Source organism: Carlito syrichta, unplaced genomic scaffold (genome assembly GCF_000164805.1).
Source record: "Carlito syrichta isolate Samal-C Ts95f unplaced genomic scaffold, Tarsius_syrichta-2.0.1 Scaffold173424, whole genome shotgun sequence".
NCBI lineage: Eukaryota > Metazoa > Chordata > Mammalia > Primates > Tarsiidae > Carlito > Carlito syrichta.
The window spans coordinates 222,797-290,459 of record NW_007117520.1 but is presented as its reverse complement, the minus strand read 5'-3'; the positions used below and the strand labels follow the sequence as shown (position 1 = coordinate 290,459).

The window sequence follows — 67,663 nt, the reverse complement described above, 5'->3', positions numbered from 1 at the left end:
GGCAGGTCTCGAACCTGCGGGCTCAGGCCATCCACTCACCTCAGCCTCCCAAAGGCACGGAATTACAGGCTGAGCCACAGACCCCGGCTAGTACTTCATACTCTTAATTATCATTATAAGGATTATAGTAAATTGGAGATCTGGAGGCACATGCCCCCTCTCTCTCTTCATATTATGCTTCTGTGAGATGCCCGATTTTTCTTCAACTTTATCCTTCTTAGAATTAGCTTGTGAAGTCCCACAAAAACAAGATGCATTTTCAATGAAATTGCATTGAATCTCCACATCAATAAGGGGAAAATTGAAGTCTTTATAATAATGAGCCCATCCATAAACAGAAAAATCCCACTTAAGCCTATTGATGTTTTTCACTAAAGTTTTATAATTTTCCACATATGTGTCAGATTTCATTCTAGGTACCTCATAGTTGTGTAACCATCTTTTAAAAAAAAGAAACAAAGGGGTGTCCCCCCACACTAGAATTTATTTATTAAAAAATGTGCATTTAGCCGGGCTTGGTGGCTCAGCCTGTAATCCCACACCTTTGGGAAGCTGAGGTGAGTGGATTGCCTGAGCCTGCGGGTTCAAGACCAGCCCGGGCAACTTGGCGAGACCTCATTTCCACAATAAATAAAAAATTAGCCAGGTGTGGTAGCACACACCTGTAGTTCCAGCTACTTGGAAGGCTGAGGCGGAAGGATCGCCGGAGCCCAGCAGGTCGAGGCTGCGGTGCCCGGGAGAGGCCACTGCACTCCAGTCTGGGGGACAGAGTGAGACTCCAACTCAAAAAAAAAAAAGTGCATTTATTCTTACATGTTTAAACTTCAGTAACCATCAAAGTATTCTCTTTTTGATGCAATATACATATCAAGATGCTTTTTTCACTGCTCAAAAGTTTTGAACTCATCAATTTTGATGGTTTTTAGTGCTTTTGCTGTTTTTTGTTTCACCTCTTCCACACGGGCAAAACCTTTCCTTTTGAGGACTTTTTTTTTAAATCCAGGGAAACAAAAAGTCATTCAGGGGGAGATTGGGTTAAAAGGGAGGTAGGGCATGGGGGTCATGCTGTTTTTTGGTTAAAAACTGCTAAACACTCACTAAGATGTGGGCAGGTGCGTTGTCACGGTGAAAGAAACAGTCACCTGTTTGCCACAAAAAAATTCACTGAAGGTGAATGCAGTCTTTCACCGTAATGCTAATTGATGCTGATGGGCCCCTAGAACACTTACCTAGCAGGGGAAGCCTGTACTACAAAAAAGATAATTCTACCTCCAAAAGATAATTCTGGTTTTTTTGGGGGGGGTCCCCCTTGTATGTTTTCTAAACTGTTTATTGCTGATATGTAGAAATGCATTTGATTTTTTATATTAATTCTATAACAAGCCATATCTTTTCTTACAGATAAAATTTTGAACATTTATATAGACAACTATATCTGTGAATAATGATGATAATCTATTCCTTTCCAAATCTTGTGCTTTTATTTTCTTTCTTGTCATTGTACTTACTAGAAATGCATTAAAGCTTCCCCATTAAGCATAATATTTGCTATAGAATTTTTGTAGATGCCTTTCATCTGGTTAAGGAATTTTCATTTCTATTTCTAGTTTGCTTAGAGGTTTTTTTATGAATAGGTGATGAAACTGTCAAATGCTTCTTTCTTCATCTACTAATGACAACATGTTTTTCTTCCTAGAATCTATAAATGACATTCATAGATTTTCTAATGCTAAATCACTCTTACTTTCCTGTGTTAGGTTCACCCAACTTGGAAAGAACTATTTTTAAAAATGTATTTATTGAAACAATATATTCCTTGAAATATTTGAATTCATCTGTTAAACCATGTGGCCCTGACATTTCATTCTTTAGAATACTTTAAACAATTGCTTCAATTTCTCATTTCCTGTTATAGGAAATGTAGGCTTTCCATTTCTTCCTGAGGCATTTCTAGTGATGTATTGCTCTGAGAATTTGTTTCTGATTCATTTACGCTTCCAAATATATTGGTATAAAATATTCATAATATTATTTTATCTCCTTAACTCCTGCTGCTCTGGGCTTATGCCTCCGTTTACGTTCCTCATGTTGTTTGTAGCTTCTTCTCTTTTTCACCTGGTTCATCTCACTGGAGTTTTGTGTATTAGTCTTCTATAAAGAGTCAACTTGGGCTTTTTGAACCTATTATATCTTTTTTTTCTGTTTAGCTGATGTTTGCCCTTTATTATTGTCTTTCTTCATTTTTAATGTTTATTCTTTTTCTAACTTTTTAAGTTGGTATTTAGTTGCTAAATTTTTGGAACTTCTTTACTCACAATAGAATTTTTTCTCCGTATTCCTTATATAATATGTATTGTTTGCATTTTTGTTTAGTTGCAAAGCAGAATTTGACTATCATTTAGTAACAAGAAGTTTTTGAATTTAATTATGACTTTTAGATGTATGAGTTTTAAACTTAAAAAAAGTTCTGTATTGATAAATGGATAATTTATTATTGATAAATAATAGTAGAGAAAGAACATAACTATATGCCAATCCATTGAAATTTATTGAGGCTTGTTTTATAGTTTGGTCCATTATCATTTTTTGAAAAAGTTCCATGTGAGTTTAAAATAAATGAAATTAAGAAATTATCCATCAGATCAAGTTTGTTAATTAAAATTTTCAAATATTCTGTAGACTTAAGGGTTTTTAGTATGCTGACTTATCAATAGTAGACTTGTATTTAAATCTTTCAGTAGTATAATGATGGATTTGTCTCTTTTTACTGAAATTCTATTATTTTTCATTTTGCATTTTTAGAAATTATTATATTAGGTTTATAAATGGAAAAATAATTGAATTAACCAGGAATATAAAAATGTCAACTATTTTATATTAGCCAGGAAAGATTAAAATGTCAACTGTTTTTTATTTTCTGTTAATTGAATGATTTTTATCCTAAATATATTTTTGTTTGATATAAATATAATTATGACAGATTTGAGAGGACTGATATTCCTGTGGTATACATATAAATAAAATCTTTTTATTTTTCATCTATCCACACAATTTGCTTCTGGAGAAAATTTTATAAACAGCATATAACTATATTTTAAAAAATTCAAACTAGCAAACTTTTAACTGACGAGTTTAATTCATTTACGCTTATTGTAAATTTGATGTATTGCACTTAATTGTACCATTTTTCTTTATACTTCTTATTTTCCCTGCTCACCCACCCCATGCTTTTCTTTCTTTTTTCTTTTTCTTCTCCCTTGCCTCCAGGGGAATGAGTCAATTTTATTGTTGTTGATCACATTTTTCTTTATTCCAATTGTTTTCTTTTTACTGATTTGTAATTATTCACTCTATTTCTATTCTGTTAATGGTTACCCTGGAAATATTACCATAACTATTACTATCGAGTGCTAAATAACATGTTAACCTATTAAACAACTTTGGGACTGAGTGGTGGCTCATGTCTATAATCCCAGCACTCTGGGAGGCTGAGGCAACAGGATCACTTGAGGTCAGGAGTTTGAGACTAGCCTGGACAACATAGTAAAACCCCATCATAATACAAAACACTTTTAAAAATTAGCCAGGTGTGGTGACACATGCCTGTAAGTCCTAGCTACTCGAGAGGTGAGGTGGAGGATTGCTTGAGTCCAGGAGTTTGAGGCTAAGGTGAGCTATAATCTTAGCACTAAACTCCAGCCTGGGAAACAGAATGAGACCCTGTCATTAAAAAAAAAAAGAAAAAAAAAATTCAAATAACTTAGAACTCTTTAATTTCATTTAACTTCCTTTCTGATTTACATATCATTATATATTCAGTATTTAAGTCTCATCCTTTTATAACCTGACAAATTAAATTATATATTATATATCATTTTAAATAATTTTAATTTTTAAAATCGTAAATTATAATTTTATAATTATAATTTTTATGCAAACAATGGGGTGACATATACTTGTCATTTTGTTTCTTTGCCACATTATTATTCATCTCAGACAGTTCTGGGATAATTTTCTTTCAGAAGTCCTTTATTCCATTTGTTTCAGTGGCAAACTCTTTAAAAAAATCTGTAAATGTATTTATTTTATCTTCTTTCTTCAAATATAGTTTTACTGGGTACCTAATTCTAGTTTGATAATTATATTCTCTCAATATGTTTTACATTTTATTTTATTTTGAGTTGTGGGGTATAAGTGAGGATTACTACATAAGTAGGTTGTATGCAGGTGAAGTTGAGGCTTCTAGCTGGCCCTCTCTCCCCCAGTAGTAAACCAGGTACACAGTTCATTGCCTTGTTCCCCCCTTTCTCTTCCATATCTCCCTCCCTCCTCTAGCGGTGTCCCACAACTGCCAATTCCACCCTTGTGTTTGTGTGACCAGTGATCAGGGCCCACGTATAAGTGAGAACATGCAGTATTCAGTTTTTTGTTTCTGTGATAGTTCACTTAGTATGATGGTCTCCAGCTGCATCCAAGTTGCTGCGAAGGCTATAATTTTGTTCTTCTTTATGGCTGCATAATATTCCATCATGTATATATACCACATTTTCTTTATCCGGTCCGCTTTTCATGGGCATCTAGGTTGGTTCTATGTTTTTGCTATTGTGAATAGTGTGGCAATAAACACAGGTGTGCAGGAGTATTTTTTGTGGAGCAGTTTATATTCCTCTGGGTATATTCCCAGGAGAGGGATTGCTGGATTGTATGGAAGCTCAACTTTTAGTTCTTTGAGAAATTGCCATACTGCTTTCCATAGAGGTTGAAATAGCTTACATTCCCACCAACAGTGTAGAAGCATCCCTGTTCCAGCACTTGTTTTTTTGACTTATTAGTGATAGTCATCCTTACTGGTGTTAGGTGGCATCTCATTGTACTTTTGACTTGCATTTCTCTGATGATTACTCAAGCTGAGCATTTTTTTCATGTGCTTGTTGGCTGCTGGTATGTCATCCTCTGAGAAGGGTCTGTTCATGTCCTTTGCCCACTTTTTAATAGGGTTGTTACTTTTTTTCCTTTCAATTCATTTGAGTTCCTGGTAGATTCTGGATGTTAGGTCTTTGTCAGATGCATAGCTTGCAAATGTTTTTTCCCATTCTCTTTACTCTCTTGATGGTTTCTTTTGCTGTGCAAAAAGTTTTCAGTCTGGCAAGGTCCCACCTGTCAATCTTAGCTTTTGTTCCATTTGCTTTTGAGGAGTTGGTCATGAATTCATTGCATACCCTGATGTCCAGGAAAATGTTCCCTTCATTCTCTTCTAAGATTCATAGAGTTTGAGGTTTAACATTTAAGCCCTTAATCCATTTTGAGTTAATTTTTGAATGTGGTGATAGGTAGGGGTCCAGTTTTATTCATCTACATGTTGCTAGTCTTCCCAGAATCATTTGCTAAATATGGTTTCCTTTCTCCAATGTTTGTTATGATGATTTTGTCAAAAATGAGTTGGTTGAGGGACTGTGTTTTTATTTCTGGATTCTTGGTCCTGTTCCATTGGTCTATGTGCCTATTTCTGTACCATGCTATCTTAGTTATTGTAGCCTTGTAATAAAGTTTAAAGTCTGGAAGTGTGATACCTCCAGCTTTGTTCCTTTTGCTGAGGATTCCTTTAGCTATTTGTGCTCTTTTTCACTTCCATATGAATTTCTATATTGTCTTTTCTAGGTCTGTGAAAAGTAATGTTCGAAATTTGACAGAGATTGTGTTGAATCTGTAGGTTGTCTTGGGTAGAACGGACATCTTGACAATATTGATTCTTCCAATCCATGAGCATGGGATGTTTTTCCATCTGTCTGCATCATCCTTGATTTCTTTGAATAGTGTTTTGTAGTTATCATTGTAGAAGTTTTCACTTCTTTGTTTAGGTGGATGTCAAGGTATTTCTTTTTTTTAAATGTGTGACTATTGTGATTTTTATTTGATTCTCAGCTTGCTTGTTGTTGGTGTTTAGAAATGCAACTTGATTTTGCATCCCAAGACTTTACCAAAGTCATTTATCAGTGTGAGGAAGTCTTTGACCAACTCTCTAGGGTTCTCTAGGAATAGAATCATATTGTCTGCAAAGAGGGATAACAACTTCCACTTTCCTTTATGGACACCCCTGATTTCTTTCTCCTGCCTGATTGCTCTGGCAAGGACTCCCAGTACTAAGTTGAATGGGAGGAGTGAGAGTGGGCATCCTTGTCTTGGTGGGGGAATCCTTCCAGCCTCTGCCCATTAAGCATGATGTTACGCAATTTTGTCATAAATAGTTCTTATTGCATTGAAAAATGTTCCTTTGCTGCCTAGGTGTTTGAGGATTTTTATCAAGAAGGGATGCTGGATTTTATCTAATGCTTTTTCTGCATCTAGTATATTTTTTGTCAATATTTTGGAGATATTATTTCACATTTCCTGGCTGCCACTGCTGCTGCTAGTTTTCTATCATTGTCCATTTATAGGTGATATTTTTTCTCTGGATGATTTCAGTGTTAGTAAGTTTTCCCTTCAGTATCTTTGGGATAGTTTTTGTTGTTGTTGTTATCTATCTTGAGGATTCGTGTTTTTCATAATTTCTTAAAACTTTCGGCCATGATCTTTTTAAATGTGGCCTTTCATTCATCTCTGTATTCTTTCCTCTGGGGAGATTCCAATTAAACAAATGTTAGACCCTCTCATTTTTTCCCTTCATATTTCTTAACATCTGTTTCTTATTTTGCATTCCATTTTCTCTCTTTTCTATATTTTAGGTAATTTCTTCAGAACTATCTTTCATGCAGTAATTTTCTTTTCACTTGTGATTAATTTCCCACTGAGGGATTTTTTTTCCACTTCCAACAATTATACTTTGTATTTCTGTAAGTTCCCTTTGTTTTTTATTCTTCAAATATGCCAGTTTATCTAAAAAGACATTGCTTGCTCTGCTTTTGTGAATGAGTCTTTTATTTATATAAACATTTCATGTATGGCGATTCTATTTTCTACACATGACAATTTCAGTATCTGCAGTCATTGAGTGAGTAATTCTGTCATTTTCTGATACTTCCCTCAGAATATTTCACCTTGTTTTAGGCTTCATTTGCTTAATGAGCTTACTGATTTTAACCTGTAGGAACCTTGGGGAACTGAAATGGGCAAACATCCCTTAAGAGAGGAATTTTGTCTGTTTCTGACAGTGTCTAGGACCATCCTGATATTATTTTAGCTGCCTGAAAGGTGGAAGTCTCAGGCTCAGGGATCTACCTTGCTCCTGACCATAGACTCAGACAGATGATAGTAGTACTGCTATTTATACTAAGTCTACTCCCCACCCTCTACCCTCAGGTCATCCATACCTAAATTCTCAGCTTCCTTAGAATTCCCTCAGTCCATCATCAGGGATCAAAATGAGGCAGACATGCTTAGAGTGACCATCCCTCCCTCAGCAAAGGTCTAGGTTACTGGTTTTAGGGAGTACACCTCCAAGATCCTTTTTTAACTCCATCATCATGTGTAAAAAGTCACAGAAACCCATTCCTGATCTTCCAACATTCATAACCTTAGCATCACTGTCTGCTTTGGTTCCACCAGAACCAACTTTCTTAAGTCCTTTATCCTTTCTTATGCCAGTTACCACAAGAACCACAAGACTCCTAGGCCACCCTCAATTCCCACACTCACATCTTCTTAAGGTTCTGTACAACCCTGTTTCAGCCCCTTCTACCACTCCTCTCCAATTCCTGAACCCTTCAACCATGTCCCCTAGGATTTATGGTTCATTAGCAGCTTTAATTTCAACAAATTTTCTGATTGCTCCTTTTACCTTCTTGCTATAAAATCTGACTCTCCCGAGGGCACTATTCCCTTGTAGCCTTCTCATATGCTGGCTATTTATCTCTCTCATATTCTTGAGGTGTGATAATGTCTTATTTCTCACCGCCACTTCCTCACTTCCTTCTCCCTAAAACCCCCAGCTTTGATTTTCATGCTATCAGATTATATCACATACCACCTCTCATTTTGATATTACCTACCAGCCCCTAGGTTAACTTCCCATCCCTCCCACATCTCAACAATTTTGGCTTCATGTCTTAATCACTTGTAATTTCAGTGTACATAGAGATGATTCTTCTGGCATCCTAACCTCAGTTCTTTAAACTCCTCTTCTCTGAAGATCTTCTCCCTCAGGAGCTCATTCCCATGACAACACCTAGAATCTGCTATTATCAGTAACTGTGACCCTTCTAGAATCTCAATTTCAAGCATTCTACTCTGATCACAACCTCCTGTCTTTCCAGCTCATTCTCTCTGGTACAAAAACCCTTCTGTCCTTCAGTCCTACCTCCAATCCATTGATCTAATCATCTTGAGCTTTTATTCATCATTCTACCAACTTCCATTTTCTAAGGTAAATATAGATATATAATTTCCCATCATTGCCACTGTTAAGTGTACAGTTCAGTGGTAATAAATACATTTATATTCGTATTTTTTTCCCTCATTTCCCACTCCCTCTTCCCTTTCCTGGTGTCTGGTAATCACCAATCTACATCTTACCTTCATGAGATCTGCTTTTATAGCTACCACATGAGTGAAAACATGTGATATTTGTCTGTGCCTGGCTTATTTAACTTAGCATAAAGGCTTCCACAATTTCATCTATGTTGCTGGAAATGACAGGATTTCATTCCTTTTTGTGACTATATTCCATTGTGCAGATATACCATTTTTTTTTGCTTACCCATTTATCAGTTGATAGACTTATGGATTGTTTCCATTTTGAGGCTATTACTAATCATGTTGCTATGGACATTAGTGTGCAAGTTTCTGTAGAAACATGTTTTTGATTCTCCTGGGTATAAACCTAGGAGAATTGCTGGTGACTCTGCCTTCAACTTTTTTTCTTTTAAAAATGGGTACCATTCAGGGTTAGGTACACAAATGGTTATTATGCAGGTACCCTTGTTGATGAGGTGTGCCTCCCCCCCCTAGTTTCCCACTACTGCCTTTCTTATGTATTATGATAATTGCTCAAGGTTTGCTTATGAGTGAGAACATGTGGTACTCAGTTCTTTGTTTCTGTGACAGATCACTCTAAGTCCATCCAAGTTGCTGCAAATTTCATAATTTTGTTTTTCTTTATGACTGCATAATATCCCATCCTGCATATGTACCACATTTTTAAAATCCAGTCCTCTTTCGATGGGCAGCCCAGTTGGTTCTATATTTTTGCTATTGTGAATAATGCTACAATAAACATGTGTGTGCAGGTATCTTTTTCATAGACTGATTTGAGTTCCTCTGGGTATAGTCCCAGAAGGGGAATTGTGGGGGTTGTATGGAAGGTCAATTTTTAGATCTTTTAGGAAGCACCAAACTGTTTTCCACAGAGGTTGTACTAGATTACACTCCCATCAACAGTGTAGAAGTGCTTCCTTTTGGTGGCAGTCAAGGTGGTGACAGAGCAGGTCAGTGTGTGAGAGTCTCCACAGGGGTGAATATTCACAAAGACTGTGTGAGTGGGTGTGTGCCGGTGGGTGAGTGAAGGGCTGTCTGAAGGGAGACCTGGGTTCACACAGCTGGAACTTTCCTCCAGAGGTGACTGTGACCCACCACCACCCTGAGATTGGAGCCCCCAACACACAGGTTTGTCTGTCATTCTTGGGCTCCTTGAGATAAGGCAGTGGAGAGCAGCTACTCTTTATCACCTGGCACCTGGTCCATGCCATCACCTAGGACACCAGACCGGCACAAGCAGGAAGAGTCGAGAGGGCAGGTCATGGAGATCTGGGATGGGCCCCAACACCAGTGATGCCCATTGTATATATACAAAAAATGTGGTATATATACACCATGGAATATTATGCAACCACAAAGAAGGAAAAATTATTAACTTCAAAGCAACTTGGATGAACTTAGAGTCTATAATACTGAGTGATCTATCACAGAAATAAAGAACTGAGTACCACATGTTCTCACTCATAAGTGGAACTTGAACAACTATCATAATACTGTAAGAAAGGGATTGGCAGCAGTGGGAAACTGTCAGGGGAGGTGAGCACACCTCATCAACAAGGGTACCTGTATAATGAACATTTGTATAACTAATCCTGAGTTGTACCCCACATACTAAAAAAGAAAAAGTGTTTCCTTTTCCCTGCATCCTCTCCAGCATCTGTTGTTTTTTGAGTTATTGATGATAGCCATCCTGTCTAGAGTTATCTCGGTATCTCAGTGTGGTTTTAATTTGCATTTCTTTGATGATTAGTGAGACTGAGCATTTTTTCATGTATCTGTTAGCTGCTCATAGGTGTTTTGAGAGGTGTCTAGTCATATCTTTTGCCCACTTTTTAATAGGGCTGTTTGTGTTTTTCTTTTCGGCACATTTGAGGTCCTTGTAGATCCTGGATATTAGTCCTTTGTCAGATATACAATTGGCAAATATTTTTTTCCCATTCTGTAGACTGTCTCCCCACTCTCTTGGTGGTTTCTTTGGCTGTACAGAAGCTTTTCCATTTGATGAGGTCCCACTTGTCTATCTTATCTCTTATGACATGGGCATTTGGGGTTTTGATCACGAATTTGTTGCCAGTTCCGATTTTCATAAGGGTGTCTCCTGCATTTTCTAAGGTTCTTATAGTTTGAGGTTTTATGTGTAAGTCTTTGATCCATTTGGAGTTGATTTTTGCGTATGGTGATAAGTAGGGGTCTTGTTTTTAATCTTCTGCATGTGGTCAGTCTGTTTTCCCAGTATCATTTACTGAATAGATTTTCCTCTCCCCAGTGGTTGTTGGTGTAGGCTTTCTAAAAAATGAGTTGGATGAGAAATTGAGGTTTTCCTTCTGGAATCTCTATCCTGTGATGTTGTTCTATATGCCTTTCTTGTATCAATACCAGGCTGTTTTCTTTATTATAGCCTTATAATAAAGTTTAAAGTCTGGAAATGTGGTACCTCCCATTTTGTTTCTTTTGCTGAGGATTGTTTTGGCTATTTGTGGTCATTTATGTTTTCATAGGAATTTATTGTCATTTCCAGGTGTGAGAAGAATGATGCTGTTAAATTAATGGGTATTGCATTAAATCTGTAGATTGCCTTGGGTAGGATGGAAATCTTAACAATGTTGACTCTTCCAATCCATGAGCAAGGAATACTTTTCCATTTGTTTGTGTCATCTTTGATTTCTTTGAGCAGTGTTTTGTAGTTTTCATTTTAAATGTCTTTGACTTCTCTGGTTAGGAAGATGTCAAGGTATTTCTTTTTTGTGTGTATGGTTATTGTGAGTGGGATTGTGCTTTTCATTTGGGTTTCTGTTAGTTTATTGTTGGTGTGTAGGAATGGGGCTGTCTTTTGCACATTTATTTTATACCCTTTCTGCCAAAGTCCTTTATCAGTGCAAGGAGGTTTTTGACAAATTTTCTTGGGTTTTCAAGGTATAGAATCATGTCATCTGCAAAAAGGGATAACTTAACTTCCTCTTTTCCTATTTGGATACCCCTGATTTCCTTCTCTTGTTTGATCACTCTAGTTAGAACTTTGAACACTATGTTGATCAAGAGGGCTGAGAGCAGGCAGCCTTGTCTTGTTTCAGTTTTCAGGGGAAATGTTTCCAATTTCTCTCTGTTTAGCAGTACAGTGGTTGTGGGTTTCTCATAGATGGCTCTTACTATTTTGATGTGTGTTCCATTTATGCCTAGGTGTTTGAGGGTTTTTTTTTTTTTTTAAATCAAGAAAGGGTGCTGTATTTTATCAATCATATGGTTCTTGTTTTTACATCTGTTGATGAATTTAACTAAATTTATGGCCTTGTGAATGTTGAACCAGCCCTACATCTTGGGGATGAAGCCTACTTGGTCATGGTGGATGAGTTTTGAGATGTGTTGTTGGATCCAGTTTGCTAGAATCTTGCTGAGAATTTTAGCATCTATGTTTATAAAGGATATTGGCCTGCAGTTCTCTTTCTTTGGTGGGTGTTTAATACTTTCTTGTTTCTTTTAGAGTTAGTCTGGAGGTGGCAAAAATCTTAGGGATTGAATGTGTCAGAAGAATTTTAAGTCTCTATCACTGATAAAAAGTAGCTTAGCTGGGTAAGAAATTCTAGATTGAAATTGTTTATCTCTGAGAAGTTTGAAGATTGAACTACAGTCTCGTCTAGCTTGTAGTGTTTCTGTAAATACTTCTGCTGCTATTGTAATCTGTCTTCCTTGGTAGGTAGTCTGACCTTTCTCTCTTGCTGCCTTTAGGATTTTTTCTTTTATACCTACTTTGTATAAGCAAATTACTATCTGTCCAGGAGTTGGTTTTCTCATTTGATGTCTTGCAGGGGTTCTCTCTCTTGTGTTTGAATGGTCATGTCTCTGATGAGATGAGGAAAGCTTTCTTGGATAATTTCATGGAATGTTTGTTCCAGGGTGGTCTCTGTTTATCTGCCTCAGGAATTCCAATTAATCTTAAGTTTGGTCTCTTGATATAATCACTCATCTCTTGGAGACTTTCCTGTCTTTTTAAGCTTCTTTTCTATGTTTTTAACAGTTTGTGGTTAGTTCCATATTTTGGTCCTCAAACTCTGAGATTCTTTCTTCTGCTTATTTAATTCTGCTTTCCATGCTTATCAATTTGTTATTTATTTCATTCATTGTGTTCTTTATTGGTGTTATCTCAGTTATCAACTTATTCATTCTTTCCTCTTGTCTCCTCATTTCTATTTATTCCCTCTATTAATATCTTGATATCTGGTCTTGTGGTGTAAGACCAGTCCATCTAAAGGCTCTAAATTGCTTGAGTCCCAAAGTCTGTATTCTCAGTTGCTGTCTTCTTAGGGGTCTGTATGAGACATGTATTCTTTCACTGGTTCTTCTTCATTTGTGAAGGTTTTCCTCCCTGTGGGAGATGGAATCATCCCTCCTCAATTTCATCATCAAAGCACGACATGGAGACTCAGAGATTGGGACAGTGAAACAACTCTTTTAATCAAATTTATGCAAGAACAGGTGCCTCTTGGTGAGCAGGCACACCAAGGCAGTCATAGTCAGTGTATTTATGGCTTTAAAGCACAAGTTCCTCCCCTCTTCCCCATTGGCTGAGTACTTCAAAGGCTATATCACTTTCCCAGATGTTGCCTAAGTAATAGTTTTGTATAAATAAGGTAAACCACAAGAAGTTTCTACACAAACAAGGTAAAATACATGTTTCTGAATTCTGATTGGGTCTCAATGCCCACCAAAGGAAGCCTGCCAAAAGAGAAAGCCCCTTAAGAAAGGAGGAAGAACCAGGAACTTAAGAACAAATCACCATTATGAAAATGAATCATCATTTTATCTTACAGTGACCTCCTCTTTTATTTTTAAGTAGCTTTTATTTTCTTTTCATTATAATTCAAGTTTGTTTCAAATTTTTCCAATAGTTTCTGACTTTATTCCTCAAAATTTAATTCAGTTTCCGTTATTATGAGATTATTTGGGGGAATAACCCATGGGCATTTGTTTATTAATAGCAGTTTCTATAAGTTTTTACACTAAGCCTCTAACACAGGGAATTATGCAGCAACCTACAGCTGTTAATATTCCCACTATAATCACAAGAGAGGTTAAAAGTGAGGCTATCATTCCCTTCTATTCTTTTTTAACCCAGTCTTGTAACCAATTTGTAAAAGGGTCATTAATTCAAGAATTTTGGGCCAATTCATTGGTCAGAGTAGTTAGCCCTTGTAGCAGCACCTTGGTGATAGATTCATTAGGGGACTCCTATAGCATTGATATAGGTCCCACATATATGTTGGGACCACATGATCCTTACAATGACCATTGCTTCTGTTTTGAGGATGAATTATTAGATTGGAGAGAAATGCCAGGAGGAATGGGGTGATTAATTGAATCAAAGAATAGGTTCCAGCCCATTTGGGCTTTAACAGATCTCTAGGTTTCCTTCCTCCACAGTACCATCAAACATCTGCTCAAGGGACAGTAAAGTGAGAGTAGTTGCGCTCATGTACCTCTGAGACATCCAGGACATGGGTACAAGTTTGCAGTTGCCCTATAGGAGTAGTGAACCCTTCCCCACATCTGAAGAGATACAAGGAGTGATTCAACTTACCCATAGAAAAGGAAGGGATTACCTTCGAATCTGGTTTCTGCAAGACAGGGTGAGGCAAAGATAGGCTCTTCATGTCTTGTTTCCCCAAGCATCCCTGTCTTGGTATGGAGCTAACATACAACTCATTCTGATGGGATCTGTATCCCAGCCCATAGGGAATAGAGCCATTTGAGCCTGCAACTATCCTGCAGTGCTTGCATAGCAATCACTCTTATTTAGAGTGGATACTGTAAATTTTATCTATTCCTTCCAGGCATTTATTTCCTTATAACCAGTTTTGGGTTCTATAGTCTGTTTAAAATCATTAATTTAACTATAGTTACCTTTTTGGGATCATTGCTAGGGAGGTCAGAATAATTATTGGGGCTCGGGATTGGTTTCAGTGTACCTACAGCTACAGTTTTGATTAAAAGAAGGGTTAATTGTCCTTAAGGGTCTCTTCTTGGAACATCAGCTCCCAATCCGTAAACTTGAGGCACCACCTGAGGTTTTTGATCTAAGGTAGCAGGATCATTAATTGTCAGATGAATAGGGTTACATTCTAAATCTCTACAGGCTGTTGGTGGAATTCCCTTAGATAAGTGTTTTTTGAGTTTCAAGGACTGTAGAGGTTTCATTGTTTTCCAGGGGTTGCCATCCAACCTCGAATTTTGGTAGTTCACCATACACTATCCCAACTGGGACGGGGCTTTTGTGGGTTTGGGGAGGTCCCTCAAAGTTTTCAAAATCTAAATCCTCCTCACCTATATTTGGCTCAGGACAAACATATTTGTCTGCCTGAGATAACTGTTTTTGCTTCTCTAGGTTTCCATAAGGCAAAATGTGTTATGCATCAAATTTTATCATTTGAGGTATGAGGTTTTAGTCACATTGATTATCAAGTTAGTGCTAAAGGGATAAGACTAATCTTTGGTTGCCTGTTTATTAATGGCCCATAAAGTTACAATAATAATAGAAGTCTGCAAGTAATTAGACATTTTGGTGGTTCCCAAGGGAGGAAACAGTCCCGTGGTGGTCAGAATTAAGAGGCCCTTAACAAAAACTTCTAATAAAATAGGACACTAAAAGCAGTCACTATAGGTAGAGTTATAAGGAGAACACCAAGAACATTCATGGAGACTAAATTTTAAATGAACTTTTTCTTGTTTTTATCTTTAGAGATTCTATTTGAGAGACTTTCTACCAATCTTGTCTCTCTTTTACCATACTCCCTGTTCTTGAGTTCTTGACTCGGGTATGATATGTCCACCCCTTTTCTGCCATTCAGACAGCCATTTCATTAGTCAGGAGTACTTAGTATGATCCTTCCCAGTTTGGTTGGATCTTAGTTTCCTTCCAAGTCTTTCTTGACCAACATTCAGTTACCAGGCTGAAAATGGAGAATTGTGAACTCAAGAGGAGGACTTTGAGCAAGGAGTCCTTTTAATTTAATGGAAGATAGGGTAGAGGAGATGACTGAAATACATCCTCTTAAAATTGGTCTTTGGTTTCTAGGGTCAGTAAATCTGTTGCTTTGCCTAGATAGGGCAACCCGTAAAATAATAGTCCATAGGGTGACAATCCCGAATCCCTTCGAGGGCTGTTCTGATTTGAAGGAGAGCTATAAGAAGACATTTGACCCAGGGAACTTTTATTTTTAACCTTAGTTTAGTTATATGGGTCTTTAGAGTTTGGTTCATTCACTCTATCCTCCTGAGGATGACAGATGCCAGGGTGTATGAAAGTCCCATTGCATTTGGAGTGCTGTTATAATGCCTTGTAATACCTTCAAGGTAAAAATCACTTCCATTATCCAAATCAGTGTTTTCTATTAGATCAAATCCGGGCATGATCTGTTCCAAAAGTATTTTTATTATAGATCCTATTGTAGCTGTTGTTGTTGGGTATGCCTCCATCCACCCAGTAAGATGATCAATAATTATTGATAGATACTTAAGTTTTCCAACCTTGGGCATTTCAGTGAAATAAATGTGTATACTTTATCTTAATCCAGGAGGTTTTTCCCCTTCTAATGACCCCGATTACCCTTTTATTTATTTTCTAACAAATTATACCTCCTTCACAGATTTGTTTAGCAATGGTATAAATACCTACACATCCATAGGTTTTTTGTTTGTTTGTTTGTTTGTTTTTGAGTTGGAGTCTCACTCGGTCGCCCAGACTGGAGTGCAGTGGCTGCTCCCAGCCACCGCAGCCTTGACCTGCTGGGCTCCGGCAATCCTTCTGCCTCAGCCTTCCGAGTAGCCGGAATTACAGAGATGCGCTACCACGCCCGGCTGATTTTTTGATTTTTATTGTAGAGATGTGGTCTCACTGCCCAGGCGGGCCTCGAACCCGCGGGCTCAGGCAATCCACTCACCTCAGCCTCCCAAAAGCGCGGGATTACAGGCTGAGCCACCGAGCCTGACTTTCCATAGGTTTTTAAGAGTTGTCACATATTGCTTGAGTTCCCCAATGGCTCTCCTTATGCAATATAGTCATTAATTCCCTAATAATTGGTTTGTTAGCCATCTCTCTTCCATTGGGGAGGATCCACCTTCCCTCCTTGTTTGGAGCAGCCCCTATCTTTCTCATCTCTTCTATTTCCTTCTCTCAGCCGTTCTTTAGGGCTAATTTTGTTGTTATTCTTCTTTCTCTGTGAGATATGCCATTCAGACCTTAAGTTGACCTTGTTCTATCCCTACATTAAAGTCCATCTGGACAATTAGGTCTCTGACTCTTAAGAGATTTATTTCTGCTTCTGGGACAAATAAAAATGACCCTGTCATTGTCTCAGTTTCAGTTTTTATAATCATGGGTTCAAATATAGGAATCTGAAATCCTTCTCCTTTTACTCCAGAAACTGGAAGGTTTTCTGGTAAAAATAGAACATTTGGGGGTTGGAAAATTAGGGAGGAGCAAGTTGCCCTGACAGCAAAGAGGAAGGTTGTCCTCCTCACTAGGCCCCACCTTCAGATTTATCTAGGGTTCCTGATGGGATCTGATAAAGGGGAACCCCTGACTTCCTTATTCTGCATCTAGTGCCAAAAGGGAGACTTTTTTTTTTTTTCAATTCAGGACAATTTCTCTTGAAATACCCTGGTTTCTTTCAATAACACCCAGCTCCCTTTGATTAAACCGTTTCATAGTTCCTTTTGCAATTAAACTTTCCTTTAGTCTGTGCCTTTTAATACTCAGGTCTTGCCTGGAGGTGGGGGTCTCTCATTTCTTTTCCCAACTACCCTTTCTACTGTGCTTACCATGATTTTAGCTTTTTGTTTTTGCTTTTCCTCATCTCTTTTAACAAATACCTTTTGTGCTTCTCTTAATAATTCCTCAGTAGGTCTTTCATTCCATCCCTCCAGCTTTTGTAACTTTCTTGCAATGTCTGGCCACCGTTTGGTAACACAATTATCTTTAAAAGACCCTGACCTACAAGGTTTTCTGGGTTTAACCCTGAATACGTTCTCATTTTATCTCTAAGTCATTGCAAAAAGGTCGTTGGAGTTTTCTGCTTCACTTGCTGGATTTCGAAGTCCTTTGAGACATTTTGGAATCTCGAGGCTGACTCTCTGATCCCTTTAATTATTAATTCTCTTAAATCTTGCATTTTAACTCTATCTCCTGGGTTGTTATTATCCCATCTGTGATCTGTTTTTGGATATTTCTGTTCAGCTAGTTGTACTCCTGGGCCCGGGGGATGTTCCCATTCCCAGATAAACACAGTAGTCCTTCGAATCATTCCCCTTTCTTCACCAGTGAATAGAATGTTCATAACAGACATCAGTTCTACCCAGGTATACATGTATTAGGTCTGAGAAACTGATCAACTTGATTGGCTAACCCTAATGGATCATTTAATAATGATTTTTAAAAAAAATTTTTTTTCAGTATCAGTAAGTGGGGCATTAACAAAGTCAATTTCTCTCTGCCCCAAGGGAACTTCCCTTAGTGTGAACAATTTTGAATCTTCATCTGGACCTCTAGGGGGAAAAGGGAATTTTAAAAAATATCCTTTTTGCATTGTTCCAATTCTCTTTTAAAATTAGGATACAGGGGCTTAGGGCTTGAGGATCTCAATTCTTAAGTTTCTGATAGATCCACATCTCCCATTGCTCCCCCAGATCCCCACTCTTCTTGGGGGTTATAAGCAGGGGATACAGGAGAGTGGCTCCAAATGTTTTTTTTTTTCTCCTAGAGGTTCAGATTTTTTCCCTTTCTCATTTCCCATTTGAAGGGGGAAACAGGACACATTCCTGGAAGTCAACAAAGGGCACAATCAGATGAAATAGAGGGCTTATTGTTTACATAGATTACTAAAGTCTGACAAAGCCAGTCCTCATGCGAACCAAATTTTGGCCAAAACACTGAGGGCTGATGAATTGGTTCCTCAGTTCATATAAAGCAACAAAATTCAATTATTGTTTTCTTTCCCTTTCCTTTAGTTTTGGAATCATTTTTCCAATTCTTTAATATTCGCTCCAAAGGATGATCTGGGGGAATTTCAAGGGGGTCCTCTTGACCTCCATTCCTAGGTCTAGACTGCTTCTTGGTTACCAGGTGAACTTTGTAGTCTCTGAGTTCCTCCTAAAGTGCTCAACTCTCCGTACTGGAAGTTTCTTGCAAGCATTAGGACTCACTTTGTAACCTGAGATATGTCTCAGCCACACAATCGCAACCTCCAAGAATTTTCCTGACCCCCAAGGTCCAGTTTTCCTGCCTCGACTTGTGCACAAAGTTACCAGGTTGCTATGGGTGGTGCATGCCTGTTCTGTCTTCTCCTTTGAGTCTCAGATAATTGTCTCAGGTTTATTTGCAGAGCAGTAGGAACCAGGATTGCCCACCGGAGTGATCCATCTAAAACTGGGTGGGACTTGTCTCTCTCTCTCTGGCACAGTCACAGGTCTCCCAGATGAGTCCCCATGGCTGTAGGAGACGAAATCATCCCTCCTCAATTTTGACATTAAAGCATGACATGGAGACTCAGAGATCAGGGGAGTGAAGCAGTTCTTTTCATCTAATTCTTGCAATAACAGGTATCTCTTGGGTTAGCAGGCACACCAAGGCAGTGATAGCTTATTTAAGTCTCCAAAGCACAAGTTCCTCCCCTAGCTCCCCATTGGCTGAGTACTTCAGAGGTTACATCACTTCCCTAGATGTCACCTGAGCAATACTTTTGTACAAATAAGGTAAATCACAAGCAGTTTCTACACAAATAAGGTAAAATACCTGTTTCTGAATTCTGATTGGGTCTCAATGGCCACCAAAGGAAGCCTGCCAAAAGAGAAAGCCCACTAAGAAAGGAGGAAGAACCAGGAAATGGAGTAACAAATTACCATTTTGAAAATGAATCACCATTTTCTTACACTCTCCCTTTTCCCTCCATTTTTAAAATTCTGTTGTTCAGTGATGGCGAGATAGCTTTTACTTCTGTTTGTTCAATCTCCTATTCTTCCTTATGTAGATCCTCTGGACTTATGAAGCCGGACTGGGGTTGGGAGGCTGTGCTTTCTACAGTTTTAAAATTTTATTAAGGGGGAAGATGTAGTTCAGAAGCTATCTGCTCAGTCCAGTATCTCCTGACAGGTGTGTGGACCCCCTGGAACACTTCCCACAGCCTTACAATCTATCCATGTAGTGGGGGTGTATGTTTGCCCCCTAAAAGCAAAATGAGATGAGAAAAAGGAAAAGAATGGAAAAAGGCAAGAGGGAGAGGAAAGGAAGGTGAAGAGAGATGAGGTAAAACAGATAGGCACACCAACTAACAAAGAAAGAAAAAACAAAAAACAAAAATACCCCCAAACATACAATCATACAAGCAAAAAAACCCGCTGGGGTACTCACCCTCAAAGATATTCATTCATAACAGAAAATCTAAAAAAACAATAACAAAGCAAGTATAAAAACATAAAGAAAAAAAAAAAGATCTTGCTCTGTGACCATTTCCAGAACTTCAGATGACTTTCCCAAGCACTGCCACCAGTTTTGGCTGCCACCACATTGGGGAGCAGCTCATCTCCAGGGTGTCCTCTCTACTCTCAGCTCAGACTGATAGGGTTGCTTTCAGCATGGGTCGGATGTCCCATGGACTGCCGTGGGAGGATGAGTCAGATCCAGACTCACCTGACTCATCCGCTGCTGTTGCAGTAAAGTCTCTCACTGAGATCAGACATGTCTGCGCCTGTTCCAGCTTGAGTGGGGACACCTGAGTCCGATGGTGGGTCCCAGAGTGGTGTGGAGATAGTTTCTGGGTCTCAGGTTGGAGGCTGGACAGAGCTGGACAGGGCAACACAGGTCTCTGTCAGTCTTGGTTGGTGGTTGGTGTCTCCTCACTGGCAGCAGGGCTCTGTTCCAGATTTCACCATGCCTTCCCCACAGTTCCTGTTGTTAGTGATCGTTCTGCTGATGTAGATGATGGCGTGAGCTAGGCGCCAGGTGCTGAGTTGTTGTTTCCTGCTGCCTCCTCTCAAGACCCCCGAGAATGGCAGATGATCCTGTGTACTGCGGGCTCTGATCTCGGGGCAGTGGTGAGTTGCAGTCACCTCCAGAGAGCTCCAGGTGCTTGAACCTGAGTCTCCCTTCAGACGAACTTTCACTCACCCACCAGGACACATCCACTCATGCAGTCTTTACAGACACTCACTTTTGCAGAACCTCTCATACTCTAACCAATTCTGTCACCCTCTTGCCCCATTCACTGCCTTTAATATTTTAAAGAACTGTCAAATTGTTTTTTATAGCAGCTGCACCATTTTACATTTCCAATAGCAGTGTATGACGTTCCAATTTCTGAATATCCCCAGAAACACTTACTTCCTTCTTTTTCATTGATAGCTATCCTAGTGTGAAGTAGTATCTTTTTGGTTTTGATTCGCATTTGCTAATGACTAAATGATGCTGAGCATCTTTTTATGTGCTTGCTTGCTGGCCATCTGTATTTCTTTAGCGAGAAGTCTATTCAAATCCTTCACCCATTTTTAAATTAGGTTGTCTTTTTATTGCTCAGTTTATATATGCTGGATACTGACCCTTATCAGATCAATGATTTGTAGTTATTTTCTCCCATCCTATGGGTTGTCTTTCCACTTTCTTGGTAGTGTCTTTTAATGCACAAGGACATTTTGGACTTAATTTTGATAAATTCCATTTATCTTTTTTTGTTTGTGCTTTTGGTGTCTTAAGTAAGGTTCATGGAGATTTACACATATATTTTCATCTAACAGTTGTATAGTTTTACCTCACATATTCAAGTCTTCAATCCATTTTGAATTAATTTTTTGTATATGGTAGGGTTCTGTCTTAATCTCTGTGGCTATGACAAAATACCCAAGACTGGGTAATTTACAAAGAACATATATCTATTTCTCATGGTTCTATAGATTGGGAAGTTCAAGGTGGTGGCAGAATTGGCATCTCATGAGGGCTGTTCTTTGCTTCTAAGATGGCACCTTGTTGCTGGATCCTCTGGAGGAAATGATGTCTCTTCACATGGTGGAGGGCAAAAGAGTATTTCTCCCATTCACAGAGGCTCTACTCAAAGGCCTCCCAAGGCTACATCTTTCAATACAGATGCATTGGAGATCAAGTTTCAACATGAGTTCATTCAAACCATAACAGCTCCAAATTCATTATTTTATATGTGGATAGCCAGGTGTCTTAGAGTCATTTGTTGAAAAGGCTATTCTTTCCTCCACTAGAATGGTCTTGGCACAGATAAGAGTTCATTTCTAGATTCTCAATTCTACTACAGATTTATATACTTCTCCTCTTATAGCTGGCCTCAAATGATCCTCTCGCTTTTGTCTGCCAAAGTGCTGGGATTACAGGTGTGAGCCACTGTGCTGGCCTCTCCTTATACTTAAGGGCACTTTTAATAATATGCTGTAATTGAGTTAAGTTGTGAGTTCCTTGAGGTTAGGAGCCACATCTTTATTCATCTTAGTATTTTTTAACCCAGAATTTAACAGACCCTTAAAACATTTTCACTGAACAAATAAAAACTAACCACTTCATTCTGAGGAAAAGAAGGGAAATAAAGTCTATCATGAAGTCATGTAGCATTTTACCTTATGACGTGGCTTTGAAATTCTAACATCACTTCTCCATTACTTGCAATGGCAATTATTCTTTCTAACATTTACCAAACACCTTCTCATACAGAAATATGGTCACCTCAAAGTTTGTAATTGAGAAGAGATATCATAACCCCAATAGCTGTAAATTAAAAGCAGCAAGTGTTAACATTACACAATAGAAATGTTACAGGAGTTGGAGTAAAAATCTGTCAACCAGGCTATCTGTGAGTATACTGACAAATCTAGTATTCTTTATTTTTTTCCTTGAGTGGGGTCTTACTTCGTCACTCAGGTTGGAGTGTAGTGGCACTATCCCAGAGCAGCCTTGATGACATAGGCTTGGGTGATCGTTCTGCTTCAGTTACCATAGTAGTTGGAACTACAGACATACATCACCATGCCTGGCTAATTTTTTTATATTTTTGTAGAGACGAGGTCTTGTTATGTTGCCCAGGCTGGTTCAACTCTTGGGCTCAAGCAATCCTCTTACTTTGGCATTCCAAAGTGCTGGGATTACAGGTGCGAGCCACCATACCTGGCCAATATTCAGTATTCTTGAAGGATAATTAGTGCTCCAAATTCAATGTCAAAATAATTTTTTTAAGAGGGTTTGAATTTTGTTAATAATATTATTTGGAGATTTTTAGTAACTCTGAAGGTAAAGACCAACTATTCTGAAACACAACTCAAAAGTACAACTGGCACTATTAGTAAAATTTCAAAAATGTAACTTGAATGATTAACACAGGATTGAATCTAGATGTCACAGAATAGGATTTAGGTATCTGAAATCAGGGATCTGAATGATAAGTTTAGGCCTTCCCTCCTCTTCCCCAGTCAACCCAATTATTATTAAGCTGATTTTTAAGAAAAAGAAAATGGTTTAAAAGCTTGGATATGGTTTGTTTTTTTAAAACCTGATGTTAGAAAATACAATATATAAAGGTATAGTCTATGAATTATTTCTTGTTCAAAGATCTGGTATCAGAAATAAATGAAAGGGAGATGGAGGACAATGTGGTATCTTTGGAGTTACATAAACCTAGCTGAGGACACCAGTTTCTTCAGTTAGTGACCTGAGTCTTTTTTAGTCTCTAAAATGGAGATATATCTCCTCCTCCTTCAATGATATTAAGGATATCACAAGCTGATAGATACACAAAATGTCCATAATTGTTAGTAAAGGAGAATACAGGTATTAATAAAAACCAGAGGCCCATGACAACAGCCTAGTTATCTGTAATCAAGAACCAAGGTTTGGGGTCAGACGGATTTAAATGCTATCTCTGACCCATTGCCTCATATAGTCTTGGCTTGTGGTTCCAACCCAGGCTGAGAACATGATCCAGTTTCAGTCACAGAGTGAATACCTGACTCAATATAAATATAACATCTGCTTGTTAAATGCAAAGAGTTTTGTGGTCCAGTGGACTTGAAATTTGGTCACTATCTAGCCATGTGATTTGGGGTAAATTATATAACCTTTCTCATTTTGCCTTCTCATCTTTTAAATGACTCTCTTTGCCAAAGTAAGCATATTTCAAAGACTTTTTTAAAGTGGCAAAACTTTGTTTTTGTTAAGGACTAATTTTCTTAGATATTTGCAACGAAAATAGCCTGCAAGTCTGTAGTGTAAGACTCCCATTTTGTAATAGGAAAACATAGATTAACACCACTTTAGAACCTTTTATAACAGATATTCAATACCTTTATTGTCAGAAGAATGATCAATTTATAACATTCCCAAAAACACAACTCTGAAAATGCTAGTTTTGTTCTTATAGGACTCAAAACTTTAATAGCATACACACCATACAGTCAGGAAATAGAACAATCCCTTAAGAAAAAAAGCAAAAATGCCAAGATGTTCTCCAACCGCAATTATTTGTTATATTTGAAACAGAATTTCCATGCAAATTAAGTAGTTTCTTTAATAATAGTGACATTTATCATTGATGTGATTTGTTTATTATGACTGTAGTCAGAAGGGAAGTTGGGTCTCTTATTTTTCCAGAAATTGAAAAAAGTACCATCATTAAGATAAGGAAGAGAATGATTTGTTCTCATGTTTCTGGGACATGTAAGGGGAGAGTGAAGCCTCACAGTTGGAGAATTTATGGATATTGCTGGAGGAACTGGAGATGCTCTCTAGTAAGCGGGTAATCCCTCTTCCCCGTACACTGCTGTTTTGGCCAAAAACTTTCACCCCAGATGGGTTGTCACCTAGGATATTGAGAATATGAGAAAAAAAAATGTAGCAATTATATAATTTTATTATTGCCTCAATTAACTGATTCATCTGACTGTAGGCCTCTCACCAGCCACAGTTAAATGGATCAAGAATAGGAGAGAGATTTTTAAAGGCAAAAGACTGAACAAGTATGTTTGCTTTTAGGCCACAAAACTTTTAATTGAAGTTCGTCAGGCACCACTTGAAATTTCATGTCACTAACTTAAAGTTTCTCACCTCTCAAAAGACACTGTTACATCAAAACTATAAAACTACAGCTGCTACAAGAAAAACAGGTTTTAAGTGCCCTGAATAAAAGTCTGAGAATAAGTTACACTGTTATCAAAGTGACCCCAAAATGTACACATCCAAATTGTTTAAGGTGCTAATGCCAAATCAAACCCCCAATTCAACAAGCTTCTTAGGTACTAAAGCTAATTTAGAAACAGCTGTTTAAATGCCATGCCCTGAAAGCTTAGTAATAAGCTTTAAGGCCTAACCTTCTTAGGGTGCATTTTTGTAAAGTATAAGATGCTTACCAATGGATGTGTTTGATCTTTGTTCCTGATTGTAAGAGGTGAAATGAGAGAATCCTGGACTTTCGACCCTTAGCTTCTGTAATAAACAGTCAGAGAAAGGAAAACATTTTTTCTTATCAATTACTGGATGGTCTTCAATTCCAAACTACTCTTTAAAAAATGTAAACACACAGTTAAATACTTTTTCCAATGTCTGATCAACTTTTGCTGCAAAGGAGAGGAGGAAAATAGAATAGATTTTGGAAGGAAATTAGGAATTACTGGGTTAAGAGAGGGTTTGCCTTAAAAATAAAGATGGGATGACAGCATGTGTGTTTGCTGATAAGAATGAGTCACAATAGAGAGAAATCCTGATAATACAAGAGGAGAAAATTATTGAAGCCATGTCCTTGAGTAGTCAGAGAATGAGATCTAATATATAAGTATACAGATTGGCTTTAATGAATGATACTTCATTCATTAAAACAAGACCAAAGCAGAGGATATGGTAGATTAAGGTAGATGACTAGTAGGAATACATAGAAAATCTCTGCTGAGTGCTTCTATTTCCTCCGAAAAGGCACAGGAATCAATCAGAGGAAAGGGTGGGGGAAGAGGTAATGGAAGTTTAAAGAGAAAGAAGGCGAGGAATAACTGTTTAAGAAAATAAGAAATTAATCAGAGTGGATAAAGGGATAACTTTCAGGCAACACTAAGGATCTACTTGAAGCTGGTGGCAATAAATATTCAGTAAGATTAGTTAGCATGGTAGTTTCTTTCCAGGTTTGTTTAGCTTCACATGTATTGAAGTAGAGTAGGTGAAAAGTGAGACTTCATCAGGGGCAGTATATGCCAGGTATGCAGAAAAGAGGGCCAATGGATTTCACAGTGAGCACAAGGTAGTGGAAATGACAGTTTAAGCTGGGAAGGAAGGAGGTGAGGGTAGGGATGAAGATGGTAAAGAGAAGATGTAAGGCTTCAGCATTACTGGTGTGCACGGTGGCTCTGGAGTTGTGCAATGTGGTAGCCCCATAAGGGAGTGTAAGGCATAGGCATAAAGGAACTCTAGGTTCCAGAAGAGCAAAAGAATTGTTGGCACTGGGGTACTAGAGGAAGAAGAGAGTAGTCAGAGAGGAGGATATTTGAAGTTTAGGAAGGAGGTGTCACTGGGGTCCAGCATATGATCATAGGAGGGGAAACTTGTATAATAGGAGACAGATCATTGGAGGAAAGGAAATAAAAAAAAACTGACAGATCAGGCAGCTGGAGAGATTACCTACTGGGAAACTGAGATAAAGAATTCTGATGGAACCAGATATGGTGTCTCATGCCTATAATCCCAGCACTTTGGGAGATAGAGGCGAGAAGACTGCCTGAGCCCAGGGATTTGAGACCAGCCTTGGCAACTTGGTAAGACCTTGTCTCTACAATAAATAAAAAAATTAGCCAGGTGTGGTGGTGTGTGCCTGTAGTTCCATCTGCTTGGAAGGCCGAGGCAGAAGAATCTCCTGAGCCCAGCAGGTTGAGGCTGTGGTAGTCATGAGTATGACATTGCCCTCCAGTCTAAGCAACAGAGTGAGACTCCGACTTAAAAAAAAAGAAAAAAAAGAAAAAATTCTGATGGGAAAACTGTTCTCCTGGCTCAGTGCTGTTCTAAGAATGAGGAAGACCAACTCAGGGGTCTAATGACTTTGAAAAGGGGTTATCAGGTACCACAACCTAGAAAGCATGAGATTCAAAGTCCAGGAATTTTAGGGAGAAGGTATAAAGAAGTCTGAAAGCTACAATGAAGGACAACTATAAATCTAGGCCTGTGACAAACGAGAGAGAAAAAGATGTCACCGTTTGAAAAGGCTAACAGAGAAGCAATGTCCTTAGAGGAGGGTCATTTTAGTTAGAACCAAGAAGGTAAACAGAGTTTCCCCCAAAGAGGTTGAATATATCTGAGATTATACTGCTGACTGAGGCTGAGAAGACCCACAGGAAGGTATCTCAGGCGTTGAGAAGGGCTGGGAAACAGGATTAGCCAAACAAGATGAGTCCGGGAGTTGAGAGAGAATCTACAAGTCCTGGGCTTCCCACAGGAACTGATGTAAATAATGAAAGGGCATATAATTAAGATTAATTCTGGTGATATCAACATGGATGATGATGATGAGGCGAAGGCAGGGTTTCTCAACCCTCAGCAGCATTCCTGACCTTCATCCACTAGATGCCAGTGGCACCCACTCCCTAGCTGTGACAACCAGAAATGTCCCCTGGAGGACAATTACAAAATTAAGTTGAGAATCACTGGGTAAAGGGTTAATAGGGAGGGGAGAGAAGGGTCTTGCCCAGAGAATATCTAGAAAGCTGTGGAATCCTTCATTTTTCATTTTTAAATTATTATACAGTCAAATTTTGGGGGGCGTATGCTTCTATGAGTTTTAACACATGTGTAGATTTATGTGTATATCAGGGTACAGAGTCATTTCACCAAAAACCTCTCTCATACTTAACCCCTTTAGAGATACACCTGTCTCCACTCCAGTACTTGGGAACCACTGATCTGGTCTTCATACTTTTGTCTTTTCAAGAATGTCATATACATAGAATCATACATTATATGATTTCTGGAAACTGTTTCTTTCACTCAGCATAATTAATGCCTATGAGATTCATCCTAGTTGTTGTTTGTATCAATAGTTCACTTCATTATTGGGTTTTCCTTTTCACTAACTTTTTATTATTTTAAAATAAAAGTAACAACGTTTATTTATTATCTGCTATGTTCCAAGGGAGGGCTTTGGCACTTTCCTATATTGCTGCATTTAATCCTAAGAGCTCCTGGCTCCTTTCACTGTTCTTGTCTAACAGACATGAAGTTAGCATAGAAACAAAGTCTATATGTAGTAGAACCTGAAATAAAATTCAAGAGATCTGACCCCATAGCCCTTTCTCTTAACTGCTATGCTCTCCGTAGTACAGACAGGCCTACTAGTAATAGCAGGAAAGAAAGGTGGTAGTGAAATTAGACAACTTTTAATAAAATCCTAAATCAGGTCTTAAACATTTTAAAGTCAATATTTAGAATATTTTTATGATCTACATTCAGACATTTAATTTTTGGAATAAGTATTTGAATAGATTTTATATATAAAGACATTTTAAATGCCAATTCTCATTTTCTTAAAACTTTGTTAAATTTAGTAGGAAAATATACCAGGAAGGAAAAGAATTTTAAACAAGATCCAACTGGATTAAGAACAACTGTTTGACATTCCATGAAGGTTTTCAAAATAATCTTTAAGGGAATAAAAAGAATCAAACAAAGTCTTGATCTTAAGCTGCTGCTGGCCAAGATCACATGGAATAGAACACCTAGAGAGACCAATAGCTCCCAGAAGTTATATCCTTACCTGGTAACGCCTGGCATCCAATATGACCATTTTGGGTGTCACACTATTGCTGGCCTTATAATCTTGTAGTGGTACATGAGCCTCTGTGAGCTGGATTCCAAAGAGAGTGGCCAGAGAATTACTGATGCAGTACCTTTAAAGTGAAGTAAGAAGCTCATTATTAGAATCTCATTTAATTCATTCTAAAAGCATTTATATTTTAAAATTTCTAACATAAAGAAAGCATCTGAGATATTGTTTTAAATTAGAAAAAAACAAACTTAGAGATTCAGAGAAGAGATAGGAATAAGTAGCAAAACTTGTCATAAAACAGGTTATTACTGATAAGCAATCTTCTCTTTACCAGGTAAAATTTCAGGCTCATCATAAGGGAATGGGAATGAGGGTAAAGACTACCAGGATTCCCAAATGTTTAAAGTGAGGAGAGGCAGCAGCAGAAATAAGACTACACTTATCTATCTTCAGAACCAATCATCTCCAGCCATGTGAAAGAGCTACTAGAGCACCCAGACAGCTGTGGCTCCAGGTACTTTCGCTACAAAGAAGAAAAGGGTCTATATTTGTGGGGTACCTCCACGAGGAAGTGTTGACCTCAGTGGTATTAGGGAATTTCACTCTTCTACAAGAGTCCTAGAGTTTTGTGTTTCTGAGGGTTCGTCCACATTGCTCAGGCGAGGAGTGACATAGACACAAAAATAAAAGCAACATGAAGTAAAAAACCACCTTTGTCTTAAAACAGAATTGTGAAACAGAGCTACCAAAGCAATGGCAAGCAAAGGGGCACGGGAGAATTCAGGGCAGAAAAGAGCATTATGAAGAAACTCCTTTCCACAACTTACGAGATCTTCTTACAGACAGCTAAAGCACAGAAGAGAATATCATTTTCTTCATGCCACTTGCACCTGTATAAAAGAAAGGACTTTAATATCCGAACTGAAGTAGCAATGCTCAAGGTTGTTATATGCCAGATTTCTAACTTACTTCCCTAAAAACATTTAAGGAAAAATGACACCATTACTCAACAATTTTGTCAGTAGTGGGAAACTGCTGGGGGTGGGGGGGGGGTAGGGGGAGACACACTTCATCAGTAATGGTACCTGATCTTAAGCCCGATGAAGTGGGGACCAAAGTGAGGCCCAAACTTTACTTGTAGAATGACCATTTGTATGCCTAACCCTGAATTATACTCCACATCATTAAAATAAAAATTAAAAAAGACTTCTAATTTAACACAATTTTTTTTAAAAAACGTATTTTGTTACCTCTCCTAATGCAAATTCATATTACTATGCAAACTACACATAACTACATATACAGTTAAATTTTACCTTGAAATAAAATGAGTGTTCTAAAAACACATTAGTGACATACACTCATCCAACAAACATTTGCTGAATGTACACTATTTGCCAGGCATTGTTCTGGGCACTAGAGAGAGATACAGTATTGAATAAAATAGAAACTACTGTCTGCACAAAACATGTTCTAGTGTGGAAGACAGATCAAAAATGATATGCAAGCATAATACACAGTAAATTATAAAAGGATAAGTCCTAAAGAGCAAAAAAAAAAAACTAAATGAAGAAAGAGACGATATGAAATGTTGGGGAAGAACAGCATTTTGGATAAGGTGGTCAGAAAAGGCATCACTGAGAAGTTGATTTGAATGAAGATCTCAGGAGGTGATGCTGGAGAGGAAATGACAGAGATAATCTGTGTGATTCGAGACCACATGCACTGAAATAGCATATACTTTCAGGACAGGAGTCACTGTAAACGTGTATCTTTCCACTGAGTACACAGTCTTGAAGACTCAGAACAGCTCTATTTACATAACACCAGTTTGCCTAAACTTAGCAAGAATCTTCATTTACAATTGCAAAAAAGTACACAGTATAAGCATAAACAGTCCGTTATTTGCACTGAATGAAAGTTATTTAACTGAAAGGACGACTACTTAAAAATAAGGTTAGGCATTTCCTAATGCTTTTCCAAAGAAAAGTGATACAAGAGATGTGATTCATAAAACTCTAACACAAAGCCTTAGGTTAAAACTAAATCTAAGTTCTTCGATAACCACATGGAATTTTCAAGTAATTTTTCAAGTAATTTTCAATTTTTCGTTAGTTTTACTTCCTGTCAGAACTTAAATCTGAAGGGTTTAACCCCTTCCTTATATACACATTTTCCACTGGAGATGAGATTTGAAATTAAAGCAATCAAAAAACAATATACTCCAGAATTAAAACACACACACACAAAAACCTTACAAAAATCGAATCCAAATCTACAAGTTACACTATGAAAAATGACATTGTTTGGATCTGTTTTACTCATATTTCTTATTAATTCCTCTTCCTCCAAATCATCCCACCAATCCCCCTAAAAATATGACTGTATTTTCTAGTAAAGAAGTTTAATTTTATAAATAAAAAAACAGAACTGCTTTGTATACTTTAAGCTAAGTTTGCAACTTACTCCCAAAGCTCCAACACTATCTCACTCAAATGATGTGCAGCATAAAGGTCTTTACGTTCCTTTTTCTCTCAAAGGTCCAAATGATTTCCTTTTCTACTAATTCAGCATTAAGATCCCTCTTCTTTTCAAGGGCAAATGCTGTCTTTACCTGCCTTATGAACCCCTGTTATCCTATAGCTATATATCCACTCTAGTCAAACTGACTCAGTAGTTTTTCTTACATAGTCTCTGGGCCTTCATTCTCCCAAGTCACTATTCTGGCTCTTTTCTATTGGTAAGGTTACCCCTTCAATCCAAATCCCTGCTTGTAGAATTTCTATTCATCTTCCCAGGAGAACCAAAAAAAAGATTTACTCAATAAAGTATTTCATAGTTTTAAACTCTTACAACACTTAAGTGATTTCTCCATTATCTGATTTATCACAACCTTTTGAAACTCTTTTTAAGATATAACTAATGTCTCACATGCCTTACTGCTTTTATCAAACAGGAGACTCTGAGGGCAAGGATGACCATGTCACTCTCCTGTATTTCCCACAGAACCACAGACAAGTACCGTATATACAAGAGCAGCTCAAATTTTGCTAAATATTAAAAGCTCACTAAATTGAACTAAGAAAAACTATTCTAACTTGATGTCAAGGTATACACTGCATTTCTTTTTTTTTTTGGAGTTGGAGTTGGAGTTGGAATATCACTCTGTCGCCCAGACTGGAGTGCAGTGGCCGCTCCCGGCAACCGCAGCCTCGATCCTCTGGGCTCTGCTGATCCTTCCACCTCAGCCTTGAGTAGCTGAAATTACAGGCATGTGCTACCACACCCAGCTAATTTTTTTTTGATTTATTGTAGAGATGAGGTCTCACCAAGTTGCCCAGGTGGGTCTAGAACCCGTGGGCTCAGGCAATCCACTCATCTCAGTCTCCCAAAGCGCAGGATTACAGGCTGAGCCACCGAGCCCGGCATGCATTTCTTAACATTACTATTGCTGGGGCTTCTGGTCCAAGATGGTGAATTAAACACACAAACACATTTATCTCTTCTTCCTCCAAAACCCTATTCAAAATGACAGTCAAAGAACAAAAATGGTAGATGTCTACAATAAAGGATAAAAGTAGGAGGAGACCTCCACACAAGAGACTTTAACACATTTTTGGAAAATGGAGAAAACAAATGGTAACTGATGAAACTGAACAAAGTCATAGTCTTTATAGTGCTCACACAAGAGGCTACAGAAAAAGGAGAAGATCTGCCTATCAGAATGGAGAAGCTCTGGATTTGTGAATACGTTCCTACCCAGAGAGCAGAGGTATAGAAAAGAGGCTGAACTTCTCTAAAAAGAACAATCAAATCAACAACCCTAACCCCATGCAAAGAAGCAAACTGTTCTTAGAGAATCAGGTGGCAAGAATGGCTCCTGGCACCCTAAAGCAAAGCCCTCCATATTCTAGCATTTAGGATTTTGCCTCCAACTTAACATCTAGCTCCCTTGTCTGCCTTCCCTACTGCAAAGGCTAATCAGTTGACAATCCCCACTGAACGATACGGAACGCTTACTTGGCTTTGCAGCCTCATTTCTAAATATGAACATAATCAAGGATAATCAGACATTCAAGAAAAGCCTGCAAAATGAAAAAGACCAAAATAGGAAGACCACAACTCACAACCAAAACAATGAGATAATCCAGGGAAAAAAAGAAAAAATAATAACCCCAAGAGTATGCTCTAACAGAGAAGAGTGTGTCGAAAGGCAGACTACTTTATAGAGTGTGATCAGAAAGACTTTTTTGCTCCCACCAGTTACTTCAAGGGGATTTATGAAATTACTGAATCCAGCATCCAAGCTTTTCTCCTCATCTCTTAAACCTCTCATCAACACCGACAGTGGCTACGATGATTGTGTAACACAGTAACAATGACAGGTTGAAAGGTACTAAGATTTCAGAGTCAGCCTCTGCCCAACTTTTAAAATGTTACAGCTCATTAGGGCTCTGTACTGAGTCCTCTTCTCTTTCTGCCTTCTACCTAGGTGACCTCATCTACACGCTGTAATGGCCATCAAGGCAGAGGACTTCTCTCTCATTGTGTCTTTACTGCCCAACACATAGTGGAAAGAATTCTGACATTATTCAGATTACCTCACTGAGCTCTAAGTCAGGATGACCAGTTGCTTGCTTACTATATCCAGACCTTATGCCTTGCTGGTACCTCAGAACATTCTAAATTTGCTTCTCTCTTCCCCATCTCTCCAGTAGCAACCAGGGCATCACTCTTTGTTATCTCTTTCCATACTTTCTCCCAGAGTCGAGCCCATCAGCAAGATCTACTGATTTTTACCAATCTTAATAGACCTATTCTTCTCCATCTCTACTGTCATCACTCTAGCCCAAGTCATTTCTCGCCTGGCCTGGAGAAGTCATCTAAAAATCACAGGCTCCATACTTTCTTACCTCCTTACAATGCATCCATTAAAGACTCAGAGCGCTTTCAGAAATCTAATCTGTCACTTCCCTACTTGATAAAATTCCTTCTTACAGCTAACAAGGCCTTGTGTTTCTGACTCCTCCTTATCTCTTCAACCTAATCTTGTGCTCATTACTTCCAGTCACACTGATTATTTAACAATCACCAAGTATTCACCTCAAGACCTTTGTCTCTCTCTGTCCAGGATGCTCTTTTTTCCATTTTTTTTTTTTGCATGGCTGCATTTTTCTCCCACTTTAATTCTCAGATTTAATGTGACGCCCTCAAAAAACATCTTCCTGACCACTTCATAAAATGGTCTACTTTTCTACACATTCATTTTAGAGCATCCTGCTAGATTTCCTTCTTAGTACTCATCACAAGATAAAATTACCATTTTCTTTATTGTCTACTGTAAGTCTCTTTCCTATTTAACTGTTAGCTTCTTGAAGGTAGGGACCGCATTAATTCTGCTCACCACTGTACCTTCAGTATAGTGCCTAGCACAGTGTCTGGCACAGAGGAGATGCTCAATAAGTATTTGTTGATTAAATAAAGGTTGCCATGTTTTAGTCAGCATAAATTAGTCCAAGTACAGTTATAACAAGAAGCATCAGGGAATGGGAGAGCAATACAAATTATAAATATTCTTGTCTCCAAAGTAACATGATAGTCATTAACAGCTTAAGATTCTAATACTCACTTTATCTAACCATACTCATTTTCACCAATATAAAACTTATCCACTTTTCTACAGATAGACAAAACACTTATAAATTTACTACCAACTTTAAGGTCTTTTAGTAGGTGTTTAAGAGCAGGGTTTAAAATGAGTCCCATTTGCTTATATTAACAGATTCTAACAACAGATTATATTGTCTACTACAATCCAAACTCCCTTGTAAAACAATTTATATCAGCATCTTATTATGTTATGAAGTCCAGTAAAAAGTTGATCCATCTTGAACAAAGTAATTTATTACTAAAGTGCCTAAAGTACTATGCAATCATTCCACCTCTGACAAAATTCTATGGCACAGGCCTCAAAGAATGTATTACAACAAAGCTACTCTAGTCTTGCTGCAGTGTATATTTACTCTACTACACTCAACACTGTATGTCTGTTATAAAAGTGAGTTTTTTTTCCCACATTTTAACCAAAATTGGAATACATCTTCCAATTAAAGGTCTTCTACCATCGCTAGTGGATGGTCTAGAAATAGCTGCCATGGCCCAAGCATGTACAAATTTGATTATTATTCTTGATGGAAACCAGACAACTGCAATCCTTTAACATTTTAGTCAAGAAACCACTTAACAATTATTTGAGGAAGTATTAGTTTATCCCTGAAAATTTTCTATTGACCTCTTCTGTTAAGATCAAGAACAAATCAGCATCAAAACTTGCAGAAAGGATGTCAGTGGCTTGGAAAGAAAACTCCAGCAAGAATACTGGAGTTCTCTTTTAAGAACTGCTGTATCACCAACACTCTTAATGACACAGAGGACAATAATGTATAAAAATATAGACATCTAATGATGCTAAATGTGAAAACTTAGAAATACTTCAGCTAGTAGCTCAGATAATAAAACATAAATCCAAATATTCTAACACATTATCCACAAATTTTACAGGTTAACAGCAGCAACAACAACAAAGCAGAAGACAAAATCTACCTCTGCAGCATGACGAGAAGCAGAACACTACAAAACTTAGTTTCCTATAAATAGAAAAAAAATTTAATTTCCAACGGAGCAATTTCTCAGTCTCCCACCCCGAGACATTGCATAGAATGAAGTCCAGAAAAAACTGGGGAAGAGGGAGAAAGGAAATAGACTAAGATGAAATTAAAATCACCCTCACGATGAGAAAGTTGACTCTTTACACAAATATTGCAACAGAGGCATGGTAGATCAGAGCACTGATTACAGGAAAGTACCTGTGTTGAGGGAAAGTGGAAGGAAGAAGAACCCTTTAGAAACTGTGTGGCCTGAGATACCACCTAACTTCAGTCAGGTTTGCCATCATCAATAACTCAAAAAACAACAGATGCTGGAGAGGATGTGGGGAAAAGGGAACAGCTCCACATTGCTGGTGGGAGTGTAAACTAGTGCAACCTCTATGGAAAACAGTGTGGCAATTCCTAAAAGATCTAAAAATTGAAATTTTATATGACCCTGCAATCCTTCTTCTGGAAATATACCTGTAGGAACTCAGATCACTCTGTGAAAACAACACCTGCACATGCATGTTTACTGCAGCATTATTCAAAATAGCAAAACATGGAACCAACCATGCTGCCCATTGAAAGAGGACTGGATATAAAAAATGTGGTACATATACAGGATGGAATATTATGCAGCCATAAAGAAGCACAAAATTATGAACTTTGCAGCAACTTGGAAAGACTTAGAGTCTATAACTCAGGGTTCTATCACAGAAACAAAGAACTGAGTACCACATGTTCTCACTCATAAGTGAACCGTAAACAATTACCATAATACTATAAGAAAGGGATTTGCAGTAGTGGGAAATTGCCTGGGGGGCACAGCTCATCAACAGGGGTAGATGCATAATGAACATTTGTATAACCTGACCTTGAATTGTACCCCACAACTTTAAAAAAAAAAATTGGAAAAAAAAAGACACACAAAAAAAACCCTGTGTGGCAAAAACAAAGCTAGAGGGGGAATTTAGGATCCTCCAGGACAAAAGGAAAAAAAAATAGAAGTATCTACAACCACAACCCCACTGCTCCAAAAGCATTCATTGCCACACTGACTGAAGAGGAAGTTCTAGAAATTAAGACTCTCAAGCCTCCCCTCAAATCACCAACTCTGACCAAGAAATGAAAGTGCATAATGCATCTTCAACTACTCAAAACTACTATAAAAAACAGAAGATGAAACTTAAAACTGGTAATTCCTCACCACTAACCCACACACACAAAAAAAGTCACCATGAAGGAGAAGAAAAATGTAACACACTATTCCACATTGAACTAAATATCCTAAAAAAAAAAAAAAAAAGTGAAGATATGGAAACATGCCCTGAATGAGAAACTAGAAACAGAAATTAAGAGTTAACTAAACTCAGGAAAGAAAGAGAGAGAGAAAAAAAAAAGACAACATCAAAATGAAAAATGACTAAAATACAAACTACCCAAGGAAGTATAGATCATTTGGAAAGTTAATAAGATAAATTAAAGAAAGTAGAAAATATCATGAGAATAAATGATTAAAGAAAGGATCAGGAAAAAGTTATTAAAATAAAAGGTGAAGAAGATCAAACATACATATATTGGAATCCCTTAAGAGGAAAAATTAAACAGTGGAACAGAACTAATATTAAGCTATAAGAAAAATCTCCAAAATCAGAACCCGAGTTTGCATATTGAAAGGGCACACCAAACACCTCAGAAAATGGACTCACAATAATAAACTCAGAGAAATATCCCAGTAAAACTATTTTACTACTTAAAAATGACTAAGGTCTACAGGCAAAATGATCAAATAACTCCAGGCAAAAAGATCAGATAACTAAAGCCAGGAGAATTAACTGCCCAAACTTTGCAAAAGGAACACACAAAGCATTAAAATGAAGCTGTATTTTCTAGAAACTTAAGGATATAAAGTGTAAACCATCAGAAAAAGTTGTAAACATGCAAGAACACAGGGAATACTCTTTCATGAGCCTCTGATCAATCTACTATATCAAAGTGCAGCAAACTTTAAAGTATCAAATAACACAGCAATCAGGAGCTATGCAATGAGACAGAAACAGAGTAGTAACAGAAGACTTTAAACACAAAAGCATCAGCTGGACTAAATATAACTAAAGAGATAAGAAAATCTAAACCTTATCAATGTAGATCATATATACCAAATGCTAAACCCTGAAAAAAAATATTTTCACATGCCCATAGAAATTTGTGACTGTTCTAATAGCATATGAAATTAAGTTAACCAAAAGACACCAAACACCAGTAACTTCCATAATGTAGAAATATTATAAGCAACACTCTAGTTACAATGAAAAAACACTAGAATTTACTAACAGAAACAAAAACCAGAAAGGTCTTTTCACCTGGACATCCAAAAGTCTTGTATTTAACTTTTGCCTGAAATCTTAACTGATAGATTTGCTTAAAATGACAATGAAAATATTGCATGTCACAACCTATGGAATCACTGAAAACAATGATTAAAAGAACATTCACTCTAATAAACACATCAATAAAAAGCAGATAAAAAGCAAATGAATTACATTTCTAGCTCCTCAAAACTAGAAAAAGAAACCCAAAGTACAAAGAAAATGAGATAAAAGCAGAAATTAATAAAGAGAACAGAAAAATAGTCTAATAAAGCCCTGTTGTTTTGAAAAATTAAAATAAACACATCACTTCTTAAGGAAAAAAGGAGAAAGCACAAATATACAAGAAATGATGAGATAACCACTGTAACAGAATAAATTTTAAAAACTGTAAGAAACTACCTTCCTTGCATACGTTTAAAACAAATACATTAGAAAACATATATAAAATGTATAATTTCCTAGGAAAATGCAGATTACCAAAATTTACCCTATTAGAACTAGAAAGCCTAGTCAAACCAACTTCCATAGAAGAATAGAGAAAGTTGTCAAGGAACTTCTCCTATGCACCAGTCCCAGATATGCACAATCTGTGTGAGAAAAATTATAAAACATATTTGAAACACTCAAAAGTAGATTTGAACAATGGAAAGATGTCTCTAGTCACTGTATACAACTTATAAAGATTTCAGTTCTTTATAAAAAACATTTAATTATATTACAAATATCACAGTTTTTATAAGTATTTCAGTTTACCCAAGTTAATTTATACATTTAATGCAAGTCCAACAAACTTTTTTTTAAATGGCGCTGGAATGAAGTAACAATTCTGAATATACTTTTTTGTTTACACAACGGTAATGCTTTAGACATTTGAAAGATAAGTATTAAAAATAGGGAGGAAACCAAAAATGGAATATAGAAAAGCAAATGCACTTAACTATATTTCAGCATAATTTACACTGAAGGGGAAAAACATAAATAACTTTTGAACAAAGTATTTTGACCATATACTTTCAGACTAAAAAACAAACGTAAACTAAATCTAAACCTTTTTTTTTTTTTTTTTACAGTGGTATCACATAACGAACAAATATTAAGAGCCAGGTTTATCACTGTCAGAGAAAGGAAATATAAGAATAACAAGTAGAAAACTAGAGAACTCTGTGGCATTAGAAACTCTAGGTTCAGGATGAACTCATGGTGAGGCAGAAACAAAGATAGATAAAAAAAAGTAAGAAACCTAGCTACATAAAAATATGTATGGAGGGTGTGTACATTTATTTCCTAGCTTTCTCTACTAAGGGGACCTTAAAATCAATGACATTCCAGTAAGAAATGAGCACATCTATTACCCGGATCCTACCTCCTAAATACTATGCTCCACTAAAAGGAACCAAGGATCCTTAGAGAAATGGCTAATCCAAGTACAACATAAGTCTGGAACATATTGTTCCAGAAAGAATGCAAAACAGCACTGAAAGGATGAAGCAATGTCAAAATGACATAGAAACTACTGCTTGAAGGGACTTCCACTGGCCATATATGGAAAGTTTGCACATAAAAATAAATTACAATAATAAGAGATTATAATTCACTGAATAGGAATCCTTGAGCCTATACTCATATAAATAAGTAAGTGGGTGAAAAGGAAAAGTTCTTTACAGTAATATGCCAACTAATAAATGCAGAATGAGTAATTGAATTATAAAAATCACCATTTCACATAGTATAGTAATAATTGATTCAGGCAAAAATTGTCACTAAATGCTAAAACTAGTATACAGAAGTTTGAGGAATAGAATACCTACCCAATTTCAAAGTATTTCTCCACAAAATAGTCATATTTATTTAATAAAGGTGAAAAACATATCTTTTCAATAGAGAAATTGATGAGAATATCTGATGGGCACTATCTTAAGCAAGTGATCAAAGTTAACATCAGTATAATAGAACAAACAGAATCATAAGCTTCCAGATATGACACACTGAGAAGACACATCATTACTTTGATGGTAGTCCTTCCAAAAATGCATAACTTGAATCTAGCCATGAGAAAAATACAGACCAACTCAAACTGAAAAAATGTTCTGTAAAATAAATGGTCTAATAAAGCACAAAATCATGGCTTCACATCACAGCAAATTGGATGGAGTTGGAGACCATCATAATTCGTGATCTATCATAAAAACAAGAAACTGAATACTGTATGTTCTCACTCATAAGTGGGCCCTAAACACTAGTTACATTAGCACAAGGGAGGGACCGGCAGTCACTGGGCATTGGGAGGAAGGGGGGGGAGAGGGGTACATAATAACACAAAGAGTACCTGGTCCTAAAGCAGGGGAAGTGAGGGCCAGTTGGAAGCCCAAACTTCACCTGCAGCCTACTTGTGTAGTTAATCCTTACTTGTACCCAACATCTCTATAATAAAATAAAATATAATTAAAAAAATAAAACAACTGGCCTGTACTCTTCAAAAATGTCTAAGTAAGACCAAGGAAATACTGAAGTAGCTTAATGAGACATAATAACTAAGAGCAACATGTTACTAGAATGTACTCTAGACTAGAATTATTTTTGGCTATAAAGATGTTATTGAAACAACTAGCAAAATATTATTATGGTCTTCATAGTAGATAACAGTATTGTATCAGTGGCAATATCCTGATTTTGATAATTATACTATGGTAACGTGAATGTTCTTATTCCTAGGAAACACTGAAGTATTTAGGTACAAAGAGACGTAATGATAGCAACTTACTCTCAAAGTGGTTTAGAAAAACAGTGTGTATGTATTTAGAGACAAAATTACGAAGAAAATTACTAAAATGTTAACAATTAGGGAAACTGACAGAATGGGTTCTTGCAACTTTTCTGTAAGTCTAAAATTATTTTGAAATAATAATAAATCATATTGCCAATTTATTTCACTTATATATTCCTTTATATGTAAGTATAAGAGTTCTGTGTAAAAAAATCTGTCTAAATAAATCTAAAAACATTCTTTCATCAGCACAGAAATTCTAAGCAATAAGAAAGAACAGTTTATTGAACAGGTTTTTGATTTTAGTGGTACACAAAGTAATAATGTATATTACAATTAATGGAATCTTATATTCAAAGAAATACAATGCTTCCAAGGTTTCATAAGAAAATACTACATAAAAAAGCAAAAAATAACTAGTCTTACCATATTTTAACATTTCAGAAAACAAGTCAAAGCGACTATGTTACAAAATTGCTATCAATACCTTGTGTTGCTAGAATAATCCCACATGGCCACATCTAGGAAGCTTCGAACCCAGGTCTTAGAGGGTTCCTTGAGAAATTTTTCCTGGTAGATCCCCACTATGAGATCTTCTACAGTGAAAAGTTGTAGATCTTGCCTGATTTCTTCCATTAGTAAATAGAAAAACATACACAATAGTAAATGTAAGTACTTAGGAGACATACATATCAAAATGGAAATAAATACAGATATAATACATTTCTGTAGTGACCCAGAATTTTACTGACCTGAAGCCTTCTCCATATGCTTCAAACACCAGTTGACTCTGGCTCTATCATCAGACTGCAGAAGCAAAGAAAATTACTTGTATTTTCTCCTTGAAGTTATTTTTAATGATGTCCTTTCAAGACAGGGGTGAGGGGTAGGGTTTGTGGGAGAGAAAGACTGAAGAGTTGTGATAACTATCTAGGAACTATAAAAAAACTAGTAATATACATTAGAAAAGACTACTGCTTAACCAGTCACATTTATAAAGCAATGTCAATATACATTATGAGAATCAAGTGAAACCTAAGATGTGCGAAGAAACCAATGTTCAGATCTTTAGGTAATCTGCTCCTGGTTCAATCAATAAGCAATGTTAAAACTCAATTCTTCAACTTCAAGCTTAGAAGAATTTAAACAAAATAAAGAATACAGTCTCTCTAAATATTACAAAAAGAGAAGGAATAGGCTGCTACAAAGACAGTTTTGAAAAAAAGGTAATCTTGTTTAAAAGAATAGGTGTACACAAGGAAGCACCCATTCTTCAGGGTAGAAACGTATCACAGAAATTTCTGAAGGAGGAACTCAAAAAAACATGAGACCTACCAAAGTAGAAATGTTTAGCTTTTGCACTCTTTAAAATCAGATGTATATTTTTAAAGGTATTATACCTAATTACATTAAAAAATAATTCAGAATGCATGTTTTAACATATACAGGTAATACACAGGCACATTTTTTATGGGTCTTTTGTTATGCAACTGGATACCTTAAAATAATTTCTTAACTTAAAATTACCTTGCAGTAAATAGGTGGCCATTTTCCTGGGTATGGATGAATAAACTTATAAAGGTTTTGTAACACAGTTGCTTGGTCATGCCCAAATTCAAAGTTTGAAATAGGAATCTTGTGACTAGAATCACCTGAAGGAAATAAAAAATGAGGTAGTTGTTCAAACTTTGATCAAGACAAGTATTATGTGGTAGGAATGCAAGTAGGCATACAGGGTACCAAGACTGGTTATGGTCAAGTACATTACATATTTTAACCCATAATCTTACAGCCATTCTATGATATCAGTGATACATTACAATTAAAAAAGAGAACTAAGAATCAGGAAATTATTAACAGTTGGTAAACGGTTGAATCATGACTCAAATCCAGGTTTGTTAAGTGACCAGTGCTGCAGTGTTTTCACTATTTCCATGCTGCCTTTCATGAATTTATTAATAAGGCTTGAGAATGCAACAGTAATGACTGCTTCATAAAAGGTTATATGATAAAGATTTCTACTTTACAGGAAAAAAAACCCCAAGTAATTCAGGCCATACTTCCCACAAAAATGCACAAAGCTTAAAGATTTTAAGAGCACACAGAATAGTAAGGAATCACTAGGTCAAGATGCAAGAGAATACATAAACCCAGAGAACTGAGATTAGCTTTAGGGAGTTTTTTTCCCTGGGTCATTTGCCAATTTCAGAAAAGGAAGCTTAATGGCTGAACAGCATGCTTTTGACAGCTTCTGGAGTCTGGTTTTCTAGGCCCCCATGTATCTAAAAGAAGCAAACATAAGTTCTCTCTGAAGGAAGGTATCATCATCATAGGCCTCAAATTACTCTGAAATCATTTTTCTCTCACTCTATGAATAACCAGGCATACAAAAAAAACAAGAATGAGAACCAAAATAGTTGATAGATACTTACGGGTATCCAATATAATGAAGTTATTAAGACACAGATTTTAAATAATTATGGTATGTTTGAAAAGATCAAATTACAAATTTCAGCATACAATTTGTTAACTATAAAAAAGATGCAGGAAGATGGGCATGGTGGCACATGCCTATAGTCGCAGAGACTTGGGAGGTTGAGGCTAGAGGATCGTTTGAGTCCAGCCTAGGCAATAGAATGAGATCCCTTCCCCCATACCAAAAAGATGCAGGAGTTGTTCAACTTCTGATGACAGACTAGGGAAAACATAAACAAATGAAACACTTGCTTGGAACTACTTCAGAGACAAAAATGCAGTGATGGATCATGGTCTCAAAAACTGGGAAAGGAAGAAATCCTAGAGAGCTGAATCTGGCATTTGAATTTTGTTTTTTCTCAGGGTCATTTACCAATTCCGGAAGAGGAGATTTAGATGCTGAGAAACTAGACAGAGTTTCCAATAGACCCAAAGCTGGCATAAATTAAAAACTTTATTGTACTATTATTTCAGTGAATACAAAGTATATAATTTTTAAAAATTCCATTGTCTTCTGGCTTCCATTGTTTATGCTGTGAAGTAACTGTAAATTTTACTAATAATCCTTTGGTGATAATCTTTCCACCCCTCTTCTTTTTTCTAGTAAAGATCAACTAGAAATAGACCAGCCCTCTTGAGTTCTGAAGTTCAGTTTTTAATTACCCCAATCACTGAAAATGAGTTAAAGTAATATAAGATGTCAAGTGACTCCAGCTTTCTGCCAGAAGCAATCATAAATCTTTAGAGAGAAATAAGTTTTCATATTTACTATTTAGCGCTCAAAAGTAACTGGACATATGAAGATATCTAATCACTTGATTGAACATCAAGATAATCAAAAGACTATCAAATCAAACCCCAAAAGATGATGATCTGACCTAAGTCTTTAAAATAACGAGGTTTACTATGTTCAGGGAAATTAAAGATAGTATTAAGAATTTCTGCAAAACAATAATGAATCAAACTAAAAAACTGAACCTATTCCCCAACCCATTTTATGATGGCAAAATAACCTTTCTAATAAAATTAGATAAGGTTAATCTCAGTTTCTGACATAAACGCAGAAATCCTAAAACAAAATAGCAACAAGTCAAAGTCAGTAATTAAGAATTTATAGAGTGACCACATTGGGTTTGTTCCTGGTAGGCAAGGTTGCTTTAAACATTAGTCAATTGCTACATGAACAAAAGACACATATCATCTATCTGAGATGCAGAAAAGCATTTATTAAAATGCGCAACTGATATTTCCATAGTCAAATAGGGAACACAGGCATACACTGGAGATAGTGAGTTTAGTTCCAGACCACCACAATAAATTGAATATTGAAACAAAGTGAGTCATGCAAATATTTTGGTTTTCCAATACATATAAAAATTATATTTATACTATACTGTAGTCTATTAAGTATGCATTTTTAAAAAATGAACATATTACACACACACACACATATTTTGAATCAGAGTCTCATTCTGTTGCCCAGACTACAGTACAGTGGCACAATCACTGCTCACCACAGCCTTCAACTTCTAGGTCAGGCAGTCCTCCCACCTCAGCCTCCTGAGTAGCTGGGACTACAGGTTCATACTGCCACACCTGGCTAACTTCTGTATTTTTTTTGTGGAGATTCAATATTGCTATGTTACCCAGGTTGGTCTTGAACTCTTGGGCTCAAGCAGTTCTCCCCACTTCAGCCTCCCTAAATGCTGGGATTACAGGTGTGACCCACAGGGCCTGGCCACATACTTTAAAAATATTTTATGCTAAAAAATGCTAATAGTCATCTGAGCCTTCAGTGAGTCACAACTTGTTGGTGGAGGGCCTTCATTCAATGTTGCCAGCTGCTGAGTGATCAGGATGACAGTTTCTGAAGGCTGGGGTGGCTGTGGCAATATCTTAAAATAAAACAACAATGAAGTTTGCTACATCAATTTACTCTTCCTTTCATGAAAGATTTTTCAGCCACATATGATACTGTTTTACAACAGTTTACTCATGCTATAACACATCTTTCAAAATTGAAGTCAGTTCTCTCAAAACTCTGCAGCTGCTTTATCAACTAAGTTTATGTAATATTCTAAATCCTTTGCTGTAGTTTTGACATTATTCACAGCATCTTCATCAGGATATATCCATCTTAAGAAACTACTTTCTTTACTCATCTATAAGCAATTCCTCATCTGTTCAAGTTCTATTGTGAAACTGCAACATTTCAGTTATACCTTCAGGCTCCATTTATAATTCTAGTTGTCTTGCTATTTTCACCACATCTTTAACTGAGGATTTGGTTATCTTGCTATTTTCACCACATCCTTAACTGAGGATTTGGTTATCTTGATATTTTCACCACATCCTTAACTGTCTCCACTGAAGTCTTGAACCCTCCCTCAAAGTCATCCATGATGAGGGTGGGAATCAATTTCTTTAAAACTCCTGTTAATGTTGATTATTATAATCTCTTCCCATAAATCACAAATGCTCTTTATCCATTTTTCGAGTTTCAATTTTCTTTGCTCAGATCCATCAGAGGAATCATTGTTTATGGCAGCCATAGCCTTATGAAACAAAGCATATTTCTTAAATAATAAGACTTAAAAGTTGAAATTACTCCTTGATCCAAGGGTTGCAGAATGGATGCTTTGTTAGCAGGCACAAAACCAACATTAATTTTCTTGTACACCTCCAACAGAACTCTTGGATGATCTGATCCATTGTCAATAAGTAATGAAGTTTTGAAGGGATTTGTGTTTCTTAGTAGTAGATCTCAACAGTGGGCTTAAAATATTCAGTAAACCATGCTATTAATAGATATGCTGTCAACTAGGCTTTGTTGTCCTATTTAAAAAGCACAGACATTTAATTTAGCATAATTCTTAAGAACCCTAAGGTTTTCAGAAAGGTAAATAAGTAGTGACTTCAACTTCAAATCACCAGCTGCATTAGCCACTAACAGAGTAAACATGCCCTTTGAAGCCAGACACTGACTTACCTCTAGCTATAAAAAAGTACTAGATGGCAGCTTCTTCTAATAGAAGTCAGTTTTATCTCCACTGAAAATGTTTGTTCATCAATGATCTTAGATAGGCCTTCTTGAAAACTTGCTGTATTTCAACATCAGCACCTACTGCTTCATCTTGCACTTTCGCGTTACGGAGACAACTTCTTTTCCTTAAACCTCACAAACCAACCCCTACTAAATCCAAATTTTTCTTCTGCAGCTTCATCTCTCTCAGCCTTTATAGAATTGAGAGTAGAGTTTTGCTTTGGATTAGGCTTTAGCTTAGGGGAATGTTGTAGATGGTTTGATCTTTCATCCAGATCACCAAAACTTTCTTCATATAAGCAGTAAGGCTGTTTTGCTTTCTTATCTGTGTGTACACTGCAGTAGCACTTTTAACTTCATTCAAGAACTATTCCTTTGCATTTACAACTTGGTTGTTTGGCACAAGAGGCCTAGCTTTCATCCTGGCTTGGCTTTCACCATGCCTTCCTCACTAAGCTGAACTATTTCTAGCTTTTGATTTAAAGTGAGAGACATATGACTCTTCCTTTCACTTGAAAACTTACAGGTCACTGCAGAGTTATTAACTAACCTAATTTCAATATTGTTTTGTCTCAGGGAATAGGGAGACCTGAGGAGAGAGATGGGGGTACAGCTTGCCAGCATAGTAGTCAGAACACAAAGAGCATTAAGTTTTGCCATCTTACATGGGCACGGTTAATGGCTACTCCAGAACAATAGTAACATCAAATATCACTGATCACCACAATACATAATGAAAAAGTCTAAAATATTGGGAAAACTACCAAAATGTGACACAGAAATACAAAGTAAGTACATGCTGATGGAAAAACAGTGCCAACAGGCTTGCTCAATGCAGGGTTGCTGCAAACCTTCAATGTCTAAAAAATACACAGTATCTGTGAATCTCAATAAAGTGACGCATGATAAAATGAGGTATGCGTATAGAAGGAAATGCTTAGGCTGGGCAAGGTGGCTTACGTCTGCAATCCCAGCACTTTGTGAGGTGGGGGTGAAAGGATTGCCTGAACCCAGGGGTTCAACACCAGCCTGGGCAACTTGGTGAGATGTTGTATCTACAATAAATAACATAAATTAGCCAAGCTTGGTAGCATGTGCCTGTGATTCCAGCTACTTTGGAAGACTGAGGAAGAAGGATCGCCTGAGCTCAGCAGGTTGCGGTGGCTGTGAGGATGCCAATGTATTCTAGCCTGGGTGGCAGAGCAAGACTCCAATTCAAAAAAAAAAAAAAAAAAAGGAGCATCTTTATCCTGATAAAGAGCACAAACCAAAATTGAAGGGTCAGGAGGAGAAAAAATAAAAGAAAACTACAGCAAATAGCATATTCACTGGGGAAACATTAGAAACTAGAGGTCTTAGTAAACTAAGACAAAACAAATTTTAAAAATAAAGAAATGTAGATCAGAAAGAGTAAAAAGTGATTTCACAGAAATGACTATGTGAGAAATTTGCTACAAACACAGAGTTTACTAATAAGTGGAACAGAATGAAAATATAAAAGTAAACAATTAGAAAATATAATAGCAAAAAGGTAGGATAAACTATAAATTTAACAAAATATATTAGGATCGCTATGGAGAAAATTGTAAAAACTTATTGAAAGACGTTGCAGACCTAAAAAATAAGATGTTATCCCCATGTTCACAGATATAAAGATTTAATATATAAAGATACCACTTTTCTTCAAAATGATCTGTGAAATACAAAAAATTGATTCTAAGTAGTGTATGGAAGAACAAAGTCAAAGTAGACATGATTTTCCAAAAGAACTAGGTCAAGGGACTTGTCTAAATAAATATTATGAAATTACTGTGTTTAAGAATATGATATTTACACCAAAAAACAAGTAGACCAGCAGAACAGGATAAAAAGAATAAAAGACCCACACACAAACAAAAACATATGAAACAGGTAGTACTACATATTGGGGAATAAACTGATTATTCAAGAAATGATACTGAAAAAACGGATTATCCACATGGGAAAAAACTAGAAGTGAATCTCTACCTCATATCATACACGAGTCAATTCCAGGTAAAATAAGAACCTGAATACAAAAAAGACGACTATAATTTTTAGAAGAAAATAGACTATCTTCATAACCTTGGGGTAGAGAAAAATGTTTACAACTCAAAACCTGACAAGAGATCAGATGAAAGATTGATACGTTTACTAAATTAAAAATAAAAATAAGCTGGTACAGTGGCCCATGCCTGTAGTTCCAGCAACTCAAGAGGCTGAGGCAAGGGGATCACTTGAGCCCAGAAGTTTGAGACTGCAGTGTGCTATGATTACACCTGCGAATAGCCGCCACACTCCAGCCTGGGCAACATAGCAAAACCTCATCTCTAAAAAAAAAAAGCCAAAATGCCTGTTGATTACAAGACACCATAAGACAGTGAAAAATACAAGACATAAACTGAAAACAAGAATCTGCATACAATTAAAATCAATAAGCAGATAAAAGATAGTAAACTTCCACAAACCAATAAGAAAAACCATACAATTCAATAGAAAATGTGTAAAAGAGTAAAAAAAAAAGGCAAGTACAGAAGTATATACACAATATGTTAATGACATAAAAGTAAAAACAAGCAAAATTAAACACATCATTTAAATAAGTATATGTACACTTGTAGTAAAACTATATCGAAGAAAAGGAAAGGTTTAATACAAAATTCAGAATAGTGGTTCCCTTATATAGCAGGAAGGTCTTGTAATTAGGGAGACACATGGACCTTTAATGGTCCTGGCAATGTGCTATTTATTCAGTTAACTGGTAGGTGCACTGCTGTTCATTAATATTCTTTATATTTTAAGTAATTATTATAATTGTTTTGTGTGCAAAAGCTTCATTTGAAAAGCTGACGACTCTTTTCTTTTAGACCAATTTATTATTTTTTTAATTTTAAAGATGTGGGATACAAAACAGGATTGGGTATACAAGTGGTCATCATACAGTTAAAGTTTGGGCCTCCCTTTGGTCCCCACTTTGCCTGGTTTGAGATCAGGTACCCTTATTGAAGTTGTGTCCCCCTCCCATCCCTACCCGGGCAATATCCCCCTTCTGCCAGACCCTTTCTTATAGTATTAGGGTAATTGTTCAGGGTCTGTCTATGAGTGAGAACATGTAGCACTCTGTTCTTTGTTTCTGGGATGGATAACTGAGTGTGATAGATTATAAATCCATCCAAGTTGCTGTGAAGTCCATATGTTTGTCTTTCTTTGTGGCTGTGTAATATTCTATTGTGTATATGTACCATGTTTTTAAAAATCCATTCCAGTTTCGATGGGCAGCATGGTTGGTTAATGACTCTTTTGTATAGGAAGCTGAAAGCAGTTTTCAAAGCTTTGCTTGTTTTAAAGTAGTTCTCTCAAGAAAATAATTAACTAGCAAAATGTAGAGAAGCAGAGTTCCACTAGTTGAAGTTGGAGAAGAAGAAGAACCAAGACCTCATAGCCCTACACTGATACTTCATAAAAGATCGCGCAGCACAGGAACATTTGAGCAATGTATAAGCATGCTCCTTAACTACTCAAATTCATCATACTCACATGTAAATGTGTTCTAGTGCATTACTGTATGAAACATGGCCTTCTCCAAATCAGCTCAATTACATTAGCATAGGCATTTTTGGTTATTATGTTGATATAGCTGTCACTCTAATAGTCATTTATCTTATTTAACTGGCACATTTCCCAGGGTTATCAGAGTGGCAATTTAAGATATGCTTAAACGGATATGCTCCAAACATTTTCAGTTTCCCTGAATAAGAAACATTGTGTTCAGCTTCAATTAGGTTGAATAATTAAGAAAACGTTCCTAGAGTCTTTAGTAGGATTTTTTTTTTAAAAAAGAACCACATTTTCTGTTAATCTGATTAAGTTGTAAAAATAGGTCTTCAAAAATAGATTTTTGAGAAGGATTTAATAGAATCAAAGAATAGTCAAGCAAAGAAACAGTCAGCCGGTGACACTCTCACAAATGAGTGACTGGAGCATAGTATGGATTCCCATGCATTCAGCAGATGAACAAATCAGAAACAGAATTAAAGTAAAAATATGAAAATGAATTCACTAGCTAAGTTTCTATGTATGGTTTTTCACTACCATCGATGTAGTTCAATAATCTCAGATGATATACCACTTGGGGAGATTAGATATGTCAAAGCCTCGAAGAAACTAAAAAATTTTTCTTCTATACTTTTTTTTTCCATTCAAAGCTATATAAGGGGAAGTACTAAAAAAAAAAAAAAAAAATTCTCCCTTACTCTCCTTATTCCACAGCCTGATTCCAGGCAAACAAATAATGGATTAGTACATATTTTTCACTAAGACTGGAAAGAATTCAAAATACACAACTAAAAATGAATCCAAAGCATTTTCGTTTATAAAGAACAGTGTTAAACATATTATAAGATAACTGCTTGTTATGGAATAGTTGAAAAACTTACTTCTAATTTCAAATATTTCTACAGGCTAGTTGTCCATATTTTTAAGTGAAAAAAAAAACAAAACCAAACCTTTAGCTACAGGAATCAAGTGGTCTCTACACAATCACACTTCTGAATGGATATACATTTTAAAACAAACCTATTATGATTTTCATTCTACTCAAACAGGAAACTGCTTAACACCTAGCTCCTAGAAAAGAGTTTAGTTTAAGAGCATAGATATACAGTCATGCCCCTTTATTGTGAAATACTTCAAAATAAAAGCCTGTTTTTCCTCATCTAAAAAATTTAGAACTATTTTGTCTGTTTATCACTACTATTTTTGAAGCATCAACTCTGAAAGGACATCCTATATACGGCCCTAAATCCAGCTCATCTGAGACCTTTTGAAAGACTTTCCTAAGCACCTGGCCGCTAAAAGCATCTGACTTAGTTAAGGCCAAAGAACATATACAGAAAATAAAATGACAAATGCTGAAAGAGAAAGGGATAAGTCTATACAAGTTTTAGAGTTTTAAAAAATCACAGACACCATCTATCATTTCTATGCAGATTCCCTAACTATAATCTAAGATTATCTTTCCCCTAGCTTATGTTTTAAAAGAGTTAAGTCTTAACCAGGTATGCATATATTCAATTCCTACATTCTACCCTACTCCTTTATACTTACTTGCAGCCTGACAATGAAACCGAAATCCTCGTGGAATTTCACCTATAATACAAAACATTTTGTTGAGAGAAGCAGAACTCTGAAAGTTCTCTAGTTGTGCTACAGTAATATTCCATAGGATGACCAGGTTATAATATAGGAGAGTAATATTTATTATATGAAAATACAAAATATTAAAGCTTTATAGTTTTTTTTAAGCCAAAGGCATGACAACTTTCAAATAATTTTGAAAGCTACTTTTAAAAACAAGTTATCTGACTCAGAGAAAGAAATACTAAGTAAAGAAAGCTTGTGCCAAAGGATCTTAGTTGGAGGTCCATGAGTGGGACTCAGGCAGTCTCATGAGGCCCTTGATATGGTGATGTATATATGTATTTCTCAGAGGAAAAAAGTCCCCAAATTCTATTTTTTTAATGTTTTGCAACCCATATAAATAAAAGCAGCTTATTGACATGTATTAGGCAGCAATGCCCACAAGTGTGAACAGGATTAGTTTTTCTGTCATCTAAAAATGAGGAGAAAAAAGTGCTGAGATGTTCTAATTAATTTTAAAGTAATTTACAAAACTAAAAATGAACTTCTTTCCTTAATGTCTTCTCCCTATATATTTCTCCTACTTACTTTCAAAGGTATGGTGTTCCCTTAACTATTACTTATCCTCTTGGGAAAGGAATCAAATCCTATGTCTTCATACCCATATTGCTTTTAATGAGGTAAAGTAGTGGAAAGAAGAGCTGCTGATAACATCTGAGAGTCTATTTCCATTTCTCTTTCCACTTTCTCATTTATTCCTTAGAACAGTCCTCATAGGTATTATCTCACTTTACAGATGAGTTATTAAAAGGTTCAGAGAGGTTAAGTAATTTCCTCAAGATTACAGAGCAAAAGCACCTTAAAAAAACTAGTCACAAATAAGGTGAAAAATGAGGTAGAGAAAGAAAAGATCCAAGCATAAAAATCTTTTAGGTGAATCCCAAGATGTAAGGCTATGCATTGTTCAGGTGTTCTATCCACCCAATTTTAATGCTTTCTTGAGGTTAAAAGTGCTTAAACCAAAAACCCTGTGTCAACACCTAATTCCTAACACTTCTTCTATTAAGTATTATGATTAAGTCTTATTACATTTTAAGAATTCAGTTGTACATCGGCTTTTAAGAAAACAAATACTATTATCAAATGAAGTAAAAATTAAAAATGTACATCTTTAAGATCTAGTATCTACTCTAACTGGTTACTTACCAGGATTTATAAAGCTGTGGAAATCTGCCATAATACCTTCTTGGAGAGAATATTTAACACAGCCAATTTCACAAGGGAGGAAGCGCTGTTCACAATGAGGAGGCAGTTCACCATGGCTAAAAATGTTCAAAAAATAAAAAATTCCTTCTCCAAGGAGAGCTAAAAAAAAAAAAAAAGTCAAAACAAACATGAATATCTCAAATTTACTTCTTCTACAAAAGCCTCTTTTTAAGGGGAAAAAAAAAGTTTTAGAACCATTTTCTTTGTGTTCCTATATTCCTAAGAGTTGGAAAAGAGACAACTAATCAGCTGTACCAGATCAACAAATCTAAGTTTTAATAATTACACTAGTCAAGGATTAAAGTACTAACCACTCTTCGCATGAAGCAAGAAAATTATTCAAATTACCAGCCAGTTCTACATAATTCAGTCATACATAAGCTCTGAATCTCAGGAATGACATAAGAAGAGCTGCGAACCATATTCAACAAATACATAGGTTTGGGAAATAAAGCCAAGCAGAATCAATGGAGAAAAACTCTAAGATAAACAAAAACCACCTATGAGTTATCTGAAGGAAAAAAGTAATGTGAGAATGTGTAACATGTTCTTATTTACCAAGATTGGCCACATTTAAGACTGTTAAAAGTTTATTAGGGCCGGGTTCGGTGGCTCAGCCTGTAATCCCAGCACTTTGGGAGGTCGAGGAGAGTAGATTGCCTGAGCTGGTGGGTTAGAGACCAGCCCGGGCAACTTGTTGAGTCCTGTCTCTACAATAAATAAAAAATTAGCCAGGCATGGTAGCGCATGCCTGTACTACTTGGAAGGCTGAGGCAGAAAGTCACCCAAGCCCAGCAAGTCGACGCTGGGGTGGCCTTGAGTGTGCCACTGCACTCCAGCCTGGGCAACAGAGTGAGACTCTAACTCAAAAAAACCCAAAAGCAATAGCAAGGACCCTTATTAACTGTATTCTCTCCTAGGCTGACTCAATAATTCATCTTTACCTTTAATTTACTTTAAAAACTCTCCCCAACCTGGGATTTTTAAAATTGACAAAGAATAACTGTACATGCTGTTTTGATACATATATACATTACAGAATGAGTACATCAAGCTAATTAACAGTCATCACCTCACTTTATTTTGTGATGTGAATATTCTCCTAGAAATTCTGAAATATACATTGCATTTTATTAATTATGGACACACTATACAAGAGTTCAAAAATGTTCTCCTCCTACCTTTATAACTTAAGTGTGTATTTCAGTGTCTATAAACAAGTCTAACAGGTGTCTAGTTTAGTAACATACGAAGTGGTGGAAAGACAGACACAGGATTTGTGTTAAAACAACAACAATAACAACAACAACAAAACTCCCCAATGTTATTTCAACAAATTACCTCATCTTTTATAACTTTATAACCATAATGGTTAACACTTTTAGTCAATTACTTTGAAATGGAGAATTAAAATGAACAGAAAACATTTTAACTGACCATTATAGTGTTTTCAATATCCAATTCAATAAAAATATTTTAGGATCACTCTACCTTGATCACTTTCAAGAGACAAACTTGACATATCTGGGGGTGAATCATTCTGCTTTGGTACAAGCATATCTGGCCTCCGCAGTGGTGTGGAAACAGGTTTCTGAAGAGGAAGAGAATGAATGACCACATACTTAAACTCTTGCTGGGCATTTCATACCATATCTTTAAATTTAGCAAAATAACTGCAAAACAGCTCATAGATTACCAAGGCCAATGAATCCTATGAATAAATACATGCATTTGTCAATTACATCAACATCTAAAGGCAGAACAGTAAACCTATAACTATTCTGAATCACAGAGTGAGTGGTAAACAACTCAACTATTACTGAAAGTCATTTGCCCACCACTGATTATCCAAGCTCATCATCCTGAGCCACCTGGTAAATGCCAAGTAGGAGGCCAAAAGAACAATACTCCCCAGAGTACTCTGATATTCTATTCTTCACTTAAAGTCGAAACAAGATCACGTTGACTCCAAGTCTTACGTGAGGTATACATACAACATAGCTTAAATTTTGAGGAGACATGGTTTATAAGAAATTATAAAAAGAAAAATCAAGGCTCACGAGCATAACCAAGCATAAATTCAACTGACTAGAGCTTCTACTCAAACGTAAGTCCACAAAATAAAAATCTTTGAAACCTAAAGCAAGCAAAATTCCCTTGAATTTCAACCCAATGCTGACAGTTTAAGAATGGAATTTTACTATGCAAGAATGGAAAAAACACGGGGGAGGGGCACCCACCTTACCCTGAACTTTCCTGATGCAAATCAGTAAGGGAACAAATTTTATTTTGTACTTTAACATTCTACTACACAGAAATTTACCCAAATAAACTTTATTCAACTCTTTTACTTGTTAAGACATACACACTACCAACATCTCCAGGTCTTATTACTCCAATATTTCACTAACAGCAGCTGTGTTTGGTTTCCAATATCATGTAAAAAGAAGGGTCTAAATTACCTTGAAGCATCCCCCCAAAAGGCTCATTAATCATAAAAGAATTGAAAAGAACACCTTGAGGTCATCTAATACAACCCATAAATATCAAACAGTCCCGCTGCTGATCAAAGTTTACTATCTGCAGGTTTCCTAACAGGCATCCCCAGCTTTCACTGCCCAATTATACCAATGCGAGTGTGCCCTAGTTGAGAAGTCAGCTGTTTTCTTAACAGGCATTGTGACACCATGAGAAAACACGAAAGTCTTCTCTGCAATAACCAAACCCCCCCCAGTGGTCTACCCTTGACATTGACCAGTTCACTCACCCAGCATTTACTGGACATGCCTGTGCACCTGGCAGATGGCTGCTCTTCTCTGGCTAACTGTGCCTGCTTCTCAGAAGGCCCGGAGTCTCTTCCCTGGGCGGCCCTCCACTCTCGAGCCATTTCTGTGTATTTCTCCTTTTCTTCCTCCCTCAGGAGCTTTGGGAGATGTAAGTGGGAGACAAAAATGAGAAGCAGCCGCAAGGACTGGGTGCCCTGGACCCCACGGGCAGGAGCCTGGGCATCACTGCGAAAGGGGTCCGCGACGGTTTGGCCAGGAACAGGGGCCGTCTTCTCCCTCTGGCAGAGGGCAAGCAGCGTCTGTGCCCCTGCAGGCCCCCTGGCCCTCCCATGGGCTCAACTGCCCCGCCCGGCCCCCTCGCCTCCTTTAGCCTTACCGCCCAGTCAGCCGAGCAGTAGGGGATGGCGTCGGCTACGCGAGTCACCGGCAGGCCTCGCCGCCGTAGTTCGGGGATCTTCTCCTGCACGAAGAAGTAGTAAGCATTGCGGCTGGCCCTGCGGTTCGGCATGGCAAGCGCGGTCAGGCCTCGACGTGGGCCTGACACAGCACAAGCCACCAGCGCCCTCGCCGGGCTCCCGCCTTAGAAACCGAGGAGGGCGCCTGCGCACACAGCCCGCCTCTCTGGGCCAATCAGGGCGCGGCATGGAGCAGGAGCGTGGGGCGGTGCCGCATTGGCCCCGCAGGGGAAAACAGTCTGAGACTGGAAGGTTCCACCTCGTGGGCTGTGGGGGTTGGGGGATGGTGGAGCCGTAGGTGCGCAGCATTCTGATTGGCTGGGTGGGTCCTCGGCATGGATGTCACGTGGAAGGCCTGGAGCAATTTCTGTTCATTATTGCGTAATATGGCACAAAGTAGTTAGAGAAAACAGGACTAGCCTCTTTTTTTTTCTGTTTAGATTGAACAGTAGGTGAGAATGATCTATTCCTTGACAGTTTGGTACATCTTATTAGTGAAACTCTGATCCTGCTACATCTTCAAAGGGTGACCTTTAACTACCATTTTTATATTTTTTATGGCTATTAGTTTTTTTCATTTTCCTATTTTTCTTCACCCAGTTTTTGTAATTTACACTTTCCTAGAAAAATTGACTATTTCACTTAGGTTTTAAGTATATTGTATACAGTTTTGCAAGGATGTGAAACAACTGGAACTTTCATACATTGTTGGTGGAACAACAGCCTGACAGTTTCTTATACTCGTCATAGGACCCAGCAATTCTACTCTTCCAGGAAAACGAAGATTGTATATCCACACAAAGGCTTGTAGATGAATTTCATAGCAGTGCTATTCGTAAGACTCAAACTGAGCCGGGCTCCGTGGCTCAGCCTGTAATCCCGCGCCTTGAGAGGCTGAGGTGAGTCAATTGCCTGAAACCGCGGGTTCGAGACCCGCCTAGGCAACTTGGTGAGACCTCATCTTTACAATAAATCAAAAAATTAGCCGGGCGTGGTAGCGTGTATCTGTAATTCCAGCTACTTGGAAGGCTGAGGTGGAAGGATTGCCGGAGCCCCAGCAGTCGAAGCTGCGGTGGTTGGGAGCGGCCACTGCACTCCAATCTGGGCGACAGAGTGAGACTCTAACTCAAAAAGAACCTCAAACTGAATATTCCAAATGTTCATCAACAACAGGTAGATTAATAAACAAATGTGGCAGTAGTAGGCTACTAAGGAATGAATCTGAAATTTTGTTGAGTGAAAATAAGCATACATAAAAATATACATATTATGTGATTCAATTTACACAAAACTTGAGAAAAGGCAAAACTATAATTATGGAAATCAGATCAGCAGTTACCAGGAGCCAGGAGGTAGTAGGAGGGAATTGACTAAGAACTGATACAGGGAACTTTCTGGGTTAGCAGAAAAATTCTGCATCGTGATTGTGGTGTTGATGGTTATAAGCAATATATATTTTTCAAAATTCATCAAACTATGCACTTAAAATGTATGCATTTTATTGTGTATAAATTATAACAAGGTTGTTTTAAAAAAATTATTTGCATAAAAGAAAAAGTAACATTTGCTTGTAATTATTTTATATATGTATAACAATATTGTCCTCTTCCTTTTCATTTCTAATGTTATTTATGCCTTCCAGGTTTTCTTCTGAATACTTGCCAAACTTTATTTATTGGTCTTTTAAAAACTCTTACGTTTTGGTTTTTTGATCAACTTTACAGCTTTCCTTTCCACACATTTCTCCTTTAAGTTTATTAATTTCCTTTTCCCACTTGCTTCAGTCTGTTTTGTGTCCCTTTTTCTTGTTTCTTGAATTAAAAGTGTCATTCAGTTCTTTTTAATGCCTGTTTACTCTGTTCCTGGGTTTCTTATTTTTTCCTTTTCTGCTTTAATTGATCACTAAATTTTGCTGTACTTTCTTTTCTCCTGGTTTCAAAGTTATACATTCTATTTTTCTTCATTTATAGTTACCTATACATTTTAAGGTATTTGTTTTAAAACTTACATTTTTATAACAACTTCTACAGTTACTAGGTATCCATAGTTCCTCTTCCCAAATAGAGTAGAAGCTTAGAAAGTTATTACTTCTTCCCACTCACTCCCTCACTCTATTCACTACACAATTCCACTTCCATCTCCCATGTTGATGTTATATGGAATTTTAGTTCTAGGTTTCTTTTTTAAAAAAAATAACAATGTTGGCTGGGCTCAGCGGCTCAGCCTGTAATCCCAGCGCTTTGGAGGCCAAGGTAAGTGATTGCCTGAGGCCACGGGTTTGAGCCCAGCCTGGGCAACTTGGTGAGACCTTGTCTCTCAATAAATAAAAAATTAGCCGGACGTGGTAGCATGCACATGTAGTTCCGGGTACTTGGAAGACTGAGGTGGAAGGATCGCCGGAGCCCAGCAGGTCGATGCTGGAATGGCTATGAGCATGCCATTGCCCTCTAGCCTGCGCGACAGAGTGAGACTCCAACTCAAAAACAAAAGAAAAACAATGTTGAGACATAATTGAAGTAAAATAAACTGAATTAATTTAAGGTGTGAAATTGGTGAGTTTTGACATATATGTACACCTGTGGAACCATCATTGCCATCAAGATTATGAACATATCAATCGTCAAAAGTTTCCTTACCACCCGTTAAGGCTGCTTGAAGTTGCCCACAGTTTGCTGATGTCCTGTTCATTTTTCCTCTTCAGTCCTTTTCTCTGTTTCATTTTGCATAATGTCCATTATTATATCTTCATGCTTACTAATATTTTCTTCTGTAGTGTCTAATCTGCTATTAGTCTCGCTCAGTGTATTTTTCTTACTAGATTATCTTCATCTCTTCCATATCTCTACTTAACATTGTCTATCTTTCCTCTACCTTCTTTAACATGGAATAAAGTTATAACGTGTAATACAACAACTATCAATTGTTTTTCCCTACTTATTCTGTCATCTGTATCATTTCTGGGTCTGTTTCTACTGATTGATTTTTCTTCTTCTTATGAGTTGTATTATCCTGCTTCTTTGCATACTTTGTGATATTTGATTGGATGCCTGTCATTGTAAATGTTATCCTGTTGAGTGCTATATATTCCTATATTCTTATATTCTTATGTTTTGTTCTGGGACACAGTTCTGTTTCTTGGAAACAGTCTGAGACTGATTTTTGCTCTTTGTAGGCTTGCTTTTATGCTTTGTTATTTGGACTCAAAGCAATCTTTAGGACGAATTTTCTTTTCTCTGATATAACATCCTTCTGAGCACTCTACCTGATATCCTATGACTTTGGAGGTTTTTCCAGTTTGGCTTATGGGAAAAAAAACTATTTATAGCCCTGTGTGAATTCCAAGGATTGTTTCTTCTAATCATTTCAGGTTGTTCTTTCTCTGGCTCTGTGTAAGTTTCCTCCCACACATGCACTGATCAGTATTCAGCTGAAGCTTCAGGGAAGATCCTTACCAGATCTCCAGAGCTATTTTTTTTTTTTTTGTCTTTGTGCTGCACCTTTTTTTTCTGATACTCTGTCCTGCACACTCTAGCCACTGTGGCCTACTTGGACACCCAACTCCAACTCAACCCAAGGAGATGACTGGGCTTTGCCTATGTTACCCATCTTGATAATGCATTCTGGATAGTCTCTCCAGGCAGCTATCTGGGGCAATCACAGTGCTCACCTTGCTTGTTTCTGTTCTTTCAGGGATTACTTATCTTTGCTCTCTGATGTCCAGTGTCTGAAAACATTGTTTTATATGTTTTGACAAGTTTTTTTTTTAATTTGTTTCAGCTATTGGATAGATCTACTTCCTGGTACTCCATCTTAGTCAAGATGACTTTTTTTATTTTAACATTTTAAAACATTTTGTGTTTAGACTTTACTACATTTTAGATAGGTAATCAGAGCAAATATCTATGAAGAGCTGATGACTTTTAAAATAAGGAAGAACAGAGTTAATCATGTGAAGATTATTCTAGAAGTGCATTCTAGACAGAGGGAACAGTACATGTAAAGGCCTCAGATGATAAAGAGCTTGGAATGCCTTCAGAACAAATGGAAGACTAGTTGGTGTTGCTGTAGTGTTTAGTCAGGTGGAGCATGATGCATGCTGAGGCTAGAGTAATCGATAGGGATTTGGGCATGGCCATTTTACAACCCTTTGCAGAGTTTAAGTATTGTTCTAAGTACAATAGATGGTCATTTGGGATTTATTTTATATTTATTTATTTTAAATTGACAAAAATCATATACACTTATTGTGTACAGCAAGTTTTAAAATATGTACACATTGTGGAATGACTAAATCAAGCTAATTAACATATGCATGACCTCACATACGGTTTTTGAGGTGAAAACACTTAAAATCTACTCTAAGAGTTTTAAAAAACATGTCATGATTTGGTTTACAGTTTGAGATGTCTTGTTTCTATTTGGAGAATGGGTTTAAAGCAGTAAGAATGGCATGGCAAGACCAGTTAAGAGACACTTTCACAGATCCATGTGAGAGATGATGGTGACCTAAAACAGAGAAGAAAGGATAGACTCAGATAGTATCTTAGAAAAAATAGAACTACCTAATAATTGGATGTGGGAGTTAGGGAAAAGGATGAATACTAGGATTTTGGCTTAGAGTAAGTCAGTGGAAAGCAGTGTTTTTACTACAGTAGGGAGAACTAGGGGGCAGTGGGAGACAGTGCTGATACCAAAGAGGGTTCAAAGCTTCCCCATAATTTCTGTTACCTACTTCTCTTCTTTTTTGATAGAACTGACTTTCTTCAATCTTGCTTAAGTCCTACATAATCAGAATAGTTTTACCCACTCTCTGACCAGATCAATTTTCCTATTTGGAAATTCTAAAGGGTAAAAGGTTTTGGTTGGAGTATGTGTTGGAGGAGGAGAATCAATAATTCCACTATGGACATGTTCATTTTGAGATGCCTAGTATATATTCAAGTGGAGATGTCAAGTAGGCAATTGACCACATAAGTCTGGAGTTCTGGGCTTGAGATAGCATTTGGAAGTAAGCCACATAAAGATGGTATTGAAATTCATGGAACTGGGTGAGGTCATCTAAGGAGAGAGTGAAGAGAGAAAAAGGATCCAGGGATGAAGTCCCGAGGAACACTAGCATTTAGAAGTCAGAGGAGGAGGACCAGTGAAGGTGACTGAGAGGGAACATATGAAGAATTAGGAAGAAAAGTAGGAGGGATCCCCCCAAAACTGGAGTTATCTTTTGTAGGATGGGTGCCTTATAGTACAGGCTTCTCCTACTAAGTAAGTGTTCTAGGAACCCATCAGCAACAGTGTACCAGCTAGCATGGTTGTGAGAGGCTGCATTCGACTTCAGTGAATTTTTTATTTTCTATTTTTTTTAGTTTATTTCAACGTGTTTGCCAGTTTCATGATGTGTGATTTAGGAGTGCATCTGCTCACACTGTACTCAATGTTCAGTAATTTTTGACCAAAGACAGCATGACCCTTATGCCCCACCCTTCCTATTTACCCAATCTCACCCCAGCAGCATTTTTTGTTTCCCCAGATGAAATAGTCCTTACAGGGAAACATTTTGCCAGTGTGGAAGAGGTGAAACAAAAAATGGCAGAAGCCCCAAAAGGCATCAGAATTGACAAGTTCAAAAACTGTTTTGAGCAGTGGGAAAAGTGTCTCAATAGGCGTATTGCATCAGATGGAGCGTACTTTGAAGGTGACTGAGGTTTACACATGCAAGAATAAATACACAATTTGTTATAGATTTTTCTGTTTTGCCCCCCTCCCCCATATTCATGCAGCCTCTTTTTGGATACCTGTTCCTTCTTAGGGTCTTGTAATGAGCTCTTCCCCTCTGTCTGTTGTCTCTGTCTTTATCAATTCATCCTATACCTTCTGGCCAGAATAACTTTCCTGAAACACAGTTCTGATCTTGTTTGTCTGCTTAGAAATTCTTGTGACTGGTATATTGACTGTGGTATTAAATTCAGACCTGGTAGAGTGGCTCCCTTGGTTTGTCCTCAGCCTACCTGTCCAACCTTATTGCTGACTCTGGCATGTGTAAACCCATACTCTGGGTAGTAGGTCCCACTCTCATCTACGCCTGTCGTTTATGAATCTGTACTACCTCCTGCTCCCTTTTTGCTCTTAGAAATTCTGTCCAGACAATGTTTAAGGCTTAATTCGGGGATCACCTTTTCATGAAGGCATCACTGACCAGCACTACTAATAAATAATTGACCCCTGCCCCTTTATTCTCCCACCATGTTTGATACATATCCTAACAAAAGCCCTGTCACACTATCATTCTTAAAGACCTCATGTCTGCCTCTCTCCCTCTCCATACACATGGCTACTAGTCAAATACTGAGGGTGTAAAAAACAAATGTGTATACATTTTAAACGATGTTATCTATATATTACTTTTCAAAATTGAATTCAATTATGGTAGCAATGTGTAGTATGACGGTCGCTCAAAAGATCACATTAATAAAATGAATGCTAGCGTTACCATGCTACAGGCAGGACAGTCAAAGAGAATGGCAGAAACACGGTTGTTGTTCCAAAAGCATAGGACCATCTTGAAGTAGTTTTTGAAATTTGAGAATGTTGGGGGAAGTTCAACAACATTGGAGACATGAGTATGCAACAGAACTTCCAACATGCCTGACAATTGCATGCATTGGTGATAAGTTTGAGACACATGGTGCTGTGTGATATGCATAAGGGAAGATCTGGGAGACCTTGTACAGCAATAAGTTCTGCAGTAGTTTGCTGTAATCAGAAACATCTGGACACCGATGGTAACCACTTTGAGTACCTCTTGTAACTGCAGAGGTCAAATGTGACTTATATTCATCTTTTGATACTGGTATGTATTGACTATTACAGTTTTAATACAATTTTTTATTTCTTAAAATGTGTATACATTTTTTGGCACCCTCTGTATACGCTCTTTGACATAAGGGGCTGTGACTCATGTATCTTTGAATTCCTGTTCATCTTTAATTTCTAGATAGCATAGCATCTAGAATGTAGCAGGCACTCAATAAATGTGTATGGAATGAATGAATTTAAGGAAGAGAAAAGAAGATGAAGAAAAGGGAAGATGAATTCACTGGAACAATTTGTAATTAATTAGACAAATACATATCAGTCATCTTTATGTATGAGGCACTCACTCAGAATTGAGGAAGGAGTACAGAATTAACAATTCTATGAGAGATCCTGACCCCACAACTTCAACACAAAGGTCAAAGCTGCTGTTTTCTAACTCTAGTGTTGAAAGCCCATGTGCCCCTTCTCTTGTTTGAGCTGCTGCTTTTCATGGTGCTCCACGTTCTTGCTTTCTCATTCCAGCTCCATTCTCTGCCCATTTTCCGGGGGTGAGGTCATCAGATGACATTTATTCTGGTTCATTTCCCTCCCTCAGGTTTTGTCTTTGACTTGTGCCAAGGAAGAAGACCTCTAGCAGAATGCTTAGGGTTCTAAGAAACGATCTTCTGGCTCAATTAGCAAGACCTAGTGCCCATGGCAGCTTGGTCTTGTAAAATACAGTCAGGCCCCCTTTTCTATGGCCTTTGAGCTGTAAGAAGCTGCTTGACCACTGGAATAGAATTGCTCTGCTGCTCACGTTGGGGGCTGTCAATGCTGTTCTGGTCTCCAGAAAATGCTAACATTGAGTAAACAACAACAACAAACAAAAGCAAAAACCAGAGACAGGTCTCCTGAAAGAACAGCCGGCCAAAATTTACTCAGTCTCTGGGACATGCCTGAAGAAAAGGAGAGAGGCAGGAAGGAATGACAGGTGTTTTGTTTTGTCAGGTCTGTACCTTTAGCCAGACACAAAGCCCCCAAATGTATACCTGCTCTCATTATGTCTCAATGGTGAGCAGTTAATCAAGTTAATTCTGAGCAGTTGCAACCCTGGGAGCCCTTCCTGACTGATAGTTCAATCTGTAATTTCTTTGTAAATTACAGAGCCACAGATGAAGAAAGGCCGGCTGCTCTTTCTACACTGTAGAAATATTAGAGTGTATAGAAATTTATAAAAAAGAAAATATAGGCCAGGCTCAGTGGCTCAGCCTATAATTCCGGCACTTTGGTAGGCTGAGGCGAGTGGATTGCCTGAGTCCACGGGTTCGAGACCAGCCTGCGCAGCTTGGTGAGACCTCATCTCTACAATAAATAAAAAATCAGATGGGTGTGGTAGCACGCACCTGTAGTTCCAGCTACTTGGAAGGCTGAGGTGGAAGGATCGCGGGAGCCCAGGAGGTCCATGCTGAGGTGGCCATGAGTGTGACTCCAACTCAAAAAATAAATAAATAAATAAATATATATATATATAAATGAATAAGTCTAGAGATAACCATGGTTACTCATTTGTTTCCTCTGTCTGTCTTAAATGCATTTTTCCATATTTGAGATCATGCTCTAAATATACTTTTATTCATTTATTTTTTTCTGTGCCTTATCCTTGGATGGGCCTTTTTAGGAAAAGCATTGTTTGAGAACTAATTCAGGGAGAGGCTGCCTCACTGTTGGGTGGGCCTTAGGATGGGGCACAGAGGCACCATCTAATTCAGAAACCAGCATCACCACAGTTGGATTCGAAGCCCGGGGAACGCAGGCTCTTCGGTTAAATCTGCCACAAGTATATGGAATTTTCAGCACATTCTCCCAATCTTTTACTTATTATATACTTACCACTGTTCTTGGCAATTCAGATTTCTTTTCTTTTTGTTTCTTTTCTTTCTTCTTTTTTTGGCATAATGCATTGTATATTTGCATTTCCTTTCTTTAGAGCATTTTCTTAATGAAACAATTTATTCCTCAATATGAAAGAGCTTCCAGATTAGAAATGTTTCCTGTTTTCAGTATAGGGTGCCTACAGCCTCCAGTTTTTTTTAGTTCCTTGGTTTAATTTAGATTTTTTAAACCTATAATTCACTGAGGGTGCTTTTGAAGGTATGGAGGATGGGGAAGATAACAAACCTAAAAGGTAGCACTAGGGAAGGAAAGATGAACTGAACTTAGATAAGAAACATGGTATCTGTTTTAGAGTCACACCTCATCTATTCCTTCTGGAACACAAGATCAGAGAGAAGTAGAAATATGATTTTATCTGTGTGCTTTAAACAGACCCATGTTAAGCAGAATTCGTGTGCATGCATGCCTGTGTGTCTGCAATGAAATCATATTTTAAAGAGGATTCAGCTGCATTATATTTATAACTATGTGGTTGCTACCAGCTACCAGCATGTCTCCTTGCTGTGGTTCACTTCTCTTTGTGTCCTAATTCTGTTCTAAAGTGTAGAGCTTTCATCAAACAGCCTGTTAGCCCCCTCCCCACCCCTCACTGCATATAATTCCAGCTATGGCTTCCTAGGAATACTGTTCTGGTCCCACATACGTCCATATTCTGATATGTTTTCTCCGGTTGCAGGAGAAAGTTTTAAGTGTTGGGATCCAGATCCCCCTTGGCTGTGATAACTCAGTCTCTACTTGGGGTCCTGTCGTATTTGGCCAGGATAAATGGACGACTGAAGCTTAACTGGATCCAAGGCTCATTTGAAAAGATAGCTCAACAGCTTCCAAGGAAAACAGAAGTATCGCTTCTTAAACAATGTGCCTTGAAAGCACTTGGGGAAGGTGGTTAAAATGCAGATTTCCGGGCCCTATCTGGAGTTTCTGATCTCATCATTTTTAGTAGAGCCTAGGAGTCTGTGTTTTTAGCAAATACCAAAGTGTGATTTTGATGCTGGAAGTTCAAAAACACACTTGGAAGAACACCGGGATTCTGGTGTCACACACACCACCTACTGCCAAGGTGGTCAAGTAACATCATTGCCCCATCCTCTTTCTGCCTCCGTCCCTTAGGCTGCATGTTTTGAATTATTAGGTTAAAGTTCACATGAACACTTCATCACCTTAGCAATAACATGTGCACTTGGAAGGGGCACACACTATTTACTCCAGTTAAGCATTCCCATAGGGGTGACCTGGGCCTCCGCCACTCCAAAGATTTAGAATAGATCCTCAGTACCTCTTTAGCTATAAAGTAGACATAGAGGGTGCCCCGCAGAAGACACATTCCTGGGATGGTGGACAAGGCACCCATGTTCTACAATTGCATCTGGCACAAGCTCTTCTGCAAGTCTCCTGATTGCTTGTTGAAGTACACATAGGCATGTAGTCTGAACACACACAGTCTGAACACACATTTAAAGTGCACTTCTGGGCTAGGTGTGGTGGCTCATGCCTGTAATCCCAGCACTTTGGGAGGCAGAGGTGAAGGGACTGTCTGAGCCCAGGGGTTTGAGACCGGCCTGGGCAACATGGCAAGATCTCGCCTCTACAATAAATTAAAAAAACTAGCCAAGTGCAGTGGTGCACACCTGCAGTCCCAGCTACTGGGAAGGCTGAGGTGGAAGGATCGCCTGAGCCCAGTGGGTTGAGGTTGTGGTGGCCGTGAGTGTGCCACTGCACTCTAGCCTGGGCAACAGAGTGAGACTCTGACTCAAAAACAAACAAACAAACAACAACAACAAAAACCAAAGTGCACTTCCGTGGGCATTCATTTGCCACTCCTTGTGCATATCCAGGGTCTCTTCACTCAGTCCATCTCCCATTTTCCACATGTATAAACTTGATCATGTATCCAGTTTTGCATAAAACTTTGCTATGGGTGCTTAGATAATAAACACTACCCAAAACACCAGTTAAACACTGTGTGCATACACATGCAGGCAGTAAATGGCAGAGCATAATATAAACATATCTCAACTCTTTGGTGTAGATGTTTCTCATATGGTGCAAAGTGCATATACTTTGGAGTCAGAAGACCTGAGTTCAAATCCTAGCTCTGTTACTTACTAGCTGCGTAATTTTAGAGAAGTTAATTAAGTTTTCTGGACCTATTTCCTCTTTAGGATTAAATGAGAAAGCTTGTAAACCATCTAGAACCGCCTAGAACTGAATAGGAAACCCATAAATGTTAGGTACTTCCTTTATTATTATTTTTATATATAAAAAGAAACAGTCCTCAAAATCTCTCACAGTGTATCAGTCAGGGTTCTTCAATGCAAGCATCAGAAATCATCCTGGCCAAAATAAAGAAAAAGGGCATTTATGAAAGGATATTGAAAGTCTTAGAGAATTGCCAGGAAAGCTGAAGAGCCAGGTATGGAAGATGGGCTGGAACCCAGAGAGGCCACCCAACCAAGACTACAAGTAAAATCACACCTCAGAGCAGCTTGGCGGCTTGACCTCTACCTCAGCTGATTATAGACAAGGGATGCTGTGCCGTCTCATTGGCAAAACCAGTTCTCCATTGTCCCTGCTTTTTGCATCCATTACTTGCTCCTGATTCAAAAAGCTCTGAGTAAGAGATCGGCCTGGCCATGCCTGGGGCCCAGGGCCTGTACTACAGTTGGGGTGGTCAGGGAGGTGGCTCTGAACTTTCTGACTTCATAGCTGAAACTCCTCAAAAAACCAAAGAGAACTCAGATGTCAGGCAACCACAAAAGACCGCTGCCCAGGGTCTACTCTGGTGATTTATCGCATGTTCCCATACCATCTCTGTCTAGATAAACATTCATTCTCAGGTGTCGGATCTTTCTGTTTTGGGAACTCCCCACCAGCCTAGTGCCACTCTATTTTCAGAGGCGATTTGGACCTTTCTTTCTTCTGCCCAGAGTGCTCCCTCTCCTCTGCCATCCCCTTTTCCACCACCGGTCCTTGAACCGCCCATTCTGCAAACACCAACTCGGATGCTACCTCTCCTTTATGGTGGTGCCTCCTCCCCACCCAAGACAGCTTGCTCCTCCTCCATGTTCCCAAGACACTTACTCTATCGTCGCATTTGATCTACTTTACTTTGAATATGTGTTATGCCTTTAGTAGTTCGAACTTCCTCCCTCTCCTGGACCCAGGAGAAAGTTCCTTAGGGACAAGAAGTCGATCTTATTCATGTTGGTTGCCTTGGTTCTCAGCACCTAGTAGATGCTTAATCCGTGTATAATGTATATCCGTTAAGCAAAGCGTACATTTTGACTCTCTCCTTACAGGCACAGACAAGTTCATAGCAATAATCCACGGGAATGCGCCCTGCAAACCAGTGTTGGGTAGACTTGAGCCCTTATAACTGTTTACCTCTTTCCAGTTTTACATCTTTTCGGCTGAAAGGCTGTCTGTCCTTATTCTACCTCATCATATTTTAACAGGAGAAAGTAATGACGCGGGACTCCCGCCCACCCCCTTCAGTTCCGCGGAGCCTCCTGGTTCCTCGCACGGTCAAGAAGGGAACCAGACGGCGGGGCGGGGGTTCAGTCAAAGCAGACGCTCGCCCGGAGGACCTGCCGGTCCAAGTCCCGTAAGAAGTTATGCCACGTGCCCGCAGCCGCCCACGCCGGTCGCCGGCGCTCTCCAGGGGGGCCGTGGCCAGGAGCCCCCGGACGCCCCTCCC

The 67,663-nt window shown here is 37.7% G+C and overlaps 1 protein-coding gene across 2 annotated transcripts; it reads right to left on the bottom strand.

Moving 5' to 3' along the window:
- Nucleotides 1-23,771: 23,771 nt before the first annotated feature.
- MAEL (maelstrom spermatogenic transposon silencer) lies at nucleotides 23,772-55,557 on the bottom strand. 2 transcript variants are annotated; one of them, XM_008051447.1, is made up of 12 exons: nucleotides 55,143-55,557; nucleotides 54,811-54,903; nucleotides 53,472-53,571; nucleotides 51,921-52,079; nucleotides 50,682-50,723; nucleotides 41,567-41,691; nucleotides 40,792-40,846; nucleotides 40,527-40,668; nucleotides 29,081-29,143; nucleotides 28,242-28,374; nucleotides 24,865-24,940; nucleotides 23,772-24,318 (listed from the first exon to the last, which is right to left on the bottom strand). In XM_008051447.1, exons 1-12 carry the CDS (start codon nucleotides 55,272-55,274, stop codon nucleotides 24,131-24,133), a joined length of 1,308 nt encoding a protein of 435 aa, XP_008049638.1. In that variant the 5' UTR covers nucleotides 55,275-55,557; the 3' UTR covers nucleotides 23,772-24,130. The 2 variants fall into 2 exon arrangements, with proteins under 2 accessions (XP_008049638.1, XP_008049639.1); XM_008051448.1 differs by lacking the exon at nucleotides 54,811-54,903.
- Nucleotides 55,558-67,663: the final 12,106 nt, after the last annotated feature.

Excerpts from the sequence above, each read along its gene's own strand:
- MAEL (XM_008051447.1), bottom strand. The coding sequence starts at position 55,274 with ATGCCGAACCGCAGGGCCAGCCGCAATGCTTACTACTTCTTCGTGCAG. Across the intron at positions 53,572-54,810 it reads CCGGGCCTTCTGAGAAGCAG|AAACCTGTTTCCACACCACT; the intron begins GCACAGTTAGCC and ends CTTCCTCTTCAG. Across the intron at positions 24,941-28,241 it reads TGGATGCCAGGCGTTACCAG|AAGCTAAGGGTCGAAAGTCC; the intron begins GTAAGGATATAA and ends TGTTTATTACAG.